Below are 70753 nucleotides of genomic sequence, written 5' to 3' on the forward strand. Positions count from 1 at the left end.
CAGAGTGTTACAGAGTGTTACAGAGTGTCACGGAGTGTTACAGAGTGTTACAGAGTTGTACAGAGTGTCAAGGAGTGTCACAGAGTGGTACAGAGTGTCACAGAGTGTACAGAGTGTCACAGAGTGGTATAGAGTATCACAGAGGGTTACAGAGAGTCACAGGGTGTTACAGAGTATCACAGAGTGTCACAGAGTGGTACAGAGTGTCACAGAGTGGTACAGAGTGTCACAGAGTGGTACAGAGTGTTACAGAGTGGTACAGAGTGTCACAGAGTGGTACAGAGTGTTACAGAGTGTCACAGAGTGTGAGTGTCACAGAGTGTACAGAGTGTCACAGAGTGGTACAGAGTGTCACAGAGTGGTACAGAGTGTCACAGAGTGTCACAGAGTGGTACAGAGTGGTACAGAGTGTTACAGAGTGTTACAGAGTGGTACAGAGTGTCACAGAGTGGTACAGAGTGTCACAGAGTGGTACAGAGTGTCACAGAGTGGTACAGAGTGTTACAGAGTGGTACAGAGTGTCACAGAGTGGTATAGAGTATCACAAAGTGTTACAGAGTGTCACAGAGTGTTACAGAGTGTCACAGAGTGGTACAGAGTGTTACAGAGTGTCACAGAGTGTTACAGAGTGGTACAGAGTGTACAGAGTGTTACAGAGTGTCACAGAGTGGTACAGAGTGTCACAGAGTGGTACAAGAGTGTTACAGAGTGTTACAGAGTGTTACAGAGTGTCACAGAGTGGTACACAGAGTGTTACAGAGTGGTACAGAGTGGTTACAGAGTGTCACACAGAGTGGTACAGAGTGTTACAGAGTGGTACAGAGTGTTACAGAGTGGTACAGAGTGGTACAGAGTGTTACAGAGTGTCACAGAGTACAGAGTGTCACAGAGTGGTACAGAGTGGTACAGAGTGTTACAGAGTGTCACAGAGTGTTACAGAGTGTCACAGAGTGGTACAGAGTGTTACAGAGTGGTTACAGAGTGTTACAGAGTGGTACAGAGTGGTACAGAGTGTCACAGAGTGGTACAGAGTGTTACAGAGTGTTACAGAGTGGTACAGAGTGTTACAGAGTGGTACAGAGTGGTACAGAGTGTTACAGAGTGTCACAGAGTGTCACAGAGTGTTACAGAGTGTCACAGAGTGTACAGAGTGTACAGAGTGTTACAGAGTGTCACAGAGTGGTACAGAGTGTTACAGAGTGTTACAGAGTGTTACAGAGTGTTACAGAGTGTTACAGAGTGTCACAGAGTGGTACAGAGTGTTACAGAGTGTTACAGAGTGTCACAGAGTGTTACAGAGTGTCACAGAGTGTCACAGAGTGTTACAGAGTGTTACAGAGTGTTACAGAGTGTTACAGAGTGTCACAGAGTGTTACAGAGTGTTACAGAGTGTACAGAGTGTTACAGAGTGTCACAGAGTGGTACAGAGTGGTACAGAGTGTTACAGAGTGTTACAGAGTGTCACAGAGTGTTACTGAGTGTCACAGAGTGGTACAGAGTGTTACAGAGTGTGCACGTGTGTCTGTGCTGCTCGGTTTAATTCGTTTAATTGAAATGGTGAAATAAGCATTTGGGTGATTGCTCATTATTTTGGGGGCAGTTCAGATCCAACGAGCTGCTTACTCATCGCACTCTGCTCTGCCCCTTCTCCTCACACGACCCCACCGACAGAAGAGAGAGAGATTGAGAGAGGGGTGGAAAGCAAGAGAGCGAGGGAAAGAGAGGCAGGAAGAGAGATGTAGGGCAAGAAAGCAAGCGAGAGAGGGAGGGAGAGGGCAGGAGAGAGAGAGCAAGAGAGAGCGAGAGAGAGAGTAGGAGGGAGAGAGGAAGAGAGAGTGGGAGCAGGAGAGGGAGGGAAAGAGGGAGAGAGAAAAGGGGGAAGAAGAGGGGAGGAGATGGGAAGAGCAAGAGGGAAGAGGAGAGAGAAGGAAAGAGGAAGAGAGAAGGAGAGAGAGAGGGGGAAAGAGAAAAGGGGGAGAGGGAGGGAGATGGGAAGAGAGAGAGGGAAAGAGGGGGAGAGAGGGAAAGAGGGCGAGACAGAAAGAGGGGCAGGGAAAGAGGGAAAGAGAGGGAGAGAAGGAGGAGGAGAGAGAGGGAAAGAGGGAGAAAGAAGGAGAGAGAGAGGGGGGGGAGAGAAGAAGGGGGAGAGGAAGGGAGATGGGAAGAGAGAGAAAGAGGGGGAAAGAGGGGGAGACGGAGGGAGATGGGAAGAGAGAGAGGGGCAGGGAAAGAGGGAAAGAGAAGTAGAGTGAGAGAGAGGTAGCGGGAGAAAGCGCAAGGGAGATTGAGAGGAAGGGTGAGAGGATGGGAGAGAGAGGGGGGAGAGAAAGAGGGAGAGAAGGGGAAAGAGAGAAGTAGAGAAGAAGAGAAGAAAAGGGAAGGAGAGAGAGAGAGGGAGAGGCAAAGAAAGAGGGAGAGGGAGAGAGAGAAGGAAAGAGAGAGGGAGGGATATAGAGAGAGCAAGAGAGAGAGAGGGAGAAAAGGAAAGAAGAAAAGAGAGGGAGAGAAAGAAGGAAAGAGAGGGAGAGAAGTTGAAACCAGTCAACAATCACCTCATCAGCTGCTGTGCCAGACTTGCTTTAATGTTGCTTCTAAATCTTTGCACATTATAAGTGTTTCATTTAAAGATGGGCTGTTCACTTTTTGGAGCTCTCCACCACGTTATAATCTCTCCTCATCAAAAACAAAGAGGTTTTAGATGTCATCCAGGCATGTTTAAGTAATTTAGCGATCTCTCCCGGGCCGAGCTGGAAGATTCTGTCCAATGCTCCGCCCATAAGCCTGCATTCACACTCTCACACTACAGTTCTCCATAAATACACAAAAAACATGGTACAAAACACACTACAACTTCACAAACCTGGTGCGATGTGCAGTAGTTTCAGTAATAATATGCACACTGATTTTGTTGTGATAAAGGTTTGGCAGTGGGGGCCTGACTTCTACAACAGAGAGCCTCTAAATCATCAGCAGAAAATTCCAAAATCCAAAATGCAGAGACAGTTTATGCAAAAGGATCATGTTTTCCTGTTGGTTTATCAAAATATTGTTTAAGTTTTTGCCCGTATTAATGTCATATTTCCTGCCCCGTGCCCAAACAGAAAGTAAAATAAATAAATAAATAAATGAATAAATAAGTGAAAGTTTGAATATGATTATGTTCATTGTTGTAGGTGTCGGTCACTAGAGCAGACGTCGTGTCATCGTGGGCACTTCCTGTTCTGATTTGACCTTCTGCTGAGTCGTGCTAAAATAGATACAGACAGATGGAAGCGGGTATGTGTCTTACCCAAAGAGAGTAGTAGTAGTAATAGTAGTAGTGGTGGTAGTAATAGTAATAGTAGTAGTAATAGTAATAGTGGTATTAGTAGTACTAGTAGCAGTAGTAGTAATAGCAATAGCATTAGTAGTAGTAGTAGTAATAGTATTAATAATAGTAATGGTAATGGTAGTAGTAGTAGTAGTAGTAGTAGTAGTAGTAGTAGTAGTAATAGTAATAGAAATGGTAATGGTAGTAGTAATAGTAGTAGTAGTAGTAATAGTAATAGTAACAGTAATAGTAATAGAAATAGGGTAATAGAAATAGAAATAGAAATAGTATTAGTAGTATTAGTAGTAGTTAGTAGTAGTAGTAGTAGTAGTAGTAGTAGTAGTAGTAGATGTAGTAGTAATAATAGTATTATTATTAGTAGTAGCAGTAATAATAATAGTGATGGTAATGGTAGTAGTAGTAGCATTACTAGCATTAGTAGTGGTAGTAGTATTAGTAGTAGTGGTAGTAGTAATAGTAGTAGTGGTAGTAGTAATAGTAGTAGTGGTAGTAGTAACTAGTAGTAGTGGTAGTAGTAATAGTAGTAGTGGTAGTAGTAGTAGTAGTAGTAGTAGTAGTAGTGGTAGTAGTATTAGTAGTAGTGGTAGTAGTAATAGTAGTAGTGGTAGTAGTAATAGTAGTAGTGGTAGTAGTAATAGTAGTAGTGGTAGTAGTATTAGTAGTAGTGGTAGTAGTAGTAAGTAGTAGTAGTAGTAGTAGTAGTAGTAGTAGTAGTAGTGGTAGTAGTAAATAGTAGTAGTGGTAGTAGTATTAGTAGTAGTGGTAGTAGTAATAGTAGTAGTAGTAAAGGTACTTTTTCAGTTTGTTTTAAAATAGATAGGCAGGGGGTCTGCAGATGGATGAATGGATGAACTTGTGTACCTGATAATAATTATTTAGCAAAAGTAATGTTTTTTTTTGTGTGTGTACACGAGTACTGTACAACTCATTCATCCTCATCAGTCATTTTAAATAAAGCTGCACCTATTTATTGTTTTTAAAGCAACACTACAGAATTTCTGGTCACAAATCACCTGTGCACGGAGACAAGCAGGAAGACGCCCTCCACCAGGCCAAGTAAGAGTCAGGTTTGTGGAGATGCAAGCCCACTCACATGGCCGTACGGTTTTCTATATTTTTCAGAGCGAAGAGTGAAAAGTGATTGAGACTGGGAGAGGGATTTAAGGGTCCTTTATTACGAGAAAGTCGTGTTATAATGTTTTTACCGTTTCAAAAACAGACCTGGACTTGTGTTTTGTTTCATTCATGTTTGAGTTCAGTTTGAGAGAAGAACTCAACCTAAATCTGCAGGGTTTGTGTGTTAAACATGTGTGAATGAAACAAAACACAAGTCCAGGTCTGTTTGTGATGAGGAAACATTATAACAGACCAGATGATATACGTGATACTAGCCCTTTAATCGCAAAAACTCAGATCAGTCACAGACATAATTAGTGTTTGTGAAGAGCAGAAACAGGCTCCCCTCGTCTCCATCGATATCACTTCACCGGGAGGAGCTCAGAGCTGTCACTGAAATCCAATCGCTCTGGGAGGGCATCTGGTATTCCTGCTGCAGGTTGCCGGTCTCCAGGGAAACGCAGGTGTGCCGTGTTGTTTAACACCTGCACGAGGAGGAGCGAGGGAGGGAGCGAGGGAGGGAGGGAGGGAAAGAGGAGGAGGGGCAGATATCAGCGGGGAGATGGAGGAGACGCTAAGTGCAGTGGGCAGTTCTGCAGGTGGCTCTGAGGAGAGAGGGAGAGAAAGAGGAGAGAGAGCAAGAGAAAAAGGGAGGAAGAGCGAGGAACTGAAAGATGCTTGAATTAGTAAGAGGAGAGAGAAGAGAGGGAGAGAGAGAAGAAAAGGAGAAAGAGAGATAGTGAGAGAAAGAGGAGAGAGCAAGAGAGAGAAAGAGAAAGAGAGAGACAGAGAGAGGAGCTAAAAGATGCTTGAATTAATGAGAGGAGAGAGAGAGAGAAGAGAAAGAGAGAAAGAGGCAGAGACAGAGAAGAGGAAGAGGAAGAGAGCAGTCAAGGAAGGAATGAGAGGAGAGAGAAACAATAGAGGGACAGAGATAGTGGGCCAGAGAGAAAAGAGAGAGAAAGAGGGAGAGAGAAAAAAGAGAGAGACAGAGAGAGAAGAGAAAGAGAGAGGGGGAAGAGAGGAAGAGAGCAGTCAAGGAGAGAGGGGAGGAGAGAGGAGCTAAAAGATGCTTGTAAAATGAACCAATGGGAGAGAGAGAGATAATAAGAGAAAAAGGGAGAGAGAGGAGATAAAAGATGCTTGAATTAATGAGAGGAGAGAGAGGGGAGATAGAAAGAGAGAAGAGAGAGAGAGAGAGAAAGAGGATGAGAGTGGTCAAGTAGAGGAGTGGGGAGGAGCTAAAAGATGCTTGTGAAATGAATGAATGAGAGGAGAGAAAGAAAAGGAGAGAGAGGAGACCAGGAGAAAAAGAAAGCGAGGAGTGAAGAGCTAAAAGATGCTTGAATAAATAAATATGCGAAAATGTTTTTGATTTGAAATGGCCGCAGCAATTACATGCTTCAAGTGTTCGAGTAAAAAAATGCACATTTCCAACACCTGTCCACAGGAGACTTTTCTGTTCAAATAAATCAGTCCATAAATAAACAGAGGACACTGCCCTGTGTGTGTCCGGGAAGGTTTTGGCTGTATTTCACTGACTTACAGTGGTGAAATACTCTATAGTTATATATAGATGGTTTATTTTAAAGTGCATTTTTGATTTGTATTTGCACTTGTTTGAGCAGCACCTGTGAGGACGCGCTGGACACATCTGCAGGACAAGCCACAGACAGAGTTGGGGAGTAACAGATTACATGTACCAGAGTTACGTAATCAGAGTACAAATTATGAGTAACTGTATTCAGTTACAGTTACTGTTTCAGTGAGTGGTAATTGGATTACAGTTACTTTGTTGAAATAAATGGATTACATGGTGGTATTTTCCTGTTTTTTCATTTTGGGCTAAACCAGTTCTAAACCAGGTCTAAATCAGGTCTAAACCAGGACTAAACCAGATCTAAACCAGGTGTAATGTAGCCAGTCCATTACTTGGGCCTATGGCTAATTAAAAGGTAAAATAATGAGGAACTGAAACAAAGTTTTAGAAATGTTTATTGAAAATTGATTATGTGCAGATTGAAGTTACCTGTAAAAGAAAAGGAAATAAGTAAAAAGTAAAAATGCATTTAAATCTAAGTAATTGTGTTAAAGTAATTGTACTTACCCTCTGGTGTGGTCTGCCTCAGGTGCTCCGGCCAAAAGAGTCCCCGGGGAGCCAGAGCACCTTAAGAAGGTTCTGGGGCAGCCAACCATGTTGTTTGGAGGAGGGGAGCACAATTTTTTTACTTGTTCTATTTAGTATTTTAAAACATTAAACACTGCTAATTTAAATAAAGATATATATATATTTTGGTAATTAATGTAACTGGATATTGTTTGGGCACTGTTTTGATAGTTAGTTTTTAGATATTAAATGTACAAATTATTGGAGCTTACCTGATTGTTAAAGTGGGCTCAGCCAATTAGGACAGGGCCTTTAAAAGAAGCCAGCCTCACCTTGTTCAGGGAGAGGTGCTGTGTGAGCGCAGGTAACTGCTATGCCTGTTTTAAACCTTTTTGGAACTTTTGTAAACATTTTTCTATTTTTGCCTTTAATAAATGCACTGGGATCTGCACTGTAAACTGGCTCAACTTGACTCTGTTCCTTCTAAAACCGCTAAGGTTGCCACCAGGCAATTACACCAGGACTAAACCAGGACTAAACCAGGTCTAAACCAGGTCTAAACCAGGACTAAAACAGGATTTCACAGGTCTAAACCAGGTCTAAACCAGGACTAAACCAGGACTAAACCAGGACTAAACCAGGACTAAACCAGGTCTAAACCAGGTCTAAACCAGGACTAAAACAGGATTTCACAGGACTAAACCATGTTGTGTGGACCGTGTCTCCTCCTCTTCTATCAATAATATTTTTAATTTGGTTTAGTAAAGTCTGTTTTAAGCAGGCAGAATTTCTTATGTGAAGATTTCCTCATCTTTGCTTCTCTACAGCAAATCAAGTAATCCAAAGTATTCAGATTACGTTACTCGCTTTAAGTAATTTAATGGATTATGTTACAAACTACATTTTGGGGTATGTAATCTGTAATCTGTAGGGGATTACATTTTAGTGAGTGAAGGCGTCACTGTCATAATCCAGGCCTCAGAAGTTGTGGATCTTCATGCTGGTTCATTCTGTATGTTTAGGAACAATTACAAATCCGCACACTGTTTTAAAGCTCCCAGTGTGAAATTTATTGGCACAACGTTTTGGACTACAAGTCCTTCATCAGAGTGCGATGTAGAACAGGTGTCAGGGGTGGGGTATATTTATGTCTGGAGAGGGGTGTGTCACACATCAATGGGGGATATATATATACAAGTGAGCACAAGGGGGCATCTTTGTCCAAACATTATGTACAACAAGAGTAAAAAACTTTACATACTTTATACAGAATATACTATGTACAAAAATAGATTATCTGACACAGAAACCATCATGATCTTAAAGACAGTCAAAAGACAAGACAATATACATACATGCCATAAATATCAAAAACATCAAGTAATATAAATCTACAAAAATGGATTTATATCAAAGTCTTCGTTTAAACCTGCTGGAGCCATAGTGTTAAGTGTATGTATGTAGTAAGGTTCTCGCTGTAATAATAAATGTTTATGATTACCTCCTTTCTTCTTTTTCATTCTGTATGTTTTCCAAAAGGCAGAAGACACACAAACACTTTATACACAAACAGTGTGGGTATAAATCACAAGGTGGTTTTAAACTGGAGGAGCTTTACCCTGCTCCTGCCATTTGGTGTTTTATTAACCGACTTAACTTTTATAGATTTTTAAAGGAACAATCTGGAATTTTGGACATAGGACCTCATTTCCTAGTTGTGTTGGAAACGTGTGGAGACACTTTAAAAAATATTCATTCCAGCCCTTGTATTTGCAGAGGCACCTGTCTTACCAGCAAAGTCAAATTCTGCTGCTGCTGAAAAAATAGTCCCTCAACATGCGACGATTCATGCGATACAAGGTTAGTTTAGCTTCAATCATTATTCTATCAACACAGACATTTACATCGACAGTCTGGTGTAATAAAAGATTTACTTCATTTACTGGACTTTATTTATGTATGAAAACTTGAACATAGCTTTTACTAAAAACTATTGTGGCTGCTGCTTTGACCTCAAATCAAAAATATGCTTTATTAATATATGAGAATTAAAAACAGCCCAAACCTCCAAACCTATAAAACACTAGAGTCAATGACAGACACTTATAAATGCTTATAGCAGATCCCTTTATTGAAGGTGTTGCCCTGGGATACGACGGACATCAGGGAACATTTCTTGCAGGTTGGTGGACGGTGTCTCTCTTTGGTCACACGACAGTCCCTCCTCAGCTGCGCAGACACAACCTGTAACATCCTGAACCTCTGTCTTTACAATACAAAAAGAACGACAGAACACCAAACTGACCTTAACTAAATGTTTTATTTTTGTTTGCAGACACACATGGAAAAAACATAATAAAACTACACTAAACTTATCTAAAATTGTTTTGGATTTAGGGGGATTTAGGCCTGGTTTAGTCAAATTTGTGTCCTACTTTAGTTTTCGTTTAGTCCTGTTTAATCCTGGTTTACTCCTAATTTTCATTTGGGTTTAGTCCTGGTTTAATTTGAGGTTAATCCTTGTTTAGTTCTGTTTAATTCTGGTTTAGTCCTGATTTAGTCTTGGGTTTAATTCTGGTTTAGTCCTTGGTTAGCCCTTGGTTGTTGAAGGTATTGCTCTGGTGATAGTTACCCTTTTTTATTTTTGTTTACTGACAAACACTTGGATAAAAACAATAAAACTACACTAAATTTATTAAACATTTTGGGATTTTGGGGGATTAAGTCCTGTCTTAGTCAAATTTTTGTCCTACTTTAGGTCTGGTTTAGTCCTGTTTAATCCTGGTTTAGTCCTAATTTAGTCTTGGTCCTGGGTTAGCTGTGGGTTAGTCCTGGTTTAGTTCTGGTTTAGTCCTGGTTTTTGTCCTTGGCTAGGTATTACTCTGGTGATGGTTGCCCTTTTTCTTGTTTTATTTTTTGACAAATACTTGGATAAAAACAGTAAAACTATGGTAAACTTATCAAACGTTTTTTTTTATTTTTGGGGTTTGGGTTAAAGTCCAGGTTAAGTCAGGGTTTGGTCCTGGTTTAGTCCTGGGTTTAGTCCTGGGTTTAGTCCTGGGTTTAGTCAGATATTAGGTCCTAATTTAGGTCTGGTTTAGTCCCAGGTTAGTCCCGGGCTAGTCCTGGCTCAGTCTGGGTTTAGTCCTGGTTTTAATTCTGGATTAGTCCTGGGTTTAGTTCTGGTTTAGTCATAGTTTGGTGCTGGTTTAGTCCTGGTTTAGCTGTGGTTTAGTTCTTGTTTAGTCTTGGTTTTTGAAGGTGTTGCTCGGTAACGGTTGCCCTGGGATAAGGTGGACATCAGGGAACATTTCTTGCAGGTTGGTGGACAGCGCCTCTCTCCGGTCACATGACAGTCCCTCCTCAGCTCCGCAGACACTTCCTGTAACATAGAGCGAGACTTTTTCATAGAGGTGAGCAGTTTGCGCAAAGAGAAATAAACCACTGTCTTTACAACACAAAAAGAACGACAGAAAACCACACTAAAATTATCTAACCATTTCTGTATGCTGCTCTCTGTATGTTGTTAGTTCTGGTTTAGTCTTGAGTTAGTCCTGGTTTTGGGGGCATTTTCAGTATTTACAACATGGTAATAACACCACACCACACTAAACTTAAACTCTTTTTTTGTGTTTTTTGTTTTGTTTTTGTTTCACACAAGGACACACTATTTACAACAGAAAAATAACACCACACTAAATTCAAAACTTTTTTTTGGTTTTGTTTTGTTTTTCTTTCACACAATGACACACTATTTACAACAGAAAAATAACACAATATTATTTACTATTTACATATTATATACAAAGGATACGTCCAACTTAGGTGGGAGGTCGTCTCTGACTCCCAGATCTTCTCCTTTTTCTTCAAACAAACACAGAGACACAAAGAGTCGCTTGTTAAAAATGAAAGAATACTTGTGTTTTTCAGCTGGAATTGGCCTCTGTGCTTAACTTACCTTTTCCCATCTCTCCTGTCCAGCCCGCGCTCCTGCAGCTCGACCTCCATCTGCTCCACCTTAGGTCCAGGTGACGGCTCAGGGACCTGTGGAGAAGAGGAGGCAAGTTTAGTAACTTTAGCAGGACGAGTGCGCTGAGGTGAAGAGCGCCGCTTCCGATCCTGACGAGCGTAACGAGGAGCCATGAAGCCGGAGAGCATGGAGTCAGGGAGAGGAATGATCCGGAGGCCACTGACAGGAGGAGGACGAGGGGTAGACGAGGAGGGTGTAGGACGAGCAGACGAGGAGGGCGTCGGACGAGCGGACGAGGAGGGCGTTGGACGAGCGGACGAGGAGGGCGTCGGACGAGCGGACGAGGAGGGCGTCGGACGAGCGGACGAGGAGGGCGTCGGACGAGGAGCAGAGGAAGAGGGCGTAGGACAAGGAGCTGAGGAGGGCGTCGGACAAGCGGACGAAGAGGGCGTTGGACGAGCGGACGAGGGCGTCGGACGAAGAGCAGACGAAGAGGGCGTAGGACGAGCGGACGAGGGCATCAGACAAGGAGCAGACGAAGAGGGCGTAGGACGAGGAGCTGAGGAGGGCGTTGGACGAGCGGACGAGGGCGTCGGCCGAGGAGCAGACGAAGAGGGCGTAGGACAAGTGTACGTGGAGGGAGTAGGATGAGCAGTCGTGGGCATAGGACGAGGAGCCGCTGAGGACGGGGCAGAATGAGGCGTAGCCAAGGAGGACGTAGGACGAGGAGCAAAGAGGACCTCAGCAGGAGGAAGAGGAAGGAGCTTCGCAGAGGACCTTAAAGACGGAGGGAGGGGCTGAGCAGCAGAGGAAGGCTCCGCAAGAGGAGGAGAAGGGAAGAGCGTGGGAAGAGCAGGAGGGAGGGGGTTCACAGGAGGACCAGAGGAGGACTCCGCACGAGGAGGAGGGAACAGCCTGGCAAGAGCAGGAGGGAGGGGCGTAGCAGGAGGTGCATCAGGAGACGAGGAGCACATCTTAGGAAGCTTGGCAGGAGCAGAGGTGAACTCGGAAGAAGAGGAGCGCTTCAGGGGGAGCCTAGAAGGGGAGGCCATAGCTACAGCGGCAGAGTGCGCTTGTGAGAGTGTGTGAGTGTGTCAGTGTGTGAGTGTGTCAGTGTGTGTGAGTGTTTATGTGTGAGTGTGTGTGTAAACTTAGGGTCAGAGACGGGGTCCTGTAGGAGTCTGGAAGCCTGAAGGAACACTGAGCCAAGGATCACACAGATCTGTGGAGAAGAACACAATGTGTCACACACCACTGCTAACATGGAAGTATCCATGTACAGTACATGGAAGTATTCATGTACAGTACATGGAAGTATCCATGTACAGTACATGGAAGTATTCATGTAGAGCACAGCCACAGTGGAGAACCTGAAGGTTGAAACTCAGTGTACAAGAAGGCTACGATTCACACTGCAGTTTGACAAGTACAATTTGTCTAAAGCTCAAGAAACACTTGTATACAGTGTAGAGTTATTACGACTTTGTAAAATAAAAGCCACTGGGTTAAGAGATGATAACTGATTTTCTTTGAAATATACACTGAAAAAAATAGTCAATTCAAACTCAGTCTGAAGCCTTTCGTTGTGAAGCTCAGACTTTGTAGTTTTGGCCTGATCTGCTGTTATCGTAAATGGAGACAAGCTGTATATTTGAGGAAAGTTACATTTCAATTTGTGCCTGAATTCTTTGGGGTAAATATCAGAATAGGTATAGCTGGTGTCCCTGGGAAGGACCTGATAGTTGAACATTGAGCATTTGTTGGGTCTTGAAACTTTCTATGACAAAGCTGAAGCATATCTCACTAAAAGTGACATTTTAGGGATTTGAAATACTTTGATAGTGTAAATAATTGGACCTGTCCTGCTTCATTAGTCCCCATAGTTGTTTACCAGCACAGAGCCGGCAATGTTCAGTTCTTTAACACTCCCCAAAATATGGCCCCTTTACACCCTAATACTATTTCACCCCTCTTCACACATGTTTGTCCTTTTACACTGACATGTTATGACATAATAATAACTGTATTCTTACTACACATTCAAATCATAGACTGTTTCTATATGGTCAGTAGTGAATGTTACAAAGCTAACAGGCAGTGGGAGGTTGTACTGAAATAAAAGGCTTGTCAGTCCTGACTAGACTTGGTCTCTAACATCAGGCTGTGGACTGCACATTTGAGAGGAACATTACAGTGGACTGGAGATACTTAAAGGAATGTGTCATCTTCATCAGGTGCACCTTAAAACAGGAACTTATAGAAACCTAAAAGTCCATGTTTAAGACTTTTCTCCTTCTATATGCTCACAATAGTCACTATTAGGCTGTAGTTATGCTCAGTGATGTTACCTGATGTCCTGATGTAATGCTTTTCATTTGAGCTCATATAAAGAAGGTCAGAAGCAAAAGAGCACACATTTCTTTAAGTAAACTTAGCCTAAACACGATCTAGACTTTGATAAAAAAAGACATTTGAGCTTAACTAGTAGTTGTTTTTTGGAATAATCAAGTCATATGTACAAGTGTACTTCCATTGACAAATCCCATAGGGACTAAGGTGAACAGAGAAACACACAAATCTCACCTTTTTCCTCACAGAAGTGTGCTAGTCCGAGTCAGGGGGTGGTCAGAAGAAATCTCCTCGAAAATATCCCAAAGTGATGTCTTCTTTCTTAAGAAATCGTCGAAAATAATTCTCTAGTGCACAGGTTTGACCGGAGCCAAAGTTGCAGAATTCACAACACTCAAAACACGCGCTTAGGTGCGCTAGGCAACAGGAGCGCTGTGCGCGCTTACGTCAGGACGCACACGTCTGCGGACAGTCCGTCTCCGACAGTCTCGTAGAGCAGAGCTACTCAATTACAATCTCAAAAGGTCCACTTACCAAATTTACACTGTTTCCAGGGTCCGAAAAAGTCACGGTGTATTTTTAAACTTAGAACTTCTAACAAAAGTTGCACAAAGTACCAAATACAGTAGTCGATAGATAAATAGTAAATCTACTAGCTAGATGGCTACTTTAGCAAAGCTAAGTAGCGAGAGGCTCTGCGCTCGTGTGTCAGTGTCTGCTGCTCCTGTTGGCGGAAGATGCGCCATGGAACTTTCCTGGAAGTCATTGGATGGATCGAAAAAGCCTGGATTTCAGTGACATCCGAAACCATCCTGTCAGGATTCAGAAAGGCTGGAACTGATGCTCAGTCAGATAACAGCTACGTAGAGGGGGAAGCGGGGCTCCGTCTTCCTCTGGAGATCGTGGAGTCGCTCACAAGTGACACGAGGATGAAGAATTCAATTGACTTTGGTAAAGTTGTTCTGTTGTTTATGCTATAATTATCTGAATAACTGTTTATATGTCATGTTTTAATGGCCTTTTGTTCTCTGTTCTATTGTTATTATTATAACTTGCTTTACAACATGAAATGTGTGTTCTTGGTCTCTGATTTTGTAAATTTTTACCCAAAAAGTGTGAGTTATAGTCCGGTGTGACTTTTAGATGTGTTTTTTCTTCTTCGTTATGTTTGCAGATACAGAAGCACATCCAAAAAGCACATGCCAATGAGCGCTATGAAAAAAAAAAGGCTAAAAAGTGATTTTTGTCTTGGGCCAGATGTCATTGCGTTTGGGTCCCGATCCGGACCGGAGTCCACCAGTTGAGTACCTCTGTCCTAGAGCATTCTTCCAATTACCCATCCATCTCTCCATCTCTCACCCTCTTTTTTCCTTTTTCCCCTCCTACTTTTTCCTCCTCTGTCACCATCTTTCTCCCCTCATTCGTCTCTCTCTCTCTCACTCTCTCTCCCTTCTTTTGTCTTCCCTCTCTCTGTGTCTCTGACACCACACTTTCGATCCTCCTTAAGAAATATTTAGTTTTGATTGATGTTGACAAATTATGTCAATTTATTTTTTGTCTGTCTGGAAAAAATCTAAATAAACAGTTAAAAAAAAGCCTTACACTTAAAAAGTTTGCCAGTGCCTCCCACAGCACTGCACTCTACTCACTCTTCATTCACTCAGCTTGGTGTTGTAGCCACAGCTGCTCTGGGACAGACTGTCACAAGTGAGGCTGTCAATCTGCACCATCAGCCCCTCCAACCACCATCGATCACTCACACAACAGAACTTGGTCCAAGCGGGAATGGAACCTCTGACCTTCAGGTTGGTGCTCGATGCTTAAACTCTGTGAACAGCTTTAATGATTCTGCTGTATCGATACCAGCACCAGCTCCACACACACACAGGCACACACACATATGCACACACACACACACACACACATATGCACACACACACACACACAGACACACACGCATAAACACACACACAAACACACGCATATGTACACACACACACATATGCACACACACACACATATGCACACACACACGCTCACACACACACACACATATGCACACACACACACACACACACACATATGCACACACACACACATATGCACACACAGCACACACACACACACAGGCACACACACACACGCATCACACACACACACACATATGCACACACAGACACACACGCATAAACACACACACAAACACACGCATATGTACACACACACACATATGCACGCACACACGCTCACACACACACACACATGTGCACGCACACACACACATATGTGCACACACACACGCATATGCACACACACACACACGCATATGCACACACACACACACACATATGCACACATACGCACACACACGCATATGCACACACACATGTGCACACACACACACACGCATATGCACACACACACACATATGCACACACACACGCACATGCACACACACACACACACACGAGAAAAACAAGAGGAGAGGAGGAGGAGAAGAGGGAGGAGAGAGAGGGAGAGAAAGTGCAAGAGGAGAAGAGGAGGAGGGAAGGAGGACGAGGCGAAGAGGTGTGGAGTGAGAGGAGAAGAGAGGGAGGAGAGAGGAAGAGAAAGAGAGCGAGAGGAGAAGGACGAGAAAGGAAGAGAAAAAGTTGGAGAGAAGTTGGAGAGAGAGATGCAAATAGAGAGGAGTGGAGCGAGAGGGGAGAAGAGAGGAAGAGGTGGAATAGAGGAAAAAGAGGAAAAAGAAAAATTGGGACTGACAAATGATGGAGGTGGGAGAGAGGAGAGAAAGCGTGGGTGAAAGGAAGGACAGGGACGGAGAGAGGAGAGACAGAAAAATGGGAGGGAGTGAGGAGCGAGAAAAGAGGAATAATAGAGTGAAACAGAGAGAAAGATGGAATAGAGAAGGGAAAGGAGTGAATGAGGAGAGAGGATGGAGAGAGGGATGGAGAGAGGAATAGGTGGGAGAGGAGGAGAGCAGAGAGGATGGAGAGAGGAGAGTGGGAAAGAGAAGGAGAAGACAGAGATGGAGGAAAGAGGTGGAAAAGAAAAAAGAGGGTGAGAGGGAGAAGGGAGAGAAAGGGGTGAAAGAGGAATTAGGGAGAATAGAGAGAGGGATGGAGAAAGGTAATTGGAGGTGAGATAGGGGAGAGAGATTGGAGAAGGAGTGTGAGAAGAGAGAGGTGAGAGAGAGGAGGGTGGGGGGGCTGATGGATGGAGGGAGAGAGAGGAGTGAAAGATAAGAGAGACAGAAAGGGGGGTGACAGAAGAGAGAGCAGAGAAAAAGGAGAGAGGAAAGAGAGATAGCAAGAGAAGAGAGAGAGGAAAGACAGAGAAAGGAGAGTGAGAGGAGAGAGAGCAGAGAAAGAGGAGAGAGGAGTGCAAGGTAGCGAGAGAAGAGAGAGAGGGGAGAAAGAGATAGCGACAGAACAGAGAGAGAGCAGAGCCAGAGAAAGAAGAGTGAGAGGAAAGAAAGAGAGGAAAGAGGTAGCAAGAGAACAGGGGGAGGTGAGAGAAGATAAAGAGAGGAGAGAGCGATAGCAAGAGAACAAAGAGAGGAGAAACAGAGAAAGAAGAGTGAGAGAAGAGAGAGAGGGAAGGCAGAGAAAAGAGAGTGAGAGAAGAGAGAGGAGGAGAGAAAGAAAGATCAGCGAGAAATAGCAAGAGAAGAAGGAGGAGAGAGAGATAGTGAGAGAAGAGAGAAAGGAGAGGCAGAGAAAGGAGAGAAAGAAGAGGGAGATAACGAGAGAAGAGAGAGAGGAGAGACAGAGAAAGGAGAGAGAAAGGAGAGAAAGAAGAGGGAGATAACGAGAGAAGAGAGAGAGGAGAAACAGAGAAAGGAGAGAGAGGAGAGAAAGAGAAGGATGGATGGATGGATGGGAGGGAGGGAGCGCTCACATCTGCAGGCAGCTCTGTTGGACGGATGGCTCATATGTTGTGTCTGTGAGAGGAGGAGGTGAGTCACTCTCAAACAGTCACGCTTCTCACATCACCCACGGCAACCACCAGGGAAGAAATGTTCCACACTGCTCACGCTGGAGTTTCCTCTTCATCCACGCTCACACATGTACGAAGAGGAAACCACAAATATCCCAGCAGAGGTGGATAGATAAACTGAAAAACTGGTACTAGTACAATTTTAGTTTTGAGATATGATGAATATGAATTATGAAGATTATAATTAAGGAAAAAAGAGATCAAAATGTCTATGTAATCTCTGAAATGTGTTTATTTAATTTCTAAACTATAGAAAAGAATGAAAAGGAGTAGAAAGAAGAGTCATTTTGTATTATCTGCTCTTTCCTTTTCCAGATTCTACATTAACACTGATCAATACGTTTCATTTCAATCACAAATATTAACCAATTGCAAACAGAAATCTTTACTTCAAAATATACTTTAAATATAGAGTATACAGTGGGATTTCTGCATTTTTCCAGTTAAAGAGGGAGTATTTTACTTCAATGGGGTATTAACTGTGAACTAGTGAATGCTTTTTTGTTTTTAGACTGAAAATCGCGATCTCAGACAACACGATTTTGGGAAGCCATCGTTTTTTGAAGTCTTCCTAAAGCCCAATTTATGGATTTATGGGTCTGCGTCGAGGTCTATGCGCCGCGAAGTAATTCACCGCCACAACGCGCGAGGAGGCTAAGATTTAAACCTGGCATTAAAGTTTAACATGAACCATTTTCTGCCAGAAAAATCAGAGTTAAATTTTTTTTCTTAAAATCGTTCAGCCCTATATAATGTATTTAGATCGCTGTGTTACATTTTATTGTTTTTAAAAGACTGTATTTGCAGAAAACAGCATATTAACATGGTTTATAAGATCTGACACTCCTCTCTCTTTGCTCAGGCACTCCCCGTTCAGAGCGCTATCACGACAGAACCAGCGTGCATTGCATCCCGCTAAATGAAACTACTGCACGTCGCATCAGGTTTGTCAAGTTGCTGCGTACAGTTTTGTAGATTTACGGAGAATTGTCGTGTGGGAGCATGGGTGATGTAGGAATACAGAATCGTAAGTAGGGTTTGAATAGGGCCCAGGAGAGATCGCTAAATTATTCAAACATGCATGGAAACTTCTTCAGGCTTGTTTTTGATGTTGCAAAACTGTTATAACCTGGTAGAAAGCTAAAAAAAAAATCACTTAATAATACCCCCTTTTAAATTTTAATGGCCCATTCACAATTTTCTCGACAACTTGACAGCTCTTTGTTGTGATGACGTTCACGGCGACGTCAGCTCCCACTGGGCACCGCTGTTTTCTAAAGTGAGCGGACGTGTTCCTTTTACTAAATCGCTTTAAATTGATATTATGATTCAAAGGTGCACTGCGTGACTGTTCTGGTCAAGGGTCCGTCATCTGCTTGTTTCCATGGAGATGATGCTTGATGTTGCTTTGTCTGGAATTTCACAGTGTGGCATTAAACGTTTCCGCCTTGCAGTTACTCAGTAGCATGGGTTTTTATTGACCTAAAAACTCACAGACTTATTACGAGTAGACTCGCCTCTCCTCAGACCTGACATGTAACTTGGCTCTATGGCGTCGCCTGCTGTCTCTGCGGAGATAAATAAGTGTTACTGTGGAACATTCAAGGCAACATCTCCAGAGAAGACAGGGACACGGACAGCGGTATGGAAAAATGTGCACTGTCAAAATGCAGATGGTTTGAGGTGATTTATGGTTAAAGGTTCTCCGTGTAACTTTACAGAGGAGGGTGCACCATCTGCTGGTCTCCATGGAGATGTTACTGCTTTGCCCGGAATGTTCCACAGTATGCCGTCCAATTTATTTAGCTTGTATTGATTCAAGGTGTTTTTATTGCTCAAAATTATGGTGGCTGACGGGGGCCAAACGCACTGCAACTGCCCTACACGTCTCAGTCAGAGAAAACAGCTTCAAGTACAAAAACGATGCAAATTCACGCAAGCGTTAGCAGCGTGTCTCGGTTGCTGGGCGATGGGAGCGGCTCCGTGGGCTAGCCCTGTTCCATTTCGGCACGGCCTTTGCAGCAACTGAAAGGCGCTCCCTGCACGTTTGGAGCACTTCTGTTGCAGTGACTCTTTATGCAGCATTTTTCGTTTGCAGCTGTTTTTTTTTTTTTTGGTTTCATCGTTTTGTGCTTTACGTCTTTTCTATTTGCGGCACATTTGATGATGATACATTTGTCTTTGTTTCCCGCAGTGCATTTTTTTCATTTCCACCACGTTCTTTGTTTGTACCTCATTTAAATTTGTGTTTGAGTTTGTGAATTTGCATCGTTTCTGTACTTGAAGTTGTTTTCTCTAAATGAAACACACTGGGCCGTTGCGGTGCATTTGGCCCCTGTCGGCCACCGTACAAAATAACTATAAAAACATGCATCCTCACAGAGACTGTCGTCGCCTCTCCACATATCTGATGTTAAATGGCCACTGGGGTGTCACCTCCTTGTCTCTATGGAGATAGATCAGTTTAATGTCATGCCCATTCATGTCAAAGCAATAACATCTCCCTGGAAACAAGCAGGGGCCATATCCTCCTCCAGAAAAGTTACAGCGTGAATATTTAATACCTCTGCCTACCCAAAACTGTCACAAATCCTTATTCAACACCAAAAACATGATTCTTGTCAGTTGAAATTCAAAGCATAAGGTTAAAGAGCTCATATTACAATATTTTTTAAATCTATGTTAGAATGTTTCCTCATCACAAACAGACCTGGAGTTTTTTGTTTTTTTCTTTCATACACATTTAATACACAAACCTGTCAAGCTGAAAACACTCTGTTCCAACTTATGATGTCATGAGGTAATAGCAAAAGTGCTCCACATACCTTCATTAAAATCATTTGGATGATTTCAGCCCTGGAAATGCCAATCGCTATTAAACAAAAGGTAAAACTGTAGCTGTTAACTTGAAAACTACTACTTCATGACATCACAAGTTGGAACGGAGCATTTTGAGCTTTGGAGATGTGGACAGACTAATAATAAAGGATTACTCAAACATGTCTGAATGAAACAAAACTCAACTCCAGGTATGTCTAAGTCAATTCTGTGTAACATAGGACATTTAATTTTATAATATTAATTAACAAAAATGTTTTACCATCTGTATGTTTGTTTGAAGAGCTTTTCTCTTTCAAAAATAGCCAATGTGCATTATTGAAGCACGTGCCCTCTATATGAAATGATCATGTTAAATTCTCAAATATTAACACAACTACAATCACATTTCAGTCGGTTGAATTCAGTTCAGCGTGATTTCATGACGTGATTTGTCAAAACATTTAGATCCGTCTCCTCATTTTCTCCCATATCTCCTGAAAACATGTCATATACGGTACATTAATGTGTCTCCTCCTTCTCCATCACACGCACCATTAGAAGCACGCACACACGCACGCGCACACACGTACAGGCACGCACACGCACGCACAGAGCCGCGGCGCCTTCAGGAGCGCTCTGTTTTCCCCATTAACTTCTTCAAATGTAATGAGTCACTGAAGCGAGTTGCGCGCCCATGTTAATTATGTCCCCGTCTCCATGGCAACCTCAACTTCTCCCTGTCAGCGCGTGACAGACCAGGGAGTTAACATGTTTTATTTATTTATTTTTTACATTTTTTTTCTTTCTCGTGTGAAAGGTACTCAGTGTTACAAGTTTATCGAGTGCAGAGCGGGGGGAGTGGTCTCACAGCGCCCTCTGCTGGAGAATAGGGAATTGAAAGAAAACGAGCGTCGTGTTAAAGGTGCGTTATGTAACTTTTCTTTCTATGGAGATGCCTTTGCTTTACCTGGAATGTTTCACAGTATGGAATTAAACTGATCTTTGCTGCATTTGTTCAGTTTCACTTATTTTTTACATTTCATTGCGACATAAATACTCGTTCTTAACAGTTGCATATCCACAGATCTGAACAGTAACTAGCCATACTAATGAAGACATCATGGAGACAAGCAGATAACACACCCTGCACCAGGAAAGTGACGGATCAGATCTGTGGAGAGGTGAGCCCATTCACAGTAAGAATTCTGGATCATCAAAGAACTTTGAGGAGCACAATAAGTGAGGAAAAGGGACAAATAAGCAGTGGTATTTTACTGTTATAAAAAAGTATTTTAAAAATCTCTTAAAAATGTGAAATCTCTACTAAAAGTTATTTATTACACCTAAAATATTGCAAGTATTTTAAGTCACATTTATTCTCAGTACACTAGTCCAAAAAGCAGTAACAGTAAGTAGTAAATAAAGGTGAGTGCATTCCTTCCATATCTCTCTGTCCCTCTCTGTTTCACTCTCTTCTCCTCTCTCCTCCTCTATCTCTCTACCTTTCTTTAACTCTCCTCCCACCCTCACTTCCACTCCTTCCCTTTTTCTATCTCTGTCTTTCTCTCCCTTCATTTTCTCTCATTCTTTGTCTCTCCCCTCTGCTTCTGTCTCTCTCTCTCTCCCTCTTCCTCTCTTTGTCTCTCTCTCTTGCTCCCTCTGTTTGTATCTGCCCCCTCTCTCTCTTTGTTCTTCTCCTCTTTCCATCTCTCCCTCCATCTCTCAATCTGTGTAGTGCTGAAGTGTTAGTGGAAACTCACATTCCTGTGTGGCCTTTGTGTTGGAGCAGATTTATTCAGTGGACAGGAGTCAGCGTGTTCAGTCCTTTACGGTCTCGTTCACAGTTTAAAGGGGACAATGAAACAAACTGCGGCTAAATACAGTTTTAGATTACAGTTATATCCAGAGTGGCACGACCCAGGATTCCAATTGTGGGTGGGTCTTAAATTAAAAACGTCATCAAATCCCTGTTTAACCTAATAAAAAGACTGACTAATATACTGTTATATTATCTGTGCATAATAGAGATTTTAATAACGTCATCCTCAATGAAATATTTTGTTGCATTGTAAAATCTTTTCGTGCATAGAACGAATAATGAATGCCAGAAACAGACATTTTGGTCACTAATAGCTGAACTAGATCTATCAGAGCACAACACACAGCCAAGCGCAAAGTTTACGCTGCAGCACAACCTGATCCATCACTCACACCCAGCCTCAAAAACCATCCCCAACAACACAACGTAACACACCTCTCACAACCATCCCCAACAACACAACGTAACACACCTCTCACACCCATCCTCAACACAACGTAACACACCGCTCACACCCAGCCTCAAAAACCATCCTCAACAACACAATGTAACACACAGCTCACAACCATCCTCAACACAACGTAACACACCGCTCACACCCATCCTCAACACAACGTAACACACCGCTCACACACATCCTCAACACAACGTAACACACCGCTCACACCCAGCCTCAAAAACCATCCTCAACAACACAATGTAACACACAGCTCACACCCATCCTCAACAACACAACGTAACACACCTCTCACACCCAGCCCCAACAACACAACCTAACACACCTCTCACACCCATCCCCAACAACACAACCTAACACACCTCTCACAACCATCCTCAACACACAACGTAACACACCGCTCACAGCCAGCCTCAACAACACAACCTAACACACCGCTCACACCCATCCTCAACAACACAACCTAACACACAGCTCAAAACCATCCTCAACAACACAACGTAACACACCTCTCACAACCATCCTCAACAACACAACCTAACACACCTCTCACACCCATCCTCAACAACACAACCTAACACACCTCTCACAACCGTCATCAACAACACAACGTAACACACCTCTCACAACCATCCTCAACAACACAACCTAACACACCTCTCACAACCATCCTCAACAACACAACATAACACACAGCTCAAAACCATCCTCAACAACACAACCTAACACACCTCAAACACCATCCTCAACAACACAACCTAACACACCTCTCACAACCATCCTCAACAACACAACCTAACACACCTCTCACAACCATCCTCAACAACACAACCTAACACACAGCTCAAAACCATCCTCAACAACACAACCTAACACACCTCTCACAACCGTCATCAACAACACAACATAACACACAGCTCAAAACCATCCTCAACAACACAACGTAACAACTCAAGAGTTGCTTATGAATGCACCTGTACAACAACTCACCCTTATATAACAGATAACCCTATGTCCTTTCAATCATTATATAATCTTTGTACTGTTTTCCTTATGACCTCTTGTATATAGCGGAGATATTTTATTACTTATTTCCATTGTATTTTATTTTTACTTGTAGATAGATATACCAGTAGATATACCAGTCTCTTGATACTTTTGCTACTTATTTAGAATAAAATGCACACATAACAATTCAAAAACATGGAAGAAAATCGTATACAGGCCCTTTAAGTATACATAATGTAAGTTCAGTGAAGGGCACAGGATGAAGGTTCTTATTTTATACCAGTCCGCTCTTAAGTGACGTCATGTGACCTGTTCCACTGTCTCTGCTGTGCGACAGGTCCACTCTGACATGGACAGCTGTAGGACATAACAAACTGTGATTCACCATTCGCTTCAGCTCAACTCAAATCTATGTCTCACCGGAGTTGAACAGGGACTTCTGCACTCAGCTGTTGAATAATGGGACTGTACCACTGAGATGCAACTGAAGAGGGAGAAATCCTGGACTATACAAAGATTATAAACATCAAAAATATACAGAAGCAGCTGTTGGTGTACAGGCATGTTTTGTAGTTGCAGTTCAATTTGAAGTTTATTGTTTAGTCCTAATTTGTATAGTGGTAGTAGTAGTGGATGCTGTTGCAGAATTAGTATTAGTAGTAATAATAGTACTCGTCATAGTAGTAGTAGTAGTCGTAGTCGTAGTAGAAATAGTAGTTCCTTTTGCTCACTTGATAGTAGTAGTAGTAGTAGTAGTAGTAGTAGTAGTAGCAGTAGTGGTGTTAGTATTGTTGGTAATAGTGGTAGTGGAAATAGTAGTAACAGTAGTAGTAGTAATAAAAGTATTAGTAAATGTAGTGGTAGAAGTAGTAGTTCCTATTGCTCATTTGGTAATAGTTGTAGTAGTAGTAGTAGTGGTAGTATTGGTATAGTAGTGTTACTAGTAGTAGGAATAATTGTAGTAATAGTCAAATTTTGTATAGCGCAATTTATATACAAAGTAATTCAAAGTGCTTGTAGTAGTAGTAGTAGAAGAAGTCATAATAAAAGTAGTGGTAGAAATAGTAGTTCCTAATGGTCATTTGGTAGTAGTAGTAGTAGTAGTAGTAATAGTTGTTGTAGTTGTAGTACTAGTAGTAGTAAGGCAAGGCAAGTCAAATTTATTTGTACAAGCACAATTTGTTTACAAAGTAATTCAAAGTACTAGTAATAGTTGTAGTAGTGGTTGTAGAACTAGTAGTTTCTGTTGCTTTTCTGGTAGTAATAGTAGTAGTAGTTGCTGTTGCAGAATTGGTAGTAGTAGTAATAGTAGTGAAAGCAATAGTCAAGGTCAGTGTGCACGTTGGATCAGACTTGAACTGGATACCCTCTGGTTGGAAGGCAAACACTTAATGACTGCACCACTGTTGCATTAAAGCGTCAGTCTTGTTTTAAACCTGGAAATTCACCCAACAAAACTCTGACCACTTATTGCAATACAAGTTTATTTCAAAAACACGAGATTTTTGAAAACATGTCATAGATGAGTGAACATATTAAAATGAACTGAAAATAGTTATGAAAAGACTACGACAAGGTCAAAGTGGCTATTTATTTGTGAAGACACTTTGTAAAAGATAAGTAAACAGATAAGAAGAAGATATCAATTATTTATAGTGATTTTAAGATTTCATAATGTCTGTACAGTGATCTGATAACATTTTTATAATAAAGTGTTGATAATTTGCATTTTATATCTCAATATTACATTTTGAATAAAGATTTTGGGGCCTAAGGTCAAGTTAAATTTATATATATATATATATATTATATATGTATATGTATATTTACAAAAAAATTAAAGGTCCTATATTACACAAAATTGACTCTTGTGAACTTTAAGTCGTGAAACATACCTGGAGTTGTATTTTGTTTTATTCATACATTTTAGTAACCCTTTGTTTGACCCTCGTCTGATCTCTCGAGAGCTCATAATGCTCTGTTCCACCTTCTTATGTCATGTTGTGGTAGTTTTCAAGTTAACAGCCACCTTTTACATTTATTAAATATAGAGTGGAGCACTTCCTGTATTGCCACATAACATCACAAGGTGGAACAGAGTGTTTTCAGTTTGATGGAAGAACTCAGCCTAAATATGCAGGGTTTGTGTGTTAAACATGTGTGAATGAAACAAAACACATCTCCAGGTCTGTTTGTGATGAAGAAACAACATTATATTAAGAAAATAGCGTAATATAGGCCCTTTAACTTTTTTAGTACAATTGTATATTTTTAGTCTAGGCAACACTTCTGCTACTAGCGGCATTCTCCTCACAGTCTCTTAAGCAGTTCAATTCCTTGAGGTGCCAAGAGTAAAAAAAAAAAAAAAAAAAAAAAACAGAGAGAGAGAAAAAACTAAACAAAAAAACATGTAATTAAAAGTTCCTATATGACATTCCAGCACCAAATGTGTACCGTAAAGTCCAGCATTAAAGCTAAATATTTATATGGCTTCAATACAAGTGGTTTATGCATAAAAAAGCATCAATGTTTAAAGTCCTTCAAGAAACATCAGCCTGCAGATTTTCACATGTTTGGAGCTCGCTAATATGGCAGCTTTGGTTTGTGAACTCCACATTTTAAATAAAGTACAATATTGTGATCAGGCACAGCATAATGACTAAACCAGGACTAACTAAACCTATGTCTAACCCAGGTCTGAACCAGGACTAAACCAGGACCTGGTTTAAAATGAACTAAACCAGGTCTAAAGCACCTTTGACACATTCTGACCTTTAAAAAACATGAACAACACAAAGAGCTGTGCTAACCCAGGACTAAACCAGAACTAAACTAAATCTAAACCAGGACTGAACCAGGTCTAACCCAGATGATAAAGAAATACATTTTCATAGTTCTCCCGGTCTGTAGTCATAACGCTATGCCTGATCGCAAATATTTAAAGTGGTACATTATAATCTGAAATTAAACCACCTCCACGTAGTTTGCAGGATAGAGCCCCTCCCAGCTCCCGTCCTTCATCCCTCGACACCAGCCCTGATCATCCTCGTCCTCGATCTTCAAGAACTCCTCACCTGCACAAACAAGGAACCTGAACGTTACTGTTACATTTTAAAGCAAAAGCCAAAATGGGTTCAAACATAACTTTATATATGGTGAAACATCTAATATGTCCCGTTTTACTAGAAAGGAAATGAAACTGTGTACGTTTAAGGGAACTGTATATAAGATTTAGATTGTAACTTCCATAAACATTACCTAACTGAGTCCTCAGATATAAAGTAAACATGTTCATTTATGTTGCCAGTTTCAATCCTAAAATCTAGTTGGTTTAAACTTAAAATGTCTCTCTCTGATCTGAATGGTCACTACCTAAACCCCAGCTCCTGCAGCCAGTCATAAGTCAGTGCTAGTGCAGCCTCTAGAGCTGGACATTCTGAGCTTTCATTTGAGGCCTGTCCACATACCAAAAATCTGTGTGTCCTCTATGTAAGATAATTTGTTCCATCTGATTTTGAATTTCTCTCTTTGAATTATTTAACTCTGAAAAAACATGTTTGAATTATTTGTAGATTTTCAAGTGTTTACAATTCAGTATACAAAAAAAAGGCCTTTTAAACATTCATTACAAATATTTTCAAGCCTTCGAAATTAACAGTGAAAATTCAGAGTGTAAAATTCACAGTGAAAAATTTTCAAATCAAAGATGCCAAGGCAGAAGCAACTGATCCAAAGTGATCTGATCTATCGAGCAACAAGCAGGAAATGGTGCAGTGAACCAGTCTGATTGGTCAGAATTAGCCTCAGTAAAACCTCATCTCTTTTGATTTCTTAAGTTTAAACCCTGGCCACAGATGAGAACGGCCAAATAGGAAACAGCCTCTGTCCTCCTCACTCACACATGATCAAAATTTACACTCTGAGTTTTGACTGTTTGAATCTGAAGGCTTGAAAATAATATATGCTGAATATTTAAAAAGGTGACATTTTTATTTTCAATTTGAAACATACTGAAAAATTATACCATATTTTTTGGACTATAATGCGCACGAGATTATAAGGCGCAATATCGATAATGTTGATTTCTCTTGTCTATTTTCATACATAAGGCGCCCAGACGTCCACGATCCATTGGCAGATTGTGGCGTAACTCCCCCGGCATTGTCTCCCTGTCTTGGTCTATGTGTATTATGAATGTGAATGTGGGTGGTTAAAGTTTGGATTTTTATTTCCTATGAGGAGGACTCAAATATGCATTGAGTAATAATGTGTTTATGCAGCTTTGCGCACATTTGTTTATGTATTACAGAAACAAAACTTAAAACCACATGGCTAATTTGCATATAAGCTCTGAAAAAACAGCTCACTCCTTGTGCGCTGATGCGGTCAGCTTCTGTCAGGACTAATTCTGTGGCAGCTGTAATGCTCTTACAAGCCATTAAGTGGTGCAGGTTTGTAGCTTACCAAAGTCGTATTAAAACATTTCGACAGATTTTTGAGCGCCGTGTACCACATAAAATTGGTTCAAGGTCAGTAAGCAAAACCAGAATTAATACATAAGGCGCACTGGATTATAAGATGCACTGATGATTTTTAAGAAAATTTAAGGATTTTAAGGGCGCCTTATAGTCCGAAAAATATGGTAACTAAAATTCAGAACAAAAATAATTCAAACATATTTTTTCATAGTGGCATTTACAATTCAAAATCTGATGGAACAAATTATCTTCCATAGTCCTCTACCTGCAGGTTTATGTATTGGCAACCCAGGTTAAATTGTGATTATAGTAAATTCAGAGCAGGCTACATGCAGTTACAGATGGATATGGCCACATTTTTATATAGCACTTTTCCACCTTCAAGGCACTCCAAGAGCTTTACAACAAGGAAGACACACACACCAGTGTATGCAGACACTGGGCGAGGTGGGTTAAGTGTCTTCCCCAAGGATACATGGGATATATATGGGATATATAGTGGATCTGACCACTGCCACTGATGTTCATGCTGAGAGAGGGATTCGAACTGCCAACCTTCAGACCAGTGGACAAATGCTCTTACATACGCTTTAATATGTTTACTAAACCAAAAGTGCAGTATAATGCGTGTCGTGTTACCTGCTTTGAATGAGAGCTCATCGGTCTCCTGTCCCACATAGTCGTAGAGAGCTCTCACCTTCACTCCTCCGATCATCACACTGTGGACACATCGTCAAATGTTCAGCTCATAATTACTTAAAACTGATACATGGTTTGAACTTTGCATTGTATTCACTGTATTCTTGAGTTGATGTATAAATGTTGGACAAGATAGTATATTTAGTGTCACCTTTTCTCTATGGTTCCTGTGTCCACCTGCTTAATCTCCTTCACCTCCTTCACTTCTTTCACTTCCTTCTTCCCTTTTTTAGGCTTGGACTTCTTCTCTGGGTTGTATTCCTAAAACAACATGTTACATTGAGAGTATACTGTATAAATCTCCACGTATTTACCCTCAGGTACAGAGCAGTACCTGAAAATGGGGCCAGTCTGTGGGCATCCCGGGGCCGTGCGTGTTCTTCCACCAGCGCAGATCGTCCTGTTCGTCTATGGACATCAGAGTGTTGTGGAGCTCACTGTACACGGACCTCACACTGAAACACAAGGGACATTTTAAATACTTTTATATCACACAATGTCCTTTATTTTTGTGAAAATATTTAAGGTACATTATGCATTCTCTGTTGTACTCATAATAATAATGCAATTAATTTATAGAGCACCTTTCAAGACACCAAGAGTTTTATATGATCATATTCATACTATGTGCAAGGAGGGTGAAGTGTCTAGCCTAAGGACACAACAACAGTACTAACCAGGCTTGACTGTATAAAAGATGTTGACACTGTAGTTTGTGCTATAGTTCCTGGTTCCAAAAGGTTCAGCACAAAAACTACAGTACATATATTTTTAACTATATATGATATCTTTAACATAATAAAAAATACTTTAAAAAAAGATCAACAGACATGTCTAAAACTCCCACTCCCAATCATTTCTACTGCATGTCTCCTGTAAATAAAATAAATAATAATAATTAAAATAAAAATAGTATGTCTAAAAATCTTGACAAAAAAATCCCACAATTTCTTCCGCTGAGTGGCACCTGTAAATAAAAATAAAAATAAAAATAATAAAAAGAGTATGTCTAGAAATCTTGACAATATATCCCACAATTATTTCTACTGGGTGTCTCCTGTAAATAAAAAAACTAAAATAAAATAATAAACATAAAAATAGCATGTCTAAAAATTTTGATTAAATATTCCACAATTATTTCTCCTGAGTGTCCCCTGTAAATAAACATAAAAAAAGTATAAAAATAAAAATAGTATGTCTAAAAATCTTGACAAAATATCCCACAATTATTTGTACTGGGTATCTCTTGTAAATAAAAATAAAAATAGTAAAAACAAAAATAGTATGTCTAAAAATATCCCACTCCTTACTGGGTGTCTCCTGAAATTAAAAATGCATTAATAATAAAAAAAACAAACATTACATTATATTCAGTTTCATTACATACACTAAAATATCTGTCAGAGAAATACATATATCCAGAAGTCAGATAATTGCACCCTCCTGTCATAAAACCAGAACAGTGAATATGGAAACTGTGTGCACAGACACTTGTGAGTAGAATCTGTGCCCCAGTCTTTACGCGTCTGTGGTTCAAACATATGCAGCTCTGGCATTTAAACAGATGTACAGCACTGAGGCTAATGTGGATGTAAAAATGTGGACACTTCTGTTTTATGGGGAGTGTGAAATTGTGCTTAATTGGGCCATTCAGTCTCTCCAAAGGGCATTTTAATGAGGTCATGAAACACCAGGCAAATCAGGGGAAGATCTCATTTCTGTCCCATTATAATACCAGTGTGGACGTTTTTTTTAAAGGCGTAATGTGTTTTGTAGTTTTTTCTGGTTTTCGGACAGCTGCTCGACTTCATGGAGATGTAACGTTATTGCTTTGCCCGAAATACTACACAGTATGACATTAAAGTTATCTATCTCCATGGAAACAAGCAAGTCACACCACCAGGACAAGTTTTAAAGGTTTTAAAGGGATTTTCTTGCTTTAACAACACATCTAATTGAGTAAATGCAAGGTAGAAGTTTATTGCCATACTGTGGAACATTCCAGTTAATGAAACAACATCTCCATACACACACAAGTGGCAGAAACCCCCACAATAAAGGTTACATAGTGCATCTTTAAGTAGGCTATTTATCAAAACATCAACAAGTCGGAAGCCTGAACCAGAATGATTTATAAATTGACATGAACTTAAATAATCTTGATTTGGGTGGTTGATGAATTCTTTTGTAGTTTTCCTATTTTATTTGATTTTATTTGTCTCTTACAATACATTTTGAAGATATTTCAAAGATATCTTAGCACTGATTTACAGAATATACAAAAAATGTTTCAAAATGTATTGAAACTAGTAAAACACAATCTCAACCGTAAATCAACTTTCTGTAAATGTTCACAGATATTCCTAATATTTATGTTATGTTATTAGGTTCTTTTTTCAGACCACGGGTTTGTTTTCATACAGTCTTCCTCAGAGTGGTCACGTGATGTTGCTGTGACGTGCCCGGTTAGTTGATTTATACAGGTTTTGGCGCCGTCTTCCAACCGGTGGAGGCAGGACTCCAGCGCCATCTGCAGCCCGAATTCCTCAGGACAGTATCCCAGGTGTGTGAGAGTAAAAAAGCCCCCTCATCCTGGTTTATAGTCCCGTGAGCATGTTTCCGTATTTTATTTGCCTCTTTAATTCAGCGACAATGTTTGTTGTTCTCTGTCCCAGTGATGCTTGCTCCGTCAGTTCTCTCTTTTACAGTGGTCAGAAATGGCCGATTTGAGTTGTTTCTATTCTGCTTTGTGTTTTGTTGTTGTGTCTTTCTCACATTCCGTCCTATGCTCCTTTTTTTGTGTACTGAACGCCCTCCCTTTTTCCCTGATGTATGTTTTATTACAGGCATGCTCCGGTTTTATTTTATCTTTTGTGTGGACGAGTAATTACCTGAGCTTTCCGTTCGGTTTCACTAGTGTGTTGATATTGTGTTTTCTCATTGCCCTCCTTATGTTTCATTGTAATTGCTCTACAGTAGCCCAGGAGGGTCACACTCACCTCTCATTGGTAGTGACGTCCAGGTGGTTGTGGATGGACAGTAAAGCTTGCTTCAGGAACATTATCCTCTTCCGCTCCTCGTCCTGTGATTGGTCAAACACAGACTCCATCTCCTCCATGTATCTCGGGGCGTAGCGGTTCACTTCCTCCAGAACCTTCTCATAACGAGGAGCGCACCTAACACAAACAAAATGACTATGAATTCAATGCATAGAGCAGGTGCTGACTCACAGTAAGAATGCATAGTTTTAGGTATTTTTGAGCAATAAAAGTAATGCCATAGTGTGGAACATTAGATGCAAAGCAATAACATCTCCATAGAAAAAGATTACACCTTTAAGACCACAATGACAAGCATAATAAACACTGAAACTTCTAAACAAATTTGACATGTTTTTGGCATCAATCTCAGTTGTAATATCTGATAATAGAAAACAAAACATTTTTCTCACATCATAAACTTTATGTCAAACACAACACATTGATTTTTTAAGTTTTCCTCCAGACTGGCAAATCAAACCTCACCATTTTTCTCTTTAATGCAACAGCAGCTATCCATTCATCTTGGACTATTTATACTTGATGAAGCAGGTTTACGGTTTAAGGGTTTTTCCATTAAACTTTGCGCTACTTTTGTTTCACATGGATAAGTCCGGTACAGTTACTACAAAAAATACTGACCGTACAGACAACAAATCTGCAATCTGACAGCGAATTCCACTGTAGAATTCTGATCTGTCCTCCTGCTCAGCTTAAACTGTGCTATACTTTGCAGGAGCTGTAATGCTAACTGTAAGCACAGCTCTGTCTGAGACTTGTTCGACTTTAATATGAGCATTAATTTAACATCATTTGACCAAAAAGACTAATTTGTCCCTTTAAAATAACATCATCAAACTCCTAAACAGGACCATGAACACTCATATTGATCACAGGCTCCTGAAATGTGTTTTTTAAATCCACTTTGTATTTTTCTTGAGTTTTCAGACAATCTTAAAACCTTCCACCAGTGGACATACATGTAGAATACCCCCCCTACATCACAGTCCTCACCTTGTCCACTTCCTGTGAGGCGAGCTGCAGATCCTCCTGGAGCTTCTTCTGTTTGTCGATGTTGACGTCGGGGTTTCCCTGAGCGTGGGCCTCTCTCTCTCGGATCAGGAACTCTCTCCTGCTCGCCTTATGGAACGCCTGTCTGGCTTTGTCCAACTGTCAACAAAACAGAGTCCCATTACGTTCAGTGGGACTTCTAGGTCTCTTTACACAAAATTGACCCCTGTTAAGTCATGTTATAATGTTGGTACCTCCTCAAAAACAGACCTGGAGTTGTGTTTTGTTTCATTCACACGTGTTTGAGAAATCCTTTATTAATCTGTCTACATCTCCAAAGCTCAAAATGCTCTGTTCCACCTTGTGATGTCACGAAGCTAACTTTTACCTCTTGTTCAGTAGAGATTAGCAATTCTAGAGCTGAAATTATCCAAATGATTCTAGTGAAAGTATATGAGGTTTAAAAACACAGCAGAGCACTTCCTATACTGCTGCATGACATCACAAGGTGGAACAGAGTGTTTTCAGTTTAAGAGAAGGACTGAGGCTAAATCTGCAGGGTTTGTGTGTTAAACATGTGTGAATGAAACAAAACACAACTCCAGTTCTGTTTTTGATGAGGAAACATTATAACAGCTCGCAAAAGCGCACAATATGGGCCCTTTAAGAAATAATCTAAACTTTTATAACTTTCTTAATAACTAATTTAATGCTGACAAAAGCTCGACAGTCCTGCCCACTTCTCGGAAAATAACATTCCCATTTGTTTTTCCCATAGACTTTCCAAAATAATTATGTTACGGTTTTGAAATCTTGCTCCGGGCTAATCAACGACAACTAACTAATGAACATTGGACACAACTTAATTTATAAAACAAAACTTTATAAACAGTGACGCTAGAGACATGTTTAGACAAACATTAGTATGAAATATGTTTTTAGCATTAAAATTTGTCACAGATATCGGTTTTCCCATGGTAAGCTGGTTAGCCTGCCACGCCTTTAAACGGCCCATATTATGCTATTTTCTGATCATGTTATGATGGTGTTTCCTGATCACAAACAGACCTGGAGTTGTGTTTTGTTTCATTCACACATGTTTTACACACAAACCCTGCATATTTAGCCTCAGTTCTTCTCTCAAACAGAAAACATGCTGTTCCATCTGGATGATTTCAGTCCTGGAATTGCCCATTTGTACTGAACTAAAGGTCAAAGGTAGCTGTTAACCTGTGAACCTCCATTTCATGACATCACAAGGTGGAACATTTTGAGCTTTGGAGATGTAGACAGACTAATAATAAATGCTCAAACATGTGTGAATGAAACAAAACATAAATCCAGGTATGTTTTTGAGGAGGTAACAACATTATAACAGGTTTAAAGCTCACAAGAGTACAATTTTTTGTAATATAGGACCTTTAAACTGATTTGTACTCTATAAAACAAAGACCAGTAATAGGTAATTAGGACACAAAATGTGACTACGATCAAAAAAACTCCTATATTCTGTTGCATTTAAACTCAGACCTTAAATATGCATTGTGTGACTTTCTGGTGGAGGGTCTGCCACCAGCTTGTCTTCATGGAAATGTGATTGCTTTGTCTGACAGTATGGCATGAAAGTCATCTATATCCATTTCAATAAGCCCGCAATTCCTCCAGGCCAAGTTACAGGTCAGAACTGTGGAGAGGTGAACTCACTCACAGTTGGAATGCATGTTTTTCGTAGTATTTTTGTGCAGTAAAACACCAGTAATTAAATTAATGCATGGATGAGTTTAATTCCATACTGTGAAGCATTTCATTCAAAGCAGTAATATCTCTATGGAAACAAGTTTGTGGCGGACCCCCTACCAGAAACCTTACACAGTTCATCTTTAAAGCTACCATCTGTAATTAGACTGGCCGACCCACTCCTGTTGTATTCTCACATTTCACCACTAGATGCTGTCTACTTTTCTACAGTGTGATAGTGCGCCAGCTTTGGTCTGATAGAAAAAGACCAGTGAGCACAGGTGAGGGGAGGGGCCAGGTGAGGGGAGGCAGGAACAGGTTTGACAAAAACATTTAAAATAAATGTAGAGATGGTAGCTTTAAAATCAGTAGCCTACAACACACAGTGCTCTGATGATTCTGTTTGGTGAGACAGTTAATTAAACATAAAATAGCCATCAATATTATGGACATGTCATTACACAAAGCAGTGAGGTCTGTAGAAGCACATTAAGACACATTAAAGGTTTTATCATTCATCATTTAACATCTGATGCCCAAAGTTTGATGTCCAAAAGTTTCATAAGATAAAGAAAGTAGCCTTGACACTCCTGAGATAGTACCTATAGTTCACAAAATCACTCTATATTAATCCAACTAAGAGTAAAAAATATTTGGGGAACTGCTACTCAAGACAGATTGAATGTAAGAGTAGTTGTCTGGACATACGAACTAATTTATAATCTCAAGTTCCTGTAAATGAAAGGAAAGCAGCAGAAGCGTAAATGATGAAAATGATGAAAAATGAAATTGTATCTGAAGGTGTGGTACAAAAACCATGAATAATTTAAATGTAACTCATCTCAACACAGACAGGCGGTGTGACATAACCATCCTGTCAACAAGGCTCAAAACCTGTCTAAATTACACAATAGTTATGATTAAACTAATAAAAATAAATGACAGCACCTTTGTTTTGTTGAATGAAAGTTTAAACTGCCAAAAACTGCCATTATTGTACTCAGCATTCACTCAACGTTCTGTATATTTGCACTTTTCTTCCCCAATTTGTTCTGTTCACCACAGGCACTATCCCACCAACCCAAATCATAAATAAAAAAAAAACATGAAAATCTGTCATATGCACACAGACCTTTTTGAGTTTTTTGGCCCATGGCTTCTGAGCGCGTGCGAAGCCGGTCTCGATATCCTGCGTCTCTTTGAATCCCCCGAACACTTTCTTGTGGAAGTTGTCCTTTTGCCAGGTGCGCACGCGGTCCCCGTCCTCAGACACCAGAGCGCGGCACATGGAGGCGTGGAGAGAGGCCAAACGGTCTGCAGACGTCATGAAACACTGCCATGCCTTCATCAGAGAGCCGTACAGAGGACCTGAACAGGGGGGGTATGGTAACTACATGGTAACACCTGTAATTTGTTTAGTAAATACCATATTATTCAGACTATGAGTCACACTTTTTTCATGGTTTGGGTGGTCCTGCGACTTATACCCCGGTGCGACTTATATTTTCAAATTTTCACACTGACAGCCGCGAGACACTCTAGGCTTGTGTGTCAGTATCTGCTGCTCCTGTTACTCCTGTACCACTGTCACTTCACACATGTCTCCTGCAGAAAGAGCCGCGGTCTTGCTGCAAGTAGTGAAATATTCAGCCGAAAACAGTAATCGAGCAGCAGAAAGAAAGTTTGGAGTGAGCGAGAAACTTGTGAGGGACTGGCGGAAAGCGGGGATGGAGAACACAGCTTCATGGCAACCGGCAGGGTGCAACATGCAACTTTCCTAGAAGTCACTGGATGGATCGACAAAGCCTGAACTTCAGTGTGACCAAAACCATCCTGTCGGGATTTAGAAAGGCTGGAATAATTCTAACTGGAACTGATGCTGAGTTTACCTCCGGAGGATGCGTAGAAGTGACACCAAGGATGAAGACTTCAGTGGATTCAGTTATTTGGAGTGAGATGGAGAGTTTGGTAAACTTGTTATGTTGTTTATGTTATAGTTATCTTAATTACTGTTAATATGTTACATTAACATATTAGCGCTTATTCAGCCTGTTGTTCTCTGTTCTATTGTTATTACTATAACTTGCCTTTCAAGATGAAATATCAGTTCCTGGTCTCTGATTTTATAAAATACATTTCCCACAAAAAGTGTGACTTATATATGTTTTCTTCTTCTTCATTATGCATTTTTTGGCTGGTGCGACTTATACTCTGGAGTGACTTATAGTCTGGAAAATACGGTAAGTCATAATAACAGTGGAAATAAAGACCAACTTTATTTCACCAGTAAACTGTGTATATGATGTTTGAATAGGCTCTGTGCACACTAGAGCTCGGCAACCACACTGTTAGCGTCACTACTTCTTCCTGTCCAGTTTTATCTCTGAGGTATTTGCTGAGTTGTGCTAAATGAATAAATATTCAAAGATGATGCTGTGAACAGGGAGCTGCAGATGGATGTGGCTGATAACATGTTAAAAAGTACACAAATAAAATGAATATTTCAGAGGAGAATAGGTCTGTGTTTAGAGAGAGATGTTTATGTCTCAGTCCTAATGTTTTTGCAATGCAAATTTTTAAGCATAATAAATATTAAAACAGCATCACATACTGAAGCATTCTGCGCATAGAAATAATTGGCCATTTGGGCCATTAAAGTCCAAACTAAAGCTTTGCAGCTTTCTGGCCAAAAACTAAAAAGTCCTTGTTCCAGTGGCTACTGTAGTTTCAAGTACTATGTGACATCACAAAACACTGCCTTGATCACAGCCAGCTGTACCTGAAAACTCCTGGCTGCAGGAGCGAAGTTTGAAGTGTGGATACCTGTTAGACCATCACAGTGTTCCTTATACCCCCAGACCCCGCTCCTCTACCCCCTCACTCTCCCCTTTAGTCCTACAGACCCTGCCCCTCTACCCCCTCACTCTCCCCTTTAGTCCTACAAACCCCGCCCTTCTTCCCCCTCACTCTCCCCTTTAGTTCTCCAGGTACGGCACAGTTTATCATCTCGTTCCTGTATTGATTGATCAAAAATATGTATTCATGTGTATTTGCTGGGCACCTGTCTCAAAATCACACTGTAAAAATGCTTGTTTTGTTTGTGTTATACTGACTGGAGTCGACTACAGGCTTCCACTTCTGGGTCCACTCGCTGAGGGCCTGGGCGTACTGTCTCTCCACACGCGCTCGCTCCTGGAAACAGTTCACCATGTCGGTGCACGCCTGAAACGAGTCCTCCGTCCGCCGCACCGTGCGCTGATAGTTCCCGGGCTGCAGGAAAAACAAAGAGATATCGAAAGAAATATTGATACTTGTTTCTTAGAGTAAAAGCTAGGATTTCTTTCCCCAATTAGTTGCTATTTGTATCATGGTTTTGTATATATCTGTTGAATTGTCGCGTGGGTACATGGGTGACGTAGTTTGTGGGTGGAGCTTTGCACAGAATCTCACAGCTAATGGCAAGGAGGGTTTGAATAAGGCCTAGGAGAGATCGCTAAATTACTCAAACATGCATGGATGACATCTAAAACAACATTATAACATGGCAGAAAGCTGATTTTGCATAAGCCCCCTCTTTAGTCAGGTCTAATGGACATGGAATACATTTTAAGCTACTTTTAGTAACAGTAACTCATTAATGTCTAGACTAGACTAGACATGTGTGAGTTTTTTCATGTCTAAAACAGGTATAAATGATTGACTCTTGAGTGCATTTGCTGTGAAGACCGTAAACCCATTTGAACTCCGCTTTGAAACTGAAGCCCAGACGTCACATGACTTCATCCGCTGCTATTTTAATAACACTATTTCTCCAGAGGCTATTCCTGTCAGCATCAGACCCACCGTTTACATTTACTACAGATTATAATAAACACCGAAGGAAAAGAAGATTTTATACTTAAGTCTATTTGACCATTTAAGGCAGAACAAGAGACACTTTTAACATTTAAAGGATAAACTAGAAACAGTAACAAAGTACGCTGACATTATGGGAGTGACTGGGTGAGGACTAAGCAATAAACTGGAGGTCCTGGATACTTTGCAGCTGATGTCATCAACATTCTCTGGCAGTGTGAAGCTAACCGGAGGCACTGCTCTGTTTGAAGAGTTTTTCTTTTTCACAATCTGACCATAAACAACTGATTTAGCTGGAAATAAACAAGTCAGTCTCAAAAAATATTACAGACACAATCAAGCTAGCTAGTATTAGTCACTCTCACCAAAGGAATGCTCGTATTAATCACTAACTTCAGATGAATTCTTGCAATATTTGTTACTTCACAAACTCACTACAATCCATCTTAAGAGACTCATGTAAGGGTACTTGGGTGGGTGGACCAATCACAGAGCAGCACTGATATATGTGTGGAAGCCAAAGGCGAAGCACCAAAACAAACCAAAACAAACATGGCGACTCCGACAGACGTCCTTCAGCCTATTTTAGCGTCAATATGGACTCCACTGGTTTGTGATGAGGAAACATCATAACATAGATCAGAAAATAATGTAATAAGGGCCTTAAAATTTGAAGTTTAAGTATAGTTATTCAAGTAAGAATCCCAGCAGAATAAACCCACTTCCATGTGCATAAAATAAAAAAACACAGTGTCCAAATACAGACTGTGACCTAAACTTCACATCTTAAATACAGAAGACCAGCAGCAGGAGGTTTATCAGCTCAGACCGACCATTTGCTCACTCGTTTAATATGGTGTCCATGAAATCTGTCACACATCCAAGACACATCCAGCTCAAGTTCCTGTTTCTTTTATCTATTTTTACTTTTAGTTTAACACAGAAGTTATCCATATTCTGTCCATAAAATTTATAATAAAAGACAGATTTCTCACACAAAGGTTTTCAGAGACTGTGACAAACGGATCTAAACTCACTGTGTCTTATCAAATAATACAATAAATTCCATTGTAGTGTGTGCAGCTGGAGGTTCATTCTAATACTTTTTTAACTTGTATTAGGGACAGTACAGTTTTACCTATTGACTTTAGGTGGTAGAAAACATGTAGTACTGGTTTAGTCTTGGTTCAGACCTGGTTTAGTCATGGTTAAATCTTAGTTTAGTCTTGATTAACATAAAAAACAGAACTAGTGGTCCAAAGTTATCCCTCACTTACCTTATGCATTCTGAGTATCCCAATTATTCACCATGATGAGTTTGTAAGCACTTTTCACACTTAACCACACACCTTTTGAGTGTCAGACAATAACACACTTTATAATTAGATGCAGATAGTACACAGCAAACCTATTTTGACCTAAAGAGCTGCGTATATCTGCACTGGAGTAAAACAAATTTTGTTCAAATACATGGGAAAAAAAAATATACAGACACTGAAGCTCTAATTTAAAGTGTATCCTGGTTTTGTCAGTGTTTAATCTTGGTTCAGTCCTGATTTGATCCAGGCCAAGTATTGATAGTATTGACTCCCTGGATGTGTGATTCTAATTAGAGATTCTGCTATGTTTGAGGCTCTGTTAGACTTAAATCTGACCTTTGTTTTAGCACAGTCTGACCAGAAAGAACTGACTTTGTTGGATCTACGACAGGTAAACTGATGTGTGCTGTTAAAAATAGTGTATTAAAGCTTCCCCAACTGTAACCAATCAGACACAGATTTATACAACAGCGAGGTGGGGCTGAAGGACACAAGAGAAGTATTCATAGCCAGCAGCAGGGATTATACTTTCTGGGTTTGTTGGGGGCATGTCAGGCGAAGTGTCTTTTGTTTTTGGAGCTATTAAAATCACAGTTTTTGTCATAAACTGAGCCCTTGTAAATATGAATGGGAAATACAGCTGTGGGTCTGGGCGGGATGTATTTTGTATTTCATGTTGCTCGTAAACACACATCTAAATATGGCACAGAATAGGAGGCGCTGCAGTGTTTGGAATAGTCACGTATTTATGCTTTATTTGGGCATTATTTTTGCTCCAAGAAAACAAAACAAGAAACTCCTCTGGTCCCTTGCATTTTATAGCTGACATTAAAGTTCCGTGTAGCTCTTTATTCTGTTCTATTCTTTATTCTTGACATCTGCAAAAGTATTTTTTAACAAACTAAAATAATAAGGTAGATGCATGGAAAGTGTTATAGGCGCATAGGTTCTTCTTTACTATTAGTTTAGTTTTTGGTTTAATGCTGTTTTAGTCCTGGTTTAGTCCCGGTTCAGTCCTGGTTCAGTCCTGGTTTAGTCCTGGTTAGGTTGTCCGTAGCTTTTAGTACTGACTTTTTAACTATTTGAGTCCATGTTTAGTCCTGATTTAGTTCTGGGTTAGTCCTTACAGAGCCCTGGTTTAGTCATGTGGTCTTCTTGGTTTAGTCCTGTTGTGCCCTGGTGTAGTCCTGGTTTAGTACTAGTTTAGATCTGGTTTAGTCCTGTTGTGCCCTGGTGTAGTCCTGGTTTAGTACTAGTTTAGATCTGGTTTAGTCCTGTTGTGCCCTGGTGTAGTCCTGGTTTAGTACTAGTTTAGATCTGGTTTAGTCTCGGTTTAGTCGTGGTTTAGTCGTGGTTTAAACTTGCTGTAGTCCTGATTTAACATTCCTGTTTTAGTCCTGCTTTGGTCCTAGTTGAGTCCAGTTTAATCCTGGTTTAGACCTGGTTAAGTCCTGGTTTAGTTCTAGTTTGGTTTTCTCTATGACTTAAGCAGAAGCAGCTGAGGAATCCTGTGTCTCGGCCAAAGGCAGCAGCTCAGATCCAGGGCTCAGACTCAGAGAATCCAACATGGAGCAGAGAGACGCTATTCACATCAGGTACACCACTGTATAAGGCAAAACAGAGAGAAGAGAGGGAGGAGAGGGAGAGAGATAGAGGAGGGAGAGAGAGAGAGAGATGTGGGAGAGAGAGAGAGAGAGAAAGAGCAAGAGAGGAGGGAGAGAGAGAGATGGGGAGAGAGAGGGAGAGAGAAAGAGCGAGAGGAGGGAGAGAAAGAGAGAGAGAGATGGAAGAGAGAAAGAGGGAGAGAGGGCGAGACAGAAAGAGAGAGAGGGTAGGGAGAGAGAGAAAGAGGAGTGAGAGAAAAAGGGGGGGGGGTGAGAGAGAAATGAGGGAGAGACAGAAAGAGAGGGAGAGGAAAAGGCAGGTAGAGAGGAGGGAGAGAAAGTTAGAGGAGGGAGAGAGGGATGGGAGAGAGAGAAAAAGCAGATAGGGAAGAAGTTTGAGAAAAAAAGAAAAGAGACAGAGAGAGAAAGAGTGAGACAGAGACTTGGGGGGTAATGGGGTTGAAATATTGTGACAGGAGGTTTAGAAAAGAATACAAAAGCCATGCCCCCCCCGCTGTGTTTTGAAACGAGCTTCTCAAAATTCCTCTAGAGAAAAAAAACTGACAACAAAATAAAAAGATACCTGCAGTTGTGTGTAGTCTACAACACTGGTCAAGTTGCACAGGCAAAGGACACAACTCACAGAACAGAAGTACAAAAAACCACAAACATTTTACAAGCAGATTTCAGGAGCGTGCATGGCTTTAAAGCAGCTTTTTTCAAACTATAAAGAACAGCACAGTCAACACGCTCTCATCCCAAAAGTTATAGTATTATTTTCTATGTTCCTTGATTTTGATTGATAAAATGTTTTGTGATTAAATGCAAACATCTTACAGAGGTTTGGTTTTGTCACTGTGTTGCTTTTGGAGAGGGATCTACATACCACCAGATGGAGCTCAATCGCCACTAGTTGCGGCCACAGCTTAGTCCGAGTTTAGTCATGGTTTAGTCCTGGTTTAGTCAAGATTTAGCCCTGATTTAGTCTTGGTTAGTCTTTTAGTCTTGGTTTAGTTTAGTCCTGGTTTAGTCTTGATTTAGTCCCTGGTTTAGTCTGATTTAATCTTTGTTTCTTCCTGATTTAGCCCTTGATTTAGTCTTGGTTTATTCTTGATTTAATCCTAGGTTTAGTCTTGGTTTAGTCTTTGGTTTAGTCTTGGTGTTTAGTCCTGACTTTTTTAGCCCTTGATTTAGTCTTGATTTAGTCCTGGTTTAGTCTTTGTTTTAGTCTTGATTTAGTCTTGATTTAGTCTGGTTTAATCTTGTCTTGATCTAGTCCTGGTTTAGTCATTTAGTCCCTTGATTTAATCTTGGTTTAGTCTGGTTTAGATTTGAGTCTGGTTTAGATTTAGTCCTGGTTTAAGTCCTGGTTTAGTTTATTTATCTTTTAGGTTTAGTCTTGATTTAGTCTTGGTTTAATCTTTTAGATTTAGTCCTGGTTTAGTCTTGATCCTGGTTTAATCTTTGTTTCTTAATGATTAAGTCCCTGATTTAGTCCTTTTAGTCTTGATTTAGTCCCTGGTTTAGATTTAGTCTCACTGTAACAAGGCTGGCAACATCAACACTTACACACGCACCACATTCATACTAGATAAAGTGGGTGAAGTGTTTAGCCTAAGGACACAACAACAATCTCCACTAGAACAACTGCTGCCCCACTGTAGCACTTGGAATTCCCGGTGACCTCCCATCCAAGTAATAACCAGAAACAGCCCTGCTTAGCTTCGGGGATGTGACGAGACCGGGCATGGAGCTCAACTTCTGGTTCTGGAAGTACATTTTTCATTATTTTTTCTCATTGACTTTCCCCCAAAAAAAAGTATATTAAAAGTTTATTAAAATTTGAAGTCTGGCTCAAGGCTAACCAGCTATGTAGTGACTAATGTCCTATAATTCTATTTAAAACATGTGTCTGAAACTTTATAAACTGCTAAGTTATTAAAGCATTTGGCCTAATCTTGCGTTTTAAATGTGCTTTTAATTATTAGCAGTTAGATGGTTAGCCTCCTCTATGCCTTTGAACTTGTAATATTAGAATTTTTCAAAAAGTCTATGGGAAAAATGAAAGGAAAATTTACATCTAGAACCAGAAATCCATTGGTGAGTTTCAGATTCTACAATGTGATGACACCATACTGCCAAAAGTGGGGCAAGAGACAGATTTCCCTATTGATTACATTGTACTTTGGCATGAAATAAATATATAAAAAGTAAATTCACAATGTTGAACCTGGTATTTTCAATGTTAAATTATTGTCTAAACCCAAGAGCTCACTGAATTAATAGTTACTAGGGATGTAACAATAACTGAAATATCATGATATCGTAAGTTCTCACAATAATATCGTGGACCATCACAATAAATCAAATTACAAGTCTCTTTGCTTAAAATGAATAGTTATGGTGCAGCAGTAGCTAAAAAAAAGACAGAGGGAACTACATAGACCATGATCCTTTGCTCCATTTCAGTGTACACTACATGAAGAAATAACAGTTCTAACACTTTTAAATTTTAGTTCTTTGGATTAAGTCTTCTCAAGGCATTTTAAGAGGAAAGAGAAGCATATTCACAGTTTTGTTTGCTTCCACAAAATATTACAATATGTATTGTACCATGAGATGTATATCGTGAAAATATTGTTCAAACAGATTTGGATATTGTTACATCTCTAATCATGAGCCTCCCCACCATATCGAAAAAAATATCGTGCCGTGAGGTTCATACTGTGACAATATCGTATTGTGAGACTTAGATATCGTTACACCCCTATTAGTTATATTAAGTTATTAGTTAGGATGTAGCTGGTTAGTGTCCACAATGTTTTTGAACTCTTAATATTTTTCTTTTTTGAAACGTCTATGGGGAAATTAATGGAAAGTTTACTTCTCGAACCAGAGATCCATTGACAAACATGTGTGAGTATGAGAAACACTGGTCTCTACACAGTATCTCTCATTCTCTTTGTGTGAAATTCCTTTAGATGAATAGCCAGCATCATCATGTTTTGGGGGTTTTCTTTGGAGCCCGGGTCAGTGCTGTTAATTGGAGCTGTGTGAATCAGAGCAGTGCCCTGTGTGGGACTAATGACAGACTGTCTCTCTCCATGTGTGGAGGGCAGATGACACAGAGAGGAAACTGCCTGGAAACAAGGCCAAAACCTACGGGACGCTGCCCAAATTACAGAGAGAAGAAGAGAAGAGGAGGATGAGAGAGAGGGAAGGAGCAAAAAAGGGTGGATTCTTAACAAGCGAACAACAGGGCATATGAAAGGGGTTGTAACACTGGTGGTATGAGTAATTTTGTTTAAAGGACTGATATTACTGACTCCTCTCTCTGTTATGATCTTGAAACCGAAATATTGTGATATTGTATCTTCAAAAGTCTAACAATAATATATCGTGGACCATCACAATATATTGAATTACAAGATTAAGAGTTATGGTGCAGCAATAAAAAAAAAGACAGAGGGAACTACATAGACCATGATCCTTTGCTCCATTTCCGTGCAGACTACAAGAAGAAATAACAGTTCTAATCACTTTTAAGTCTTAGTTCTTTGGATCAAGTCTTGTCAAGGCATTTTAAGAGGAAAAGCAGCATATCACAAAATATCGCAATAAATATCGTACCGTGAGATAAATATCATGAAAATATCGTACAGAGAGATTTGGATATTGTTACATCCCTAATCGTGAGCTTTCCCACAATATCGCAAAAAATATTGTACTGTGAGGTTCATACTGTGAAGATATCGTATCGTGAGACTTATCGTTACACTCCTATAAGTCTACATCTTCAAATCACAACATTCTCTGTTCCACCTTGTGATGTCATGCAGTGGTAGTTTTCAAGTTAACAGCTACATTTTATCTTTAGTTCAGTAAAGATTGGCAGTTCCAGGGCTGAAATGATCAAGATGATTCTAGTGAATATGTTTGGAGTTTAAAAACACAATGGAGCACTTCCTGTGTTACCACATGACATCAAAAGGTGGAAAAGAGTGTTTTCCGTTTGAGAGAAGAACTGAGCGTAAATATGCAGGGTTTGTGTGTTAAACACGTGTGCAAAACAAAACAGAACTCCAGATATGTTTGTGAGGACAGGAAACATCAGTCACCATATAAATGTTTAAATGTTATAAATGTTAACATGTTTTATCAATGATTTTTCATGGCAAAAAGTCATTTTTAAGTGAATACAAAAGAGTCTGATGCTATGCTACACTACTGGGGTCCTCTGCCAAAAAGGTGCACATTTAAGTCTTAGGTTTGTCCAAAGTAAATCCTTGCAGGTTTTTTTTGTGTTATTTGTAGCCTTGGAAAACAAAATGGCCACTTATAAACAGAGCACAGAGGGAAGAGTCACAGAATGGAAAAATCAGACAGAGCCCTGATTGTCTGAGCAGCTTAAAGCTACGAAAATCTGGGTCAAATCATCCACAGTCCAGATATGAACAGACACCAGTGTTTGAGAAGATTAGCATTGCACGCTAAAAGATTCAAACAGCAAAATCACATTTAAAAGAACAATAAAGGAAACTGATCAGATAAGATGACTGCTTTTCTCTCAGTGTATCCATGACTTTCAATGCTGTGTAAGAGTGTGTATTGTATGTTTATTAAAAAAAAAAAAAAGGTATGAACTGCACGTGTATTGCCAGTGCCTGAACCTGCAGATAGTGTTTCTCATTCTCAGTTTATGGTCAGACCTCTTGTGAAAGCTCAGAACCTCCAGAATCCAGTTCCTAATTCACGCACTGATTCATGACTGGCTGCATGTGCTGGGGTTTAGGTAGTGACCGTTCAGAACAGAGAGAGCCATTTTAGGTTTAAACCAGCTGGATTTCAGTATTGAACCTGGCAACGCAAATGAGAGACTCATGCGAGGCTCTTTCTGTTTTCTGATTGGATAATTGTCTTGGGACCAAAACACCAAATTACATAAATGAATGGGACATCATGTTAATAGTAGGTTAACAGCAAAAGCTATTTGATTTGAACCTTGTTATGGGGGCATGGAGAGGTCAAGTCTATGAAATTTAAAATCTAAATCTTACATACAGTTCCTTTAAGGCTGTACTATGTCCATAGACTGTATAAAGAAGTGAACTAAGCGAGTGTGACCTCACCCACAGCGTTCAGCGCCACTCAAAAGAAGCTCACGACACTAACGGAGCAAATTTGGAGCCAGGCTCTATATTATGAATAGGAATTTTTGGACGGACACCTGTAGAGCAGGTTAATACAAACACTTTAAGACCAAAATGACGAGGCTCACAGCAGCAGTTACAGAGAGAGGAGCCACAATATTCCAGTGAAAGTCAATGGGAGCCAGAGTCAGTAGGAGCTGGAAGAGCCTGCATATGAACTTCCTATTTGGAATGCGCCAGCCAACGCATTAGCTATGTCCATTTATCTCATGGAGCTATAATAAAAGCTGGATAAGACATCCCCCCTCAGTCCTGGCTCGAGACCGACTAGTGGTCGCTCCAGGTACTGCAGCTCCTGGAGCTTGGGCCCAGACAGAATTCTCCCACAGAAGTACAATGCATTTTCTGGGAATTCAAACTGCCCGTGTTCGGCTGACAGGGCATCCACAAATTTCACAAAGGTCGAATTTTGCAGGGATTGTTTTATATTTTCACAACATAAACTTTAAAAAAATTTAAATCTTCAAAGCGCCTAAAAGTTAACTTTGTAAAAGTTATCTTAGCTATGCTCTGAGCCGTGCTAGATTGTTCCAAACGCTCCACGCCGAGCATGATACAGACGTCACACGGGTGGGAGGCGCTAGCCCCTATTGAGGAAGTAAATGTGGAAGAGAAAATTTTTTTGGGCCCATGCACCATTGAGCACAGGCCACTGAAAACAATATGACACCATCTTGAATTCATCTTCCAGATTTTGTTACAGTTCTATGATTTATATATACGTCTATGTTTATGCCATACTTGTGGAACATTCCTGTCCGGAAAAGTTACATATTGCACTGAAACTCTAATAACTGTTAAATAGGTTTGAGTGGGACATCTGACATAATGTTAAATCTAACACTAAGAAACAGGAGAACAGAGAAAATCTGTTCCCAGTGTGTTCCAGTTTTGTGGGTGCGGCGTGTGTTGTATCAGCATTAGCATTAACATTAGACACCTGGCTTGTTCAAAGGGTAAAAAACTTTGTTAAAACGTGAGACGACGTGGCTTCTGGTAAAATGTGAGTGTTTTATGAGTTTGACCTCCTGCTGCTCAGCTCCACTCTGCACCTCCATGTTCTGCAAACTCACACACTTTTCAGCTAAGACACAGCAAGAGCCAAGACACAGCTATAGTCTTTTACCCCTTTGTGAAGCTATGGAGCAATAATACAACAGGTAAAGAGGAAAAGAACAAATTATGGTGACGTGTCGACCAAATTATGTGATTTAACAAGAAACCCAGTTCAAAGGAAAAAATACTATACATTGGTTTAGATTTCATTTGAATTCATAATATTAAAGACGCATTATATAATTCTGACTTCTTAAAAAACTGTTAAAAAATATTTCATTTGGTCCGAATAGTTTGCAGTGGTTCGAAGTTAATGCTCTTTTACCTTATGCATTAAAAACACCCTAATTATTCACCACAATGAGTTTATAAGTGTTTTTCACAACTTTCAGAGACCAGAGAGCAGTTTCGCTGTGACGATAAAGCTAACAACTAGCATGCTTCCTACATACTTCCTGATTATTGACAAATGAAATGCTTTCTAATTAAATGCAGACAGGTTGCAGTGGATGTACTCCGCTTATGCTTAGACAATGTCTGTACTGAGGCAAGACACATTTTATATAAATAATTAAATGTCTTCTGCTTTTGACCCATTCTTCCATGTATCTGGGGCACCTCATCGAGGAACCAGAGTGCCCAGAAGAAGCCCACCCAGACACAGGGAGACAATGCAAACTCCACACAAAAAGACCCAGATGACTTGGTAATGTAACACAGAACTTTGTCAGCCACCATGCCGCATTTTGCTCTAGTATAAGGAAAAATCTTACAGGGCCTTTAGAAAAGTCATTTGATTCAGCCATGTAGAAATACAGTAGGTTCATTGTGAGAAGAAGTACTGCCTTGTCTAAAGTGATTCTTAGGTTTAAGGTCAGCACTGGGGTCAGTGGGTTCAAAGACATGTCATAAATATAGAGTGAAAAATCTGTGGATGATTATAGAAGTAATACACAAAAATACAATCACGGTTTTGTTGATTCCAAACATCATGAAAATCTATAGTAGCAATGGACAATCTACTAACTATACGACTCAACACAAGATACTTTTTAGAGCATACTTCTGTTCCCACAGCTCTATGTTCCAATTATAGGAACAACCTACACACAGTACACCGAGTCATATGCACAACATTTTTGCACAGAAATCATCTTTGCTCTGTACATTTCCAACACAACTCAGCAGTAAAGTAGACCACTTTAAATGACTTTAAATTGAACTGACGTATATGTCTCTAGCACATAGGTTTTAAATGGGAAATACCAGTGCTTTTTTTTTACTGCTGCGGTTAAAGTGGTTAGTTTTTGGTGACAGTTCTTGTAAAAAGAGGATTTGGGACAATTATCAGGCCAAACAGTGGGTGTGGTGGGGCTGCTTTAAACGCTATAGTACAGACAGTGGTTATTCTGAGCCAGTCAAAACAATGCTGTATATTTATTTACACATTTAGACAGAATATAGGACTGTTTGAAAATGTATACATATCGTCTTACCATCCAGAAGCTGCGGTGGTTTGCATCTTCAGGGCTGGTTTCTGTGGGTTCTGTCGACATCCTGGACTCTACAGGAACAAAAGAAAAGGAAGAAATCATGAATTGACGTGTGATAGAGCTGGTCTGTCACCTGCTTGTTTCTATGGATATGTCACTGCTCTGCTTGGAATGTTCCACAGTATGACATTAAACAGCTCTACTTTGCATTATCCAATTACAGGTGGTTTTACAGCTCAAAATTACAAAGCCTCTCCACAGATTTGACCTGTAACTTGGTCTGGTTTGGTCTCCATGGAGATAAAAAAGTTTAATGTCATACTATGAAATATTCCAGGCAAAGCAATAACGTCTCCATTAAGTAAAACATTTTATGGACCCCTCACCAGAAAAGTTACACAATACACTTCTAAGTATTGTATTGTAGGAGGAGAATAGTGGATAGTGGTAGTATTAGGAACATTGTATTTGACAAATTGTCAAAATATATAACTATATTTAAAAAAAGATTGTGTCCGTGGGCAAACAAAAAAGATATTAGATAAAAATATGCAAAATGCTTTACAACTTTACATAAGGATATTCAATACTTGTCTGTTTCAATCTTTAAAGGTACATTATGTAACATTTCTCCTAATTTCGTACTGCCTGTTTTGCCTCTGGAAAGTAGGGTAGCAAAGGAGATGGAGGTATTATTGCCTTGCCTGAAATGTTCCATTGTGTGGCATTAAATTGTTCTATCTTCATGGAGAAAAGCAGGTGGCACCACCAGGTCAATTTACAGGTCAGATCTGTGACTCGTAAGTCACAGTAAGAAACTCTGCAGTAAGAAAACATGTGTTTCAGGATATTTATTCTAACAACACCCATTTGTTTTCAGAATAATGAGTAATTAAGAAAGTTGCCATAGCGATTTAGCAATTTAAAACTTTAAAAACTTTTTTTAATGGAAAACAGTCCTCAAAATGTAACAGGAATTCAAGGCGCATCATAAGCAATAACCAAATCTCCATGGAGGCAAGCAGTTGGCACCTGGTAGACACTTCATCAGAAAAGTTACATAGTGCACCTTTACTATCATATCTTTAATTTAGAAACCACATGCCCCCCTCCATAAGCCGCCCTCCCCTCTCTGCTCTGTGTGATCCAGGTTTGATCTGAAATGCAGCTGCTGTGAGATGTCTTCCTGCTGTCCACAGTTTAAATTCCTCAACTGAATAAAATAAAATAAAATAACATAAACTAACTGCTTTTAGTGATGTGCAGGGTGATTATCAGGAAAAACGAAACAGAAAATGTTTAATTAACTGTAAAAAAAAAATAGAATACGAATGGCCTGGGTTAAGGCTGTGTTCACACTTGCACATTCACACCACATCAAAATAAACACTAAGTGGGATTAAATCACAAACTGCCTCAGGGATGGGCGAAATAAAATACAGTTCTCCCAGACGTCAAAATATTTAACTGCTCATTCTTCAAATAATTTCTTTCCAAGTGTCAATCAACACCCAAGATACAGGTTTGTACTCTACTGACTATTCTCTGACTACATCAACACTTAGTTTCAGTCCTGTTTTGGTGTAATACAAGTTGAATTTAACATAGCCCTTGTGTTAAGACTTAAGACTGATTTAGTCTTGGTTTAGTGTTGGGTTAGACCTGGTTTAGTCCTGATAATGACCTGGTTTAGTCTTGGGTTAGACCTGTTTTAGTCCTGGGTTAGAATTGGGTTAGAAATGTTTTAGTCCGGGGTTAGACCTGGTTTAGTCCTGGGTTAGATCTGGTTTAGTGACTGGTACTGGTTTAGACCTAGTTTTGTCTTGGGTTAGACCTGGTTTAGCCCTGGTTTAGTCCTGGCTTAGTCCTAGGTTAGACCTGGTTTAGTCCTTTTTTTCTCTTGGTTTAGACCTGATTCAGTCCTTGGGTTTGTCCTGGTTTAGTCCTGGTTCAGTCCTTGGGTTAGACCTGGTTTAGTCTTGGGTTAGACCTGGTTCAGTCCTAATTCAGTCCTTGGGTTAGTCCTGGGTCAGCCCTGGTTCAGTCCTTGGTTTAGACCTGGTTTAGTCTTGAGTTAGACCTGGTTTAGTCTTGGGTTAGATCTGGTTCAGACCTGGTTCAGTCCTGGTTCAGTCCTTGGGTTAGTCCTGGTTCAGTCCTGGGTTAGACCAGAGTATCTGTTGCACATCAAATCACTGTACACATTTGAAACTGAACCAGACGCCACGCAGCTACAGGGCACCGTGAGGGGCATGTCCAAGCACGCTCGGTCCGCACCCTCCCAGGATTCCCTGCTTCGAAACGCGAGCTGTTCTGAAACAACCAGGGGCTAAAGATCAACACAACACCATGACTGTGTCAATACTGATTTTCTCACAGCAGATTAACTTATTGTCTGTATAATGAGAGAGTTAGATGCATGTGGAGTTACACAGGAAGAACAGTGGATGCTTCAGTGTTTACTCAAATTGTTAGCTGTTAGTTTCATTTTGATACATCTCCTTTAGCTGCTGCAACTACATTTGGTATTCTAATTCTAATTCTAACTAATACCAAAGACCATTTAAAGATGAATTGTGTAACTTTTCTGGTGGAGGGTTCGTCAATTGTTTTTATCCATGGAGATGTTATTTCTTTGCCTGGAATGTTTCATAGAATAGCACAAGCATTATACCTTTTTATCTTCATGGACACCAAACCAAGTTACACATCAGATCTGTGGAGTGGTGACCCCGCTCACAGTCAGAATGCCTGCTTTTCTAGGTATTTGTAACTGAATACATGTAAGGTAGAACTCTTTAATGTCATACTGTGGAACATTCCAGACGGAGCAATGACATATCCACAGAAACAAGCAAGTGACGGACCCCCAACAAAAAAGTTACATAGCACGCCTTTAAAAAAACTGAAGTTAAAACATATAGATCCTATATTACACAAAATGGACTCTTGTGAGCTTTAAGCCGTGTTATTGTTACCTCTTCAAAAACAGACCTGGAGTTATGTTTTGTTTCATTCACACATGTTTGAGTAAATCAAAAGGTGGAACAGAGTTTTTAGTTTTTAGTTTGAGAGAAGAACTCAACCTAAACATGCAGGGTTTGTGTGTTAAACATGTGTGAATGAAACAAAACACAACTCCAGGTCTGTTTGTGATCAGGAAACAAGATTATAACAGAGATAAAAGTTAAAACATAAAGGTGCACTATGTAACAATACGGTGGAGGGTGTGCCACCTGCTTGTCATGTTAATACTTGCCTGAAAAATTCCACAGTATGGCCTAAAACTTGCCTATCTCCATGGAGACAAGCAGGACACACCACCAGGCCAAGTTACAGGTTAGATCTGTGGAGTGGGGACTGTGCTCATAATAAGATTGCATGTTTAGTGGTATATTTTAAGTAATAAACCAGACATTAATAATTGCTACATTTGTGTAATGCCATACTGTGGAACATTCAAGGCAAAGAAAAAACATATATGTGGAGACAAGCAAAAAAAAAAAAAGAAGAAAAAAGAAATATAGCAGCAAAACAAGAACATCTAAAACAGATTTAAATATGAATGGAGTCAGGCCATAGTAATCAAATTTTGTTATTATTTCGTTATTTCATGGAGCTAAATTTGATCTGGATTTCAGTCCGGCTCTGGTGTATCACAGCTCGGTAAAAATGCGGTCCTGGTTTTGACCCGTCTTTATTCTAGGTTTTGCATTTAGTTCTGGTTGAAACCTGGATTAGTCCCTGGTTCAGTCCCGGATTAGTTCCTGGTCAGACACGGGCATCTGTGGCTTGGATTTGATATTTGGACCTGGTTTAACATGAGTTTCACAAGATCTGGTTTCTCTTGATGTTGAAAGACACTGCGAAAACATGTCTTTATAAGGTTTCCATACATGCTTCATTAATTCCTAAATAAATAAATGGCAAAACACTTTATAATAACACTACACTACACAGACAAAGAGTATAATTCATAGCAACAAATACTTAAGTAAGAATGATTTAGTCTCAGCAACTACTTAATTAAAACCCTTAATAACTCTTAGCCCTAACCACTTAATTAATTTGCTACTGAATCCTTCTTAACAAACAATTAAAGTGTAGTTATTATAAGGTGGTTCCCAAATCAATAAATACATACATGAATATCTGCATTAAAATTTTTTGCACATGTATTCCGATGTATGGGCAAATCCCAGTCCTGTATTTTGTACACTTAGAATATGTGTTGCATTTAAATTATAGTGTAAAAACGCAACATAGGATTAAAAATGTTGCGTCATATTTGTTTTGATGTTTGTTTTGCATTTCCTGCCACTAATTGCAAAAGGAAAAACTACACATGCACACGCTATGAGGAGCTGCGTTTTGATTCTTTTCTCAGTGGTTTTGTGCAGTTTGAAACCTAATCAAATGTCTGATCAAAAAAACAAAAAAAAAAAAAACAGACTACAAAAAAAAGTAACTGTACCAAATATATTCAAATACATGTATTCAGTTTAGGGTGACCAGCTATTCAAAATTAAAAACTGGGACACACTGGGACATCTAAAAGGACTTTTTTACTTTTTTGCCTTATGCTCATTTTCAAGCATGGTTTTCTATATTTTATTGGCTCTTTACTGTTGGTAGATAACAAATTGGTCAGCTGAGACATTTCTTGTATTAAAATGGGACAAATAAGTGGTTTTGGAGAAATCTGCAGAGACAGAGGACACAGGGCTCAAAATTGGGACTGTCCCGGGTAAATAGGGACGTCTGGTCACCCTAATTCAGTTACTTCTCCACACTGTATATAAACGCTCTTGACATGCTCCTATATACTATATTATTTCTGTCTTTGCGCTGATCCAGACCTCTGTAGTCCACAGAGACTCGTGCCTCTCCCTTCAGGCACATAACTCTTTTACAATTAGATTCCCTGTACATCCTGCAGCTCACAAGGAATCACATGCTCCAACTAACCGCCAACAGCACAGGCCCTGTCCTCTGCAAACGCAACCAGGACTAAAATATGAGTAAACCGGGTCTAAACAGGACTAAACCAAGACTAAAACATGACGAAACCGGGTCTAAACGGGACTAAACCCTATCCTCTCCAAGTCAGGACTAGAATATGAGCAAACCAGGTATACACAGGACTAAATCAAGAGTAAAACAGGAGGAAACCAGGTCTAAACAGCACTAAACCAGGACAAAAACATGAGGAAAACAAATCTAAACTGGACTAAACCCTGTCCTCTCCAAATCAAGACTACAACATGAGTAAACCAGGTCTAAAAAGGACTAAACCAAGACTAAAACTTGAAAGCAGGCCTAAACAAGACTAAACCAAAACTAAAACATGAGTAAACTAGGTTTAAAAAGGACTAAACCAAGACTAAAACATGAGTAAAACAGTTCTAAGCAAGACTAAACCAAGACTAAACATGAAGAATCAGGTCTAAACAGGACTAAACCAAGACTAAAACTTGAGGAAATCAGGTCTAAACAGGGCTAAACCAAGACTAAAACATGAGTAAACCAGGTCTAAACAGGATTAAACCAGGACTAAATTCTAAACTAGGATTAAAGAGGACTTGTTATGCTTTTGTCTGCTATTCAAGTAGTTATCTATGACACCCGAGGATCATGATGTTATATTTTGGACATTTTAAGTTGCAGTATTCATCTAAAACAACTTAATTGATACTTTGCAGCTGATGTCTTCAATATTCTGTAGGGGTGTGACTAATTCTAGGCACTGATGTGTCTGAGACTTTATTGGACTTTAATCTAAGCTTTATTTTAACACAATCTGACCAGAAAGAGCTGACTGAGCTGGAACTACAACAGATGAGCTGATTTATGCTGTTAAACAAATCTCATTACAGTTTTTCAGTTAGTCATTCTCACCTTTTTGTTGAAATCCAAACACCTAAACAGGACCATGATTGATCACAGACTCCTTTTTTCTTGAATTTTTAGACAATCTTAAAACTTCTTGCCAGTGTTTGTTAATGTATGTCACCATGGTAACGCTTAAACATTCCACCATTAGAGATACAAGTACAACGCCCCCAGCATGAAGTGACTACAAAGTATCAATACACGAAACAAGTTTGCTGACTTCTGATTCCTGCCGGCTATAAACGTCATCTCAACAAAGTCCTGTTTGCGGTCGGCACCTTCTATGGATCACGCCAGCAGCAGCAGATTTTTCTTTCATGTGTTCCAAAATGACTACGTGACACAGCCAAATCCTACGTGTACCACACAATGACATGTTTAAAAGCTCAACAAAGGCTCAAAGGGCGTATATTACACTATTTTGTTATGAGTATTTAAACTCCATACACCTTCACTAGAATCATTTGGATAATTTCAGGTCTTGGAATTGCCCATCTCTGCTGAACTAAATGTAAAATGCAGCTGTCAACTTGAAAACTATCGCTTCATGACATCGTAAGTTGAGTGTTTTGAGCTTTGCAGATGACAGGCCAATACTGCAGGATTACTCAAACATGTGTAAATGAAACAAAACACAACTCCAGGTATGTTTTTGATGAGGTAACAACATTATAACACAGCTCAAAGCAATTCTGCGTAACAGCCTATATGACGTATAACATAACCCAAACACACACAAACCACAAAAATGCAAGATTAGAAGTTTCTGTCATATTAAGTAAGATTGAAAAGTATGTGAAACTAAAGCAGTGTTTCTCAACCAGGGGTGCAGAGACTTTAGTTGTGAAAAAACTGTAGGCATGTAAAGTATACATACATAAGCAGAATAAAGTACTGAAAAGGACAACAAATTTGAGTAAAGCTCTGCTGTACATACTGCTACTGCTAACTACTATTACTACTACCACTACTATTACCACTACTACTACCACTACTACCATTACTACTATCATTAATATCATTACACTACCCCTACTACTACTGCTCTTACTACTGCTATTACTACTACTACTATTACCATTGCTACTACTATTACTGCTGCTGCTGCTGTTATTACCACCATGACTACTACAATTACTACTATTGCTACTACTACTATCATCACTACTAGTACTACTACTACTGCTACTACTACTATAACTACAACTACTATTACTGCTGCTGATGCTATTACTACTGCTACTACTACTGCTATTTCTACTTCTACCACTACTACTACTTCCATTACTACTACTACTACTACTACTACTACTACATTACTACTACTACTGTTGCTGCTGCTGCTACTTCTGCTACTACGATCACCACTAGTACAATTTACCACTACTGCTACTTCCATTACTACCACTACACTATAACTACAATTACTGCTAGTATTACTACTACTACTGCTGCTGCTGTTACTACTGCTACTATTACCATCACTACCATCACTACTACCACTACTACTACTACAACAACAACTACTACTACTATTACTACTACTGCTACTACTATGACTGCTACTGCTAGTACTATTAATACTACATAAGCAGAATACAGTACTAAAGAAGGACCAGGGGCGTGGTCAAAACATGGTTATCTATGTTGTCCCTAAAAATATCAACAAAATACCAACAAATCTGTGTACAGCCCTGTTCCTCATCACACGCTAACACGAAGGGAAGGTCACACAAACATCCCACAGCCTCCCAGTTTGACCCCTGACCTCTACTTCCTGTCTCCAACATGGCCGCCGCTCAGTTTCCAGGGAACGCGGATGCAGGGGAGCAGTTATGTCCCCAGCAAAGGATTAATAACAGCGAGTATTTCCTTTACTGCTCTTAGTGGCGTGCAGACTGTCACGAAAACGGAAAATATACTGAGTGCACTGTAAATAAATCAAAACAAAACAAAAGGACCAATCTATCAATACTTTTCAGCTTGACTCGTAATACTATTGAGGATTTTGCAATAAAGATTTGAGTGAGACCAAACCAGGACTGTGCAATGTGACCAAAAATGTCATATCTTGCATTATCTTGCAAGGTCACCATTCAAGGTTTGTTTTTATACTTTCATATCAAAAATGCATATATTGCTTTAAATATTAATTTCCTTTACTATACTACTATTACTACTACTGCTACTGCTATTATTACTGCTACTAACAGTACTACTGTTATTGCTACTACTATTACTACTACTGCTACTACTATTACTCCTACTGCTACGGCTACTGCTGCTACTACTACACATATATGTTGCTTTAAATATTCATTTCCTGAACATAAACCATACAGACTTTTAATCAATGCCATTAAAGAAACAAGAAATATTTCAAAGTGGTGTTGTCACGATTCATGATACTAAAATTTCAAGTAACAGACTCGATACTCCAATGATAACAGGATTTAATTTTCAGCATTAAAATGTAGTACTTTCTTTTATATTTCCACGTGGTCTTATATGTGTGTAATCCCTCAGTGGTGCAGGTAGGTTCCATGGGCGTATACTAGTCTATGTGCTCTTATACTTGTTCTGATACAGCTCAAAGTGTCTACTTTCAGAAGCAGTTTTAGTACTGATTTTTGATACTTTTGACAACCTTTCTTTAAAGTCTAAACCCTACAACAAACAGCACTCCTTTACTAGCAAAATGACAGGAATGTTGATTGAAACTGTATTGATAACACAGTCCTACCTGAACTAGACTAAACCAGGACTAGAACAGAATCAAACCAAGTCTTCATCATGTCAACCAAGTCTTCATCAAATCAGGATCAAACCAGGACAAGTGTGAACTCAGACTAATTTGCATATAAGGTCTAGATATTTAGCCAGAAATCCAGCATGTTTCTGTTTACGTTCCAAAGTTATTATTAAAACAACAACAACAAAGTAAGAACCATTGTCGTGGCTTTGAAGTGATTTTTTTAAAAAACAGATCATTCTGTAACTTTTCGGGTGGAGGGTCCGTCAAATGCTTTTGCCCGTGGAGATGTTATTGCTTTGACTAGAATCTTTCACAGTATGGCATTAAACCTTTCTATCTTCATGGAGATCAAACCAGACCAAGTTACAAGGTCAGATCTGTGGAGAGGCGACCCCGCTCACAATCAGAATGCCTGTTTTTACATATATTTTTGAGCCATAAAACTGCCTGTAATAGAATAAATGTAAGGTAGAGCTGTTTAATGTCACACTGTGGAACATTCCAGGCAGTCATGACCATAGAAACAAGCAGGTGACAGACCCTCCACCAGAAAAGTTGCACAATGCACCTTTAAGTTATAGCTTGAAATAAGAAAGAATTTGAAAATAAATCTGTAAAATAAATAAAAATTCCCTGTGTGTATCTTAAATTTTAACAATATAATACTAAGCAAACTCACCAGTGCAGGTTTGAGCGAGACTAAGAGCTGTTTGAAATGGTCTTAAATATAAAATGTAATTACGTCGGCGTATTTGGTTACACAGAGCTTTTATCTTTTCAGTTTAAGTCTATAGAAAGTCTGTGACAGAACCAAGAATTCATGTTAATACAAAACCAAATCTCATTTAAACCAAATGTAAACTCAAGTCTGAGGTGAAACCCAGTTCACACAGATGGGAGGTGGTGTGCTTACTGTTCCTACTACTACTACTACTACTGCTACTACTACTACTACTACTACTACTACTACTACTACTATCTATCAATCTATTTAAAAGAAGGTGCTAAAATGTCTATACTCCTCCTACAATGTGAGCTACAAACCTGAGAGGAGAAAACCACATCCAAGAATCCAGTGCATCCAGATTAAACTTGATCTACTAACACTTCCAAGACCTAGCACTACTACTACTACTACTACTACTACTACTACTACTACTACTACTACTACTACTACTACTACTACTACTACTACTACTACTATCACTACTCTGTTTCACTAAGATAAGCCTATCCCATTAAAGCAAACTAAAACTGTTATGGTACTTGTTGCATTAATGAAAACGTTGTAGGCAGGCTATTTAAAAGCTAAAATGACTCTACTGCCAGTACATAGATGTGTAGAGACATTGTGAAATATTTCCTGCTAGTACTACAACAACTACTACTACTACCACCACCACTACTAATGCTACAAGCTTTGATTAGTATCAGTCAGTAAATGGAAGGGTATTTAAAAGAAGATGCCAAAAAATGTCTATATAAAGTATACTTGTACACTGCAAAGTAACCTGAGAGGAGAAGACCCCATCTGAGAATCCAACGCACCTAGAATAAACTTGATCTATTAACACTTCCAAGACCTACTACTACTACTACTACTACTAGCACCATCACTACTGCTAAGAATATTTGACTAAAATAAAATAAGCCCATCCCATTTACTGTTACTTACTAGTTACTTGTTGCATTAAATAAAAAGTTGTAGGCAGGCCATTTGAAAGCATGTCCTAAAATTACTGTACTCATATACTGTCAGCTACTGCTATTGATACTAGCTACTACTACAACTGCTGCTGCTGCTACTACTATTGCTGCTATAATAACTACTATTACAGCCATCACTATTAAAACTACTATAACTACTACTACACTGATAACTTATACTACTACCAGGACTATTACGACTACTATTACAGCTTTTTAGACAGCTACAACTTGCTTAATACTAGTTTTGTTAAGATATGTTAAAGTATGAACTCACTCAGACCTACAAATGTGTGTTCTACATAAAATTTAGAACAAATCAAATAGAATTGGGATTTAACATAAACAAAGGTAAGTTGTCATGTGCTAAATACTAAATATATGTAATTGTATTAGCTTTTACCTGTCAATACACAGAAGTCTTGGACCCAGTCCTCCATTCAAACTTTAAACTACACAAACCACTGAGCAAAATTGATTCTCGTGAGCATTAAGCCATGTAATAATGTTGTTACCTCTTCAAAAACATATCTGGAGTTGTGTTTTGTTTCATTCACACATGCTTGAGTAACCCTTTATTATTAATCTGTCTACATCTAATGGCTAGCTTACCTTTTGTTTAGCAGAGATTGGCAATTCCAGGGTTGAAATGATCCAAATGACTCTAGTGACAGTATATAGACTTTTAAAACACTGTGGTGCACTTCCTGTACTGTCACATGACATCACAAAGTAGGGAAGAATGTGTGAATGAAACAAAACACGACTCCAAGCATGTTTGTGATGAAGGAACTACATTATAACATCAGAAAATAGTGTAATACGGGCCCTTTAACTGTTATAAAACTGTAAAACTGCAAATATTTCCTACTCTGCAGACTACATGATCCGGTTGCATTGCTGGAACATTAAGCTAGCGCTAAATACATATCATTGCATTACTCATAGGCAACTCACCAACAGTTAGCCAGGCAGATCCTATTACAAACTTCTGTCTTCTCCTGTTCACTTCTGAGAAACAAAATCTTGAGACTTTGAGAGTAAACTGAGTTACAATTTGACTGCAACAACTTCACTGAAAACTCACTAAATCTGTACAGGACTGGCCCCAAAGCTTTGCCCCAGTCTCCGCCCCTTTCTCCCCCTCGACCCCATTTCTTTCTGTCACATAAAACTCCAGACTGCTGTAGAGAGGGGAGGGCTGCTGTATAGTCGTAACAAATGTTCAGTAGTAGCATGATTATTGCGTTGATTAAACCAGATTTAAAGCAGGTCTAAAACCACATCTAAACCAGGTCTAAAACAGATCTAAACCAGGTCTAAACTAGGTCTAAACTAGGTCTAAATCAGGTCTCAATCAGGTCTAAACTAGGAATAACTAGTAACTCACAAGCAGAAATTAGTAGCACATTTTAACCAGGTCTAAACCAGGTCTAAACTAGATCTAAACTAGGCCTAAACTAGGTTTAAACTAGGTCTAAACTAGATCTAAACTAGGTTTAAACAAGGTCTAAACTAGGAATAACTAGTAATTAACATGCAGAAAGTAGTGGCTCATCTTAACCAGGTCCAAACCAGGTCTAAACCAGGTCTATACCTGGTCTAGACTAGGTCTAAACTAGGTCTAAACCAGGTCTCAACCAGGTCTAAACTAGGAATAACTAGTAACTAACATGCAAAAAGTAGTAGCACATTTTAACCAGGTCCAAACCAGGTCTAAACCAGATATAAACCAAATCTAAACCAGATCTAAAACAGGTCTAAACCAGATCTAAACCAGATCTAAACTAGTAACTAGTAAATAACATGCAGAAAATAGTTGCATGTTAATTGCATTGAAGAATCCTAGACTAGTACTGTGACTGCAACATAATGTCAACAGATTATCTCAGAGACATAAGGATTAACCAGAACTAAACCAGGACTTCATGAGGACTAAACTGGGACTAATACAACAACCAAAAATGCTCAAAGTAGTGACGTGACTATTGCACTGAAAACCTCCAGTCACCTCCAAATCCCAAATCTGGACTATGCAGGATCAGGGAGAAAATGAGAATTAAAACCAGATAAATTGTGACTCAACCCAGACTTAACCAGTATTAAACCAGGATTACACCACAAGTCACTCCAGTTCATTGTAGCCACTCAATCCACCTTAAAAGTCTAAACCAAGACTAAAACACTTCAAAGCAGGTACATTTGTAATAAATGAATGTATGATCTAGGACTAAACCAAGTCTAAATTGGGTCTAAACCAGGATTAAATGAGGACTAAACCAAGAATTAAACTACTGCACTGCGCTGAAATCTCCACTCTCCTCAAAATCCTAACCCAGTACAAACCAAGACTACACCAGGACTAAATCAGGACTAAACCCAGCCAAAGCCAGGACGAAACCAGAACTAAACCAGGACTAAACCAGGTCTAAATGAGGTGTAATGTTTTAAACAGAACTGAACAAGGAGCAGCATGCAGAAAGCAGCATGATAACTACAATGCAAACTTCACTCACCTCAAAAAACACTAACCCAATACAAAGCTGGACTAAACTGGGTACTAAGAAGGATTAACTAGGACTAAACCAGGTCTAAAACAAGTTTAAACCAGGACTAAACCAGGTCTAAACCAGGTCTAAACCAGGATTAACAAGCAGAAAATCACACTATAACAGCATTGAAAACTCTACTCACCTCAAAATCCTAATCCAATACAAACCAGGATTAAACCATGTCTAAACTTGGTATTGACCAAGACTAAACCAGGTCTAAACCAGGACTAAATCAGGATTAACATTCAGAAAGTAGCACTATCCCTGCATTGTAAACTTCACTCTTTTCAAAATCCTAACCCATTAGACACCAGGATAAAAGTATGTCTAAACTGGACACTAACCAGGACTAAACTAGGACTAAACCAGGTCTAAACCAGAACTAAACCAGGACTAAACCAGAATTAACATACAAAAAGTCCCTGCATTGCAAACTCCACTCACCTCTTTTCTTTTCTTCTTTTGCAGCTAAGTCCGAATCGTTCTTCTAACTTGTTCTTCAGAGTTTTCTTAGAGTCTTTTCGGCGGGACAGCCCAGCTCCAGCACTCCGTCTGCGTCCCCTTTCTCTGGCCCACTGTTGTGTCAGATGAGTTGGCTCCTTTTTCCCCTCCTCTTTCCTTGTTCCCTCCCTCCTCCTCTTCTCCTTCTCTCCTCTGTTCTTCAAAAAACAGCTGCAAAGGAAACGCGCTGTCAAACTCTTGTGGTTGGTGACGTTGTGGCTCTTGTCTTCCACTGGCACAAACGAATGCAGCGTTGGTAGTGTTTGTACAGGCCCATACTCCACCCATATTTAAACAGGCAAACAAGAGACAAATCTGCATTACTTTTAAAGAGTGCGCTGAGGATTAAAGCTGGGGCATTGTGTCTCTGGGCAAGACACTTCACCCACATATGCTCAGTCCAGTTGTCACTATTTGTTTATAGTTTAGACAGGAAAGGCATCCGAGTTGATAAATAAAAAAATAAATAAAGTTCTTGCAGCTGGCTATGGGAATTTCAAGACAGAGATAAACTTTTAAAACTGATAAGAAAGAACGTTACCATGACAACCTGTTACATCATTACAACAGCACTGTATTTTCTGCTACTTCCTTGTCTCCATGAGGTGTTATTGCTTTGCCTGGAATGTTCTGCAGTGTGGCATTAAATGTATATATTGCATTAAACATTATACATTATAACATATATAGTGCATTTAAGTAAGTACATTTTTATGTGAGGGGACTTGCCGGTCCTCAGATCTGACCTATGACTCGGTCAGTTGCGTCACCATCTTCAACAGACAAATACTACAAAAGACATGACACATACATTTAATAACTATTACTACGACTACAACGGCAACTACTACAAAAACTACCACACAACACCCACAAATACTACAACTACTACAACTACTAGTACTCAACTGTATGGCAGTTGTATCTTCTCTCTGTGTTGACGTCTGTTGTGTCTCTGTTCTGGTTTCCCTGTAAAACAGATTGAGGATAAGTGGGACATTCCTTTCAGGTCAAATATCTGTTACTAACTGAAGAAGACATAACTTAGTTACTGCTATGTTGCCATGTTTGTTTCTATGTTCAATAAAGGATCTATCTTTCTGTCCATCCATCTGTCCATCCATTTATCTATCTATCTACAATGGTTACAGTCACATTTATAAAGCTGGTTTACTCCAGTGTTGTACCTAGGGCTGGGTATTATTAAGAAGTTGACAATATCTCCATACAGTGCACTTTCGTTTCGATATGATATATTTCAAATTGATTTGATACAGTTCAATAAAAAATAAAGACTAAATCATGGCTGTGATACTAAAAGTCTTTGTTAAACCACTTCTTGAGCAAAGTTCATATAAAACACACCCATGTTTAATCATCAAAACAGTGAAAATTCAAATGTGTCACATAAACGAGTTTCCCTCCTCTAAAAAAGCAAGAAAACTGTAGCGCTGTCACAAAATAATTTAGTAAAATATACCAAAAAATACTCTTGGTGATAGATCGATACAGCAGCCCATGATATTGATACCGTATATCACAATAAACGATACAATATATCAATATTTCAATATTTTTGCACACCCCTAGTTGTACCCTAGTTAATGTGTTTTTTTATTGTGATTTTAATCTTTCTTATTCTGTAAAACACTTTGAATTTCTTTGTGTACAAATTGCGCTTTACATATAAACTTGCCTTGCCTTAATTTCGTTAACTAAAATATTTTTATCACATTTTTGAAAATGAATTAAAAAGTAATCACAAAGACTAAAACTGGATTAAAAGTAAACGCATTTCTGTCAAAGTATGTACTGATATTTGGATTCGGATTGGAGTCCAAGCACCAAGTGTTCAAAGATTTATATATAGACACTGGAGGTAAGTGTATTGCCCAAAGACACAACAGGTATATGTCTCTCCCAACTAAGATATTGCTGGATGATTGATGTACTTTTTTCATATTGAAACTAATTTCCCAACTGTCACAACACTGAAGAAATGTTGTTTCACTTCACTTTCACTTCTCTCAACTCAGTCATAGCAGCTACAGTTTTCAATCAAACTTTGACTCTTTTAACGGAACAAATTAAGGTCATTTCAAAAAACATTTTTCAGGAAGTTCTCGAAGTTCTCAGTTTGTTAATGTCATATTATTCATTTTATTAAAGGTCCACTCTAGTGAAGGATTCACCACCTGCTTGTCTCTGTGTTAGAGATGTTATTGCTTAGTTACAGATGTTCCTCAGTATGACATTAAGTTGATATATTTTGCATTTACTGAATTACTTTTTTAATGCTGAAAATAGCTTTAAATACATGCATTCTTAAAGTGAGTGGGGTCCCCTCTCCACGGATCTGACCTATACCGTTCCCTGGCGTTGTCTGTTTGTCCCTACGGAAAAAGATACATTTAATTAATGCCATCCCGTGGAATATGTCAGGGAAAGCTTTAACATCTCTATGACAACAAGCAGATAGTCGACTCCTCCTCCTTCTTGACAGCAAAAACATCAAAAGTTGGATGAAATAAGCCAACTTTTGTTTTTAAAGGTGCGTTTAGTAACATTTCCATGGAGATGTTAAGCCAGGTTACAGGTCAGATCTGTGGAGAGGCAATCCCGCTCACAGTTGTCATGTTTTCATTGTTGGTAGAGCTGTTTAATGTCATACTGTGAAACATTTCAGACAGAGCATTGACATATCCACAGAAACAAGCAGGTGATGGACCCACAACTGAAAAGTTACACAGTGAATCTTTAAAAGTCCAGAGAATAGTTATAACATACAGAAATCCCCGAAGTAGACGTAACAACTTTGGCGTGTGCAACAAAACAAACCCCATATTTGGCCTCCCTCCATTCACCTGCCTTATCTTTCTCATAACACAGATCCTATCTTTTACACCGCTTTGACAGTTCGAAAGTTATTTTAGAATAAACTTTTATGTTCGAAAGCAAGTTCTGTTTTATCTAAACACATGGTGCATAAATAAATTAGAGCTGGTTTAATTGTACAGATCAGAGCAATATGAGGCAAATGTAAGAGGACAACTTGAGTGCAGTGAGTCCAGTGTTGTGTCTATGTCACAGTCACATGCATCACTCAGGGTAATAAAGCATGAAAGCACAGAGAAAGAAAGAGAGGGGGAGGGATGGAAAGAATAGAGAGAGGGGGGAGAGAGAGAAAAGGGAGGGAAGGAAAGATGAGAGAGAAAAGAGAGAGAGGAAGGAGAGAGAGAGGGGGAAAGAATCGAGAGAGAGAGACAAGGGAGCAATGGAAAGAAGAGTGAAGGTAGTAAGAGAAAAGAGAAAGATGAAGGAGAGGGGAGAGAGAGGGGGGGAGAAGAGAGAGAGAGGAAAGAGAGAGAGAGAGAGAAGGGAAAGAATAGAGAGGGGGAGATAGAGATAAAAGAGAGAGGGTAAGGAGAGAAGAGAGAGAGGGGAGAGGGAGGAAAAGAAGAGAGAGGGAAGAGAGAGAGATGGGAGTAAGGGAAAGAAAAGAGAGAGAGGGGAGAGAGAGAAAGAAGAGAGAGAGGGAGAGAGAGAGGGAAGAGAGAGAGAAGGGTTGGAGGGAAAGAAGAGCAAGAGAGAGGGAGAGAGAGAAAAAGAAAGAGAGAGGGAAAAGAGAGGGGAGAGAGGAGAGAGAGAGAGAGAGAGAGAGAGAGAGAGAGAGAGAGAGAGAGAGAGAGAGAGAGAGAGAGAGAGAGAGATTGGATTTTTGACAGACTTTATTGTGTTTGTAAAAAACATTTTGATTGAATTTCATCCACAACTTGCGCTATTTACATAAAAAGTATTGACATTACATACATACTATTTACACTATTTACAAAAACAGAGGTCCGAGTAAGAGTTAGGGAGAGAGAGAGAAAGAGAGAGAGCGAAGAGAGAGAGAGATAAGAGAGAAGAGAAAGAGAAAGCTTTTGCCCAAAGCTCATTACCAGATAAGGCAGTGCGCTTACGTCGCCCCCTCTGGGCCTCTTCCCCTGGGACGTCCCGACACAGCTGGGGCTCACATCCGGAGAGAGAGAGAGAGAGAAAAGAGAGAAGGACAGAAAGAGAGACAGAAAGAGAGAAGAGAGAGAGAAACAAGGGACGGGTTCAGAAAGAAGGGACGAGAAAGGAACAGAGGAGGGAGAGAGAGAAAGAGAGGAGGAAGAGTCCAACCAAGGAGGGAGCCAGAGGGCCAGAGAAAGAGGGGAAGAGAAAGGGACAGAGGAAATGTAAGAGCGGAAAAGAGAGAGAGAGGAGAGGAAGGAAGGAAGACAGAGAGAGAGAGAGCTTTGAAGTGGTAGCCTCTGAACATGATCTGCTCCCAACAATAACACAGGAGTTAGGGGCAGTGTGTTCTGAAGAAAGAGGAACTGTGTCTAAATTTAAAGACAATAGAGCATGACTGAAAATACGGAAATAGGCTGTAAACAGAATCATCTTACCTGAATTCATAGTGTAGTACTGCACTTTAGAAGATCGCAAACATGTGGATGCCATAGTGAGCTAACAGCCGATCCAATCATAATGAAATGATTCACTTAAAAGAGCACTGTGTAACTTTTCTGGTGGACTCTGATTGAAACGTATCTATTTTTATGGAGATAAATAGCTGAAGCCAGTAGACCAAGTTACAAGTCAGATCTGTGGAGAGAGGCAAACCCAAGTACACAAAGAAAGAAAATAAATGAAATAAATGTGAAATAAATGTTTAATGCCATATAGAAGAACATATATTCAAATCAACATCTCCACAGGGACAAGTTCTGTACCCAGAAAAGTGCACTTTTTTAGTCTAATACGATCTTATTTTACTGCATGTAAGTAGCTTTATTAAATCACATTTTATGTCTGAAGAATTGATTTTATTAGTTCCATTTGTTATCTGAATTGTGCTGAGTTTTAGAGCTAAATGTTTGTTTTATATTGCTATCATGTGAAGCACTTTGGAAACTTTGGAATCTTGTTTATAAAATCTGCTATACAAATAAACTTGGATTGGACTGGATCATCTGCACGTAGTCCCGTTAATTGCTATTTATTCTTGTTTATTTGCAGCATTGTACATAACCACTGTCATAGCCACTTACTGTAGGTTTGTAGACTTATAGTTTTACTCTGCTCAGCGTCATGTTAGATTCTGTCTATTGTTAAAGGGCCCCATATCACTGTCTTCTGATCTGTTATAATGTAGTTTCGTCATCACAAACATTCCTGTTTTGTTTCATTCACACATATTCAAGCATAATAGGCTTTGTTCATCTCTCAAACTGAAAATACATACACTTTCACTAGAATCATTTGTACTGGAATTTCACTCCTGGAATTGCCAGTCTCTACTGAACTAAAGGTAAAAGTGAAAACTACTGCTTCATGACATCACAAGATGGAGCTGAGCATTTTGAGCTTTGGAGATAGACAGACTAATAATAAAGGATTACTCAACTTACATGTTTGAGTAATGCTTTATTATTAGTCTGTCTGCATTTAATGGCAGTCTTTTACCTTTTGTTTAGTAAAGATTGGCAATTCCAGGGTTGAAACTATCCAAATGATTCTGGTGACAGTGTATGCAGATTAAAAACACTGTGGCGCACTTCCTGTACTATCACATGACATCACAAAGTGGGAAAGAACTCAGTTTTGTGTGTTTAACATGTGTGAATGAAACAAAACACAACTCCAGGTCTGTTTTTGATGAGGAACATTATAACATGGCTAAAAGCTCAGAAGAGTCAAATTTGCATAAGAACCTTTAAGCTTTTTATAGTTATTTATCTAATGCATGTTCTTATTTTCCTGCTGTTCTTGAACTTTAATTTGCAGCTGTAATTTCCCCATCATGACACAAATAAAGGTTTATTTTAATTTATCTGATCTAAAAAAAAAAAGTAATAATGTAAATTTGCTGATGCCTTGAAATCAGATATTGTTCCTTGTATTTGTCATAATTACACTAATGTGACTTATTATCGAACAGGTCAAACCAAAGGGAGATGCCATCCATAAGAAAAGCCGGAGTTGACTCAGAGTTTGTCCCTGTCACAACTTGTAAAATAAGACACTTGAGTTGGGAATGTTGAAACACTGTAACCTGCTCTTACAGGAAACCCCGTAATCCATAGATACTGACTCAGCCTGTTATTACTGTGTACGGATAATACAGGAAGAGCAGATGTCAACACGACGCTCCTGTCAAGTTTAGATTCCTGTCATTTTGGGAGACAAGGGCCTATTGGACAGTTCCAGGTATTATGTCATATTTAGAGGGCTTTTTCCATTCAACACTTATACTTTTTTTTAGTTTTGAATTCTTAATCACTATGGCAACGGTCCTAATGGAGAAAAATGAAGCAGACCTAATACATACAATCATACGATCAAATAAAAATGACTTTGTCTTTCACCACCCTATTTCATGTTTACATTTGGAGAGGCATAGGTCTGTTGAAGGGTTTCAGCTATTATTACGCAACATCTAGAGGATTTTTTTACCATTCAAAACATATACTTATTATTTTTGAATCGTTAATCACTATGGCAATGATCATAATAGAAGAAAACTAGGCAGACATAATAAATAATCATTTCAAATTACTTACTTTTATTTTGGTCTTACCTCATTGAGATTCACGGTACTGTCAATTTGCTGAATGTCCTTCCCCACTCTTCAGTCCCATTTCATGCTTAGATCCATCATGTCCAATAAGTTTTAAAGGGAGAAAAAAAGAATTATGCAAGTAATTGAGTGGTAGAATAAGATTATAAATTCAGTTTGTTTAAAGATGCACTATGCAAATGCTCTGGTGGAGAGTCCCCCACCTGCTGGTCTCCAGAGATATGTAGTTATTTAGAGAATGTTCCAGAGCATGGCATTAAACTTGTGGTGCTTCCAGGTCAAGTTACAGGTCAGATCTGTGAAGAGATGACTCTGGTAACAAATAATGCATTTTTTTCAAGGCATTTTTGAGCATGTCACAAAAAGCAATAACACCTCCACGGAGACAAGTAGACAAACCTTCCACCAGAAAAGTTACACAGTTAGGGTGACCAAAGATCCCTATTTACCCGGGAAAGTCCCAGGACAGCCCTGTGCCCCCTGTCTCATCAGATTTACTCAAAACCACTGATTAGTCTCAGTTTTGTACAAGAAATGTCCCAGGTGTCCCTAAATTTGACCAATTTTATCTACACTACGTCTAAACCAGGACTACATCAGGTCACAATTTTTGACGAATCTGATCTTGCCAGCAGTAAAGAGAAGCATAAATAATCATTTGTTTAGCCAAAATACAGAAAACCGTGTTTGAAAATGTTCATACAGAAGAAGAAAAAAAATGCAGCGACAGAAGTCCTTTAGATTATGACTGACACGACAATGCACAATTACACGCTCTTTTCACAGTTTTATAGTGTCTTTAAGCATCCTGTGATACCAAAGGAAGATATGAAGAACAATAGAACAAAACAATATTAACCGACACATTTCTGACCTGTTTTTGTATCACGCAGAACGAGGACATCTGGTGGTCAAATACTTCCCACAATACACCTCTGCTGCAGTCCCACTTGTTTCCACTGGAGGTCACTGTTGTGTTATAAAGCAGTAATCACACTTGCTCCTCTATACAGAAGAAGGACGCAGCATGGCTACTACACGTACGTAAGGTAAAACGTGCGTCTATTTTGCACGATTTTCTTGTCAATAACCAAAGATCACTTTTGTTTGCAAGCTATAATACAATCTACGGATAGCTGTCTTAATTTCTTAGTGTGTGTCTGCTAGAACAAATGCGTACGTTTATTAAAAACTTAATTAATTACAGATAGAAGCTACAGCATGTTACCAGTATCAAATGGAACAAATTGGAAACGCGTATTAGTCGTGTCTAAAAGCAAAAGTCTGCATTTGTAGATGAAATATGTAACCTAAAATGATCAGTTTGTCATTGTAAATTTTCCAATAAAGGCCACTGCTGCTACACGTGGTTAGCTCTTTAGCAACAGCCTGCCACTAGCTCATACCACATGTTTTTGCATCCTTTGTAGAAATAAAATTGAAAAGTCTCTCCTAAATAATCCTGCATAAGTTTCAATAAATTCTTTTTGTATACCTCTCTGTGATGACTTGCACTGGGCTCTGAATTGAATGAAGTTAATGTGCATCTCTGGCCTGACAAGCCGGAGTTTTCTGAAGAGGAAATGAAAATTAAAATTTGTAAAGATTATAGCAACGACGTAACGTAACGATGTATTTTTTGTTTCAGATTTTGGTGAACTTAATCAACAAAACTTCCACTACCACAATTCAAAAGGTATGTAAACTATTATTAGGCTAATCTGTGCAAAATCAATCAACTTAGCAAGGTATAAAAATAATATCCTACTATTAGACATAGACAAACTTTATTGATCCACAAGGGAAATTACTTTATTTATTTATTGTTATTATTAATATTTTGTCATAATGCAGAATATTATGCAAATCTAATATGCAACTCCAGTGTCATTTCATTCTGTTTTGCTGGAATAAAATGTGTTAATTAAAAAAGTCCCCTAGCCAGCTTCTGGACTAAAGTAAAAGACTGTGTCAATTATTACATTTTAACTTTCAGCTCAGCCAGCTTTAGTCATACTGGGTGTGTGGACTCTAAAAAACTCAAAAGAGCTTTGCACCTGCCTTTCTAGCTGTTAAAATATTCTAATAATATGCAAAAGGCACTGAATTGGTCCCATGTTGATAACATGAAATAAAACCGGTTATAATTTATGTTGCACTTATTTTCTTTTCATTATTCTTTCTGTGATGACTTGCACTGGGCTCTGAATGAATCTGAAGTTAAAGTGCATCTCTGGCCTGACAAGCCTGAGTTTTCTGA

The 70753-nt window shown here is 39.5% G+C and overlaps 1 protein-coding gene, 1 long non-coding RNA gene and 2 other non-coding genes across 4 annotated transcripts in view; 2 read left to right on the top strand and 2 right to left on the bottom strand.

Annotated features, from left to right (window-relative positions):
• Positions 1-24443: 24443 nt before the first annotated feature.
• On the bottom strand, positions 24444-58202 carry si:ch211-51c14.1 (protein kinase C and casein kinase substrate in neurons protein 3). Its single transcript, XM_055152760.1, has 11 exons — positions 58168-58202; positions 49181-49296; positions 48480-48547; positions 37053-37209; positions 35072-35307; positions 32192-32361; positions 31153-31329; positions 28488-28608; positions 28305-28414; positions 28094-28173; positions 24444-26050 (listed from the first exon to the last, which is right to left on the bottom strand). The coding sequence occupies exons 1-11, from the start codon at positions 58185-58187 to the stop codon at positions 25941-25943; spliced, it is 1365 nt and encodes a 454-aa protein (XP_055008735.1). The 5' UTR covers positions 58188-58202; the 3' UTR covers positions 24444-25940.
• A 3821-nt stretch (positions 58203-62023) lies between these two features.
• LOC129408653 (uncharacterized) lies at positions 62024-68623 on the bottom strand. Its single transcript, XR_008632054.1, has 3 exons — positions 68494-68623; positions 62793-62852; positions 62024-62054 (listed from the first exon to the last, which is right to left on the bottom strand). It is a non-coding gene; the product is annotated as an uncharacterized LOC129408653 (long non-coding RNA).
• Positions 68624-69985: 1362 nt separating this feature from the next.
• Positions 69986-70076, top strand: LOC129408801 (small nucleolar RNA SNORD88). Its single transcript, XR_008632121.1, has one exon. It is a non-coding gene; the product is annotated as a small nucleolar RNA SNORD88 (small nucleolar RNA).
• Positions 70077-70669: 593 nt separating this feature from the next.
• LOC129408798 (small nucleolar RNA SNORD88) overlaps positions 70670-70753 on the top strand; it is a 91-nt gene continuing 7 nt past the window's right edge. The window contains exon 1 of the small nucleolar RNA XR_008632119.1: positions 70670-70753. This exon is cut by the window's right edge and continues 7 nt beyond it. This is a non-coding gene — a small nucleolar RNA (small nucleolar RNA SNORD88).

This window comes from Boleophthalmus pectinirostris, unplaced genomic scaffold (genome assembly GCF_026225935.1).
Source record: "Boleophthalmus pectinirostris isolate CB_2022bp ecotype Guang Dong unplaced genomic scaffold, ASM2622593v1 HiC_scaffold_17, whole genome shotgun sequence".
Taxonomy (NCBI): domain Eukaryota; kingdom Metazoa; phylum Chordata; class Actinopteri; order Gobiiformes; family Gobiidae; genus Boleophthalmus; species Boleophthalmus pectinirostris.

Coding starts and splice junctions, on each gene's coding strand:
- si:ch211-51c14.1 (XM_055152760.1), bottom strand. CDS start 58,187: ATGTGGTTTTCTCCTCTCAG. Junction 31,330..32,191: donor GACAAGGTGAGGACTGTGAT/GTAGGGGGGGTA, acceptor TGTTTGTGTTAG/GTGCGCTCCTCGTTATGAGA. Junction 26,051..28,093: donor TGAGCTCTCATTCAAAGCAG/GTAACACGACAC, acceptor TTGTTTGTGCAG/GTGAGGAGTTCTTGAAGATC.